At 39.1% G+C, this 66870-nt stretch overlaps 4 protein-coding genes across 5 annotated transcripts; 2 read left to right on the top strand and 2 right to left on the bottom strand.

Annotated features, from left to right (window-relative positions):
* Positions 1 to 22445: 22445 nt before the first annotated feature.
* On the bottom strand, positions 22446 to 24909 carry LOC140762192 (uncharacterized). The gene has a single exon (XM_073099826.1). The coding sequence runs from the start codon at positions 24680 to 24682 to the stop codon at positions 22649 to 22651; it is 2034 nt and encodes a 677-aa protein (XP_072955927.1). The 5' UTR covers positions 24683 to 24909; the 3' UTR covers positions 22446 to 22648.
* A 299-nt stretch (positions 24910 to 25208) lies between these two features.
* LOC140762191 (disease resistance RPP13-like protein 4) lies at positions 25209 to 27548 on the top strand. Its single transcript, XM_073099824.1, has 2 exons — positions 25209 to 26456; positions 26529 to 27548. The coding sequence occupies exons 1-2, from the start codon at positions 25231 to 25233 to the stop codon at positions 27289 to 27291; spliced, it is 1989 nt and encodes a 662-aa protein (XP_072955925.1). The 5' UTR covers positions 25209 to 25230; the 3' UTR covers positions 27292 to 27548.
* Positions 27549 to 54200: 26652 nt separating this feature from the next.
* LOC140762423 (probable disease resistance protein At5g45440) lies at positions 54201 to 58997 on the top strand. 2 transcript variants are annotated; one of them, XM_073100216.1, is made up of 2 exons: positions 54201 to 54282; positions 57596 to 58997. In XM_073100216.1, the coding sequence occupies exon 2, from the start codon at positions 57651 to 57653 to the stop codon at positions 58836 to 58838; it is 1188 nt and encodes a 395-aa protein (XP_072956317.1). In that variant the 5' UTR covers positions 54201 to 54282; positions 57596 to 57650; the 3' UTR covers positions 58839 to 58997. The 2 variants fall into 2 exon arrangements, with proteins under 2 accessions (XP_072956317.1, XP_072956318.1); XM_073100217.1 differs by lacking the exon at positions 54201 to 54282 and adding an exon at positions 56990 to 57193.
* Positions 54222 to 56939, bottom strand: LOC140762224 (probable disease resistance protein At1g61300). The gene has a single exon (XM_073099874.1). The coding sequence runs from the start codon at positions 56937 to 56939 to the stop codon at positions 54222 to 54224; it is 2718 nt and encodes a 905-aa protein (XP_072955975.1).
* Positions 58998 to 66870: the final 7873 nt, after the last annotated feature.

Here is a 66870-nt window from a genome sequence, read left to right as displayed (position 1 = left end):
TGGTAGAAGGGTTGTGGTTGATGGAAGGATTAGGGCAAGTGTTGGATAGATTGGAAGAAGGGGGAGAAGAGGGCCACCCCTAAGGGACTAAGGTGATTGGCCGGTCGAGGGAGGTTAGAAGCGGCGTCCCCGGGGATTGAGAGAATGGGAGCGTAGAAGACGAAGGAGGCAAGGCAAAACTCAATCTCAATAATCAATAATCCCTCCTCATTTGGTTGCCTTCCACATCCTTTTATAGGCTAACCAACAACTCAAATTAACCCTAAAAACACAATTTTCGCCGACCGCGTTCGAACTCGCCCGACAGCGTTCGAACGCATCAAGTTCACTCTTCTGGATTTGCAAACACGATGCAGACGTTCGAACACGTGATCGAACGCGCTTGTCGGTATTTACGAACGTGATGCAGGCGTTCACAGTGCGTTCGAACGCACCGCGTTCGAACGCACAGTGCATTCTCTTTATCCACGTTCAGAACCCCGTTCACAAACCGCGTTCGAACTCACTCCACCCGTGTTCAAACGCGACTTACAGAAAACTTATTTTTATGAAAATTAAACACTAAAATATGAAACAAAAATACTCCTAAAGTGAATTCATGCTCGAGACGACGTCGGTGAAGACCGAATCGTATCATATCAACCCACCACGCTTCCCCCACCTTGCCCTCAAGGTGAAAAGTTGGGGAAACGCTCCAAGATATCAGTCTCCAACTCACATGTCGCCTCATCAGATGGCTTGCCAAGCCACTCAACTAGAATATCCATCTCCAATCTGGTACCATGTCATCGTCAGCGTCTAGCAAGTACTCGAATTGGCTCTATGATCTCTATCTCCTCCAATGGCTCTGGTAGAACCAATCCAACAATCTCATGATCTCTAATGCGCTCTCTCAATAATGAAACATGAAAGATAGGGTGCACTCTCGACCCTTCTAGTAGCTCCAAATAATATGCAACTGGACCAACGCGATCCAACACCCGAATGTATCTGCGGTTTAGTAGCAATGTGCCTCAATTCTCCAACTCTAGATGGCGCTTCTGATCATCCATCACCTCCTACAACAATCTCAAAATATCTAGATAAGATGTACATGCATACCTCATCTCATCAAGGAAGGGAAAGGTAGAAGATGAATAGGCTGCAAGCTCGGCGGTATCGGGTTAGCGCGATAGTGTATCCACCGCTCTATTTTCCATTCCCTTCTTGTATTGAATTTCATAATCATACCCCAGCAATTTTGTGACCCATCGCTGCTATGCCGGAGTGTATATGCGCTGTCCCATAAAGTATGAAAGGCTCCTCTGATCGGTTCGGATAATGAATCAACTACTGATCAAATAAGACCTCCACCTTGTCACCGCATGTAGAATTGCTAGCATCTCTCTCTCATAAGTCGATAATTGCTGAAATTTTTGTGATAAAGCCTTACTAAGATAGGCAATGGGATGTCCTTCTTGCATTAGTACATCTCCTATGCCAACACGTAATGCATCACATTCAACAATGAATTCTTTGGTGAAGTCCGGTAGCGCTAGAACGGGTGCCGTCATCATTGCTGTTTTTAATTTTTCAAAGGCTAAAGTGGCTTCATCCGTCCATCTAAAAGAGTCCTTTTTCAACAAAGAAGTGAGAGGAGCAGCGATCTTGCCATATCCGGAGATGAATTGATGATAATAACCAATCAGCCCCAAAAATCCTCTCAATTCAGTGGTAGTAGTAGGAATAGGCCAAGCGGTCATACATGCAACCCTTTGAGGATCCGCCGCTACACCATCTGCTGAAATGATGTGGCCTAAATACTCCACTTTTGGTACTCCCCATAAGCACTTGGACTTCTTGATCTTCAATTGGTTTTGCTCCAACAAATTCAGCATGTCCTCCAAATGCCGCCAATGCTCCAATTCAGTCCTGTTATACACCAAAATATCGTCAAAAAATAATAAGACATACCTTCACAAGAGAGGCTGAAATATATCATTCATGAGGCCTTGGAAGGTAGCTGGAGCATTAGTGAGACCAAATGGCATCACTCGGAACTCGTAATGCCCGTCCGGAGTCCGAAATGCAATTTTATGATACCCGGCCCTCAAGTCAAGCTTACTAAATATAGTCGCCCCTGCAAGCTCATCCAGCAACTCCTCGATAATCAGAATAGGATACCGATCATTGACAGTAATAGCGTTTAGTGCTCGATAGTCGACACAAAAATGTCATGTTCCGTCCTTTTTTCGCAATTGGGTTGGATCCGTATCTTCCCAATCTACAACTTTTATATTTACGCCCTTCACAGATTCGAACTGCAGCAGCGATGAAAATACGTAATAACGTGGGTGATGGTGATGGTGGTGGTGATGGGTGGAGTGGATGTTAGGGTTATGGATGGGTATGGAGATGAGGGTGGATTGTGGAAGTGATTAAGTTGTAGACGAAAGGAATGAAGTGGTCGAGATCCCATAGAAGAGGGGTGGCTCGATAGAAGAGCTAATTAGATAAAATCCTAACTAAGTGTATCAATTGCACGGCTTCTTGGGGCTGATCGGATATTATCGTCGCTTCATCGACAGGTATGGCAAGATCACAACTTCTCTCACTTCATTGCTGAGGAAAGACACTTCAATATGGACGGAGGAAGCCACTGCAGTCTTTGAAAAATTAAAAACAACAATGACAACGACGCCCATTCTAGCTCTACCGGATTTCACCAAAGAGTTTATTGTGGAATGCGATGCGTCGAGGGTTTGCATAGGAGCTGTACTAATGCAAGGCGGACGTCCCATAGCCTTTCTCAACAAGGCTTTATCACAAAAATTCCAGAAATTATCAACCTACGAGAGGGAGATGTTGGCAATCCTACATGCGGTGACAAATGGAGGTCTTATTTGATTAGTAGGCGATTCATTATTCGAGTCGATCAAAGAAGTCTTCCATACTTTATGGGACAATGTATTCACACTCCAGCATAGTAAAGATGCGTCATAAAATTGCTGGGGTATGATTATAAAATTCAATACAAGAAAGGAACGAAAAATAGAACGGTGGATGCAATATCGTGCCAACCCGATACCGCCAAGCTCGCAGCCTTTTCTTCTGACCCAGATGTTATAAGGTTGTTACAAGAGGTAAATAACCAAGGCGATTTACTACTAGATTGCGGGTGCATCCGGGTGCTCGCAAATGACGGATTGCGACAGAAATTATTGTAGCACTTCTACCAAACTCCGGAGGCTCGTCATGAGGGTGTCTTAAGGACTTACAGGAGGCTATCACAGAGCTACACGTGGTCAGGATGATACGATCTCGCTTCTGGCTATGGAGCTCTGATACCAACTTGATACGATCTCCCCTTAGGTTAAGGTTCGATCTCTTCCAATTTCGTGATTTGGACTAGATCTGGCACGGAACTTTAAAATAAGATCTTGAAATATTCTGTCGTCGAGTCAATGTGAAATTTTGATATGTTGTAGACCCCGAAAAGATCTTTCCAACAAATCTAGTTTCAGGCGAATCGGATGTGGGGATCTCGAGATATCATCCGATTAGGGGACAAAGGTCAGGTGGTCTGTTTTGGATCCGTGGATGGAGGCACGTGATCCTAGGTAATGTGGTTGAAGGTGGACCGGCGTTAATAGGGTGGCACCGGTGAAAAGTGGTGGTGGAAGTGTTATGGTTGATGGAAGGGTTAGGGCAAGTGTTGGATAGATTGGAAGAAGGGGGAGGAGAGGGCCACCCCTAAGGGACTAGGGTGATTGGCCGGTCGAGGAAGGTTACAAGCGGTGTCGCCGAGGATTAAGAGAACGAGAGTGAAAAAGACGAAGGAGGCAAGGCAAAACTCAATCTCAATAATCAATAATGACTTTGGTTGCCATCCACATCCTTTAAGAGGCTAACCAACAACTCAAATTAACCCTAACAATATAATTTTCCCCGATCGCGTTTGAACTCGCCCGACCGCGTTCGAACGCATCGAGTTCGAACTCGCCCAACCGCGTTCGAACGCATCGAGTTCGCTCCTCTGGATTTGCGAACGCGATGCAGGCGTTCGAACGAGCTGCAGGCGTTCGAACGAGCGATCGAACACGCCTGTCGGTATTTGTGAATGCGATGCAGGCGTTCATAGTGCGTTCGAACGCACCGCGTCCGAACGCATAGTGCACTCTCTTCACCCACGTTCACAACCCTGTTCACAAACCGCGTTCGAACTCACTCCACCCGCATTTGAACGCGACTTATAGAAACTTATTTTAATAGAAATTAAACACTCAAACATGAAACAAAAACCTCCTAAAGTGAATCCATGCTCGAGACGACGTCGGTGAAGTCCAAATCGTATCACAGGACTGAGGCGAGATGTGTAGAGTTTTGTCCGTGCTTACGAAGTCTGTCAAAGGACGAAGGCAACCATATTGAAACCGACCGGATTACTTTAGCCTTTATCAATACCGAATAGTGTTTGAGAAGACATTTCTATGGATTTCATAGAAGGTCTTCTGCTAGCACGTGGCTACTATATTTTTTTTCTGTGGTGGTTGACAGATTAAGCAAGTATGCGCATTTGTCCGCATTATCACATCTATTTTTAGCCAAGTCAGTGGTTGAAATTTTTGTGAGAGATATTGCTAGGTTGCATGGCATGCCACACATGATTGTCTCCGATCGTGATCGTGTATTTGTGAGTAACTTTTGGATAGAGTTTTTTAGATTGCAGGGGACTCGACTGAACTTCAGTTTGGCCTACCATCCATAGACGGACGACCAAACCGAGGTAGTCAATCGAGGCATTGAGCAGTATTTGTGGTGCTTTATGGGAGAGATATCGAGACGATGGTTGGAGTTTTTACCGTGCGTGGAGTGGTCTTATAACACCGCCCACCATAGTAGTATTGGCATGACTTCATTCGAGGTGGTATATGGGCGCACGACTCCGACATTACGCACCTATGACCCTGTGGTATCTGCGGATCGATGGAGGTGGACTTGGCATTGATGGATAGAGACACCACATTGAGGAGGTTGCATGCCTATCTTAAACTTGCTCAAAACTGCATGAAGCAAGTTTATGATCGCAGCCACCGGGAGTAAGAGTTCGACGTCGACAGTTGGGTGTTCGTGAGGATACAATGATACGATTCGGACTTCACCGGTGTCGTCTGGAGCATGGATTCACTTTAGGAGTGTTTTTATTTCTTGTTTCAGTGTTTAATTTCTATGAAAATAAGTTTTCTGTAAGTCGCGTTCGAACGCGGGTGGAGTGAGTTCGAACACGGTTGTGAACGGGGTTGTGAACGTGGGTGAAGAGTGTGCACTGTGCGTTCGAACGCACTGTGAACGTCTGCATTGCGTTTGCAAATCCAGAAAAGTGGGAAGCAGGCGCATTCGATTGCGCGTTCGAACGCCTGCAGCGCGTTCGAACGCCTGCATCGCGTTCACAAATCCAGAGAAGAGCAAACTCGGTGTGTTCGAACGCGATCGGGCACGTTCGAACGCGGTCGGCGAAAATTGTATTGTTTAGGGTTAATTTTGAGTTGTTGGTTAACCTCTAAAAGGATGTGGATGGAAACCAGAGGTCATTATTGATTATTGAGAATTGAGTTTTGCCTTGCCTCTTTCATCTTTTTCGTTCCCGTTCTCTCAATCCCCAGGGACGCCGCTTCTAACCTCCCTCGACAGGCCAATCACCCTAGTCCATTAGGGGTGGCCCTGTCCTCCCCCTTCTTTCAATCTATCCAACACTTTCCCTAACCCTTCTATCAACCATAACCCTTCCACCATAACTTTTCACCGGTGCCACCCCATTAACACCGGTCCACCTTCAACCACCATCACCGAGGATCAGGTGCCTCCATCCACGGATCCAAAACAGACCACCGTGACCTTTGTCTACTAATCAGATGATATCTTGAGATTCCTACATCTGATTCACCTGAAACTAGATTTTTTGGAAACCTCTTTTCTGGGACTACAACATATCAAAATTTCACATCGATCTGACGCCAGCATATTTTGGGATCTTATTTCAAATTTTTGTACCAAATCTAGTTCAAATCAGAAAATTGGAAGAGATTGAACCTTAGCCTAAGAGGATATTGTATCAGTTTTGGTAACAGAGCCACCGTTCCTCAGACAAGTGCTTCCTATGACGACCACCAGAGCCATGGCTGCGTGGCGAGATGATGAAGAAGAGATTCTCCCAATAGAGGAGGGGGAAACGGTTGCGGGGACTTCCACCCACGGAACCGCCCGATCTAATCAGAATACAGAAGAACCTAGCGTTCAAGCCATGATGGGGTCTCTTTCCGAACAAATGGCCATCAACAACCAGATGATGATGGAGATGATGCGGGAACTACGGGCGACAAGGGAAGAAATGGCGAACGGGAATGCACCATCGACCCCACAACGCGAGTCCACCCCCTTGAACCCACCGCCACCGGTTCAGCCTTTGCAACCACAAGAGCCGCTACTGCCACCACCCTATGGGCAGAGGCAAGCAAGGATGGTTACACCAGGTCCAGTTGCAAGTGAATCCGTCCGACGAGCGAACCACTATGGAGACTACCTTGGAGATCAAGATCCATGGGTGGATCAATACAATCCGGAACCACATTGCGAGTGGATTTTATTTGTAGAGGTGTGGAATTGAAGGTGCAAAGCCAAACTTTCACATTGGACCTTTATTTGTTGGCTTTGCGAGGTGCCGACATTGTTTTGGGGACTCAATGGCTTCAAAGCTTAGGACCTATAACATTTGAGTTCTCAAACCTCACACTGACATTTCAGAGGAATGGACGAAGGGTGCTGCTGGATGGAAATCAACCGTGGCAAGGGCCGACATTGCAACCACTTGTGGGCTTTCCTTGTACAGGGGACCGAGCTTTACTATTGCAAATGGCTGTCACTGAACTAGAAAATCTACCACCAAGGAAAATAGCCGCTGACATGCAAGAACTACTACAGGAGTTCTAGGATCTCTTCGAGTAACCCTGAGGACTGCCGCCAACCCTTCGGCATGACCATCGCATCCAGATCATTCTACGGGCTGAACCAGCAAATGTTTGGCTCTATCGGTACCCGCATGTCTAGAAGGAAGAGATCAGTAAATTGGTGGTGGAAATGCTCGAGCAAGGGATTATTCAACCAAGTAGAAGTGCCTACTCGTCGTCGGTGCAGCTGGTTCGGAAGAAAGATGAGAGTTAGCGGTTTTGCGTAGACTACCGAGCCTTGAATACAATTACTGTCAAGGACCGGTATCCAATACCGGTGATCAAGGAGTTGCTGGATGAGCTCGCAGGGTCGGCCTACTTCAACAAACTTGACTTAAGAGCTGGGTACCATCAAATCCGAGTCGACCCTGAAGATGTGCACAAAACGGCGTTCCGAACTCACGATGGCCACTATGAGTTCCGAGTCATGTCGTTTGGGCTCACCAATGCACCGGCCACCTTCCAAGGGCTGATGAATGACCTCTTCAACCCACTCTTGCGTCGGTACGTGCTCGTCTTCTTTGATGATATTCTAGTATATAGTAGGAATTGGAGTGAGCACTTGCGGCACGTGCGAGAGGTATTAAATATCTTGCGACAAAACCAGTTAAAAGTCAAGATGAGCAAGTGTCTTTGGAGAGAGCCACGAGTGGAGTACTTGGGGCATATAATCTCTGCAAAAGGAGTGGAAGCCGATCCAAGCAAGTTCAAGAATATGGTGGATTGGCCGATTCGTACTAATCAGCGGGAATTGAGGGGATTCCTTGGGTTGACGGGGTACTACCAGCGATTCGTTGCCAACTACGGCAAATTTGCTGCCCCGCTGACCTCCTTACTCAGAAAAGGTGGGGTCTAATGGACGGGCAAAGCAATAGAAGCCTTCGAAGCCTTGAAGACAGCTATATCTACCGCTCCGGTTCTAGCACTATCGGATTTCAGCAAGCCCTTTGTGGTGGAATGCGACGCTTCGGGTGAGGGCATTGGAGCAGTTTTGATGCAAGAGGGCAGACCCGTGGCATATATGAGCAAAGCATTGTCCAATCAGTCGCGACAGCTATCCACCTACGAGTGCAAAATGCTAGCGATTCTACACGCCGTCACCAAATGGCGACCCTACTTGATTGGCCAACGGTTTACTTCCACACGGACCAGCGTAGCTTACCCTACTTCATGGAGCAACGTGTGCACACCTCAGCCCAACAATGGTGGATCACGAAATTCCCTGGGTATGACTACGAATTAGTCTACAAAAAGGGGATTGAGAATCGAGCGGCCGATGCTCTTTCGCGCCAACCGGACACAAGTGAGCTTGCCTCTTTTTCAGCACTAGCATTTTCTATATCTTTAGATATGTGGGGAACCAATGTAGAAGATCATACCATGGAGGAACTTGAGTCAGAGTTCAAAGATAGCTTCCCAAATTTTAAACCTTGAGGACAAGGTTGTAGAAGCGTGGTGAGTTGATATGATTCGGACTTCACCGTTGTCGTCTTGAGCATGGATTCACTTTAGGAGTGTTTTTGTTTCTTGTTTCAGTATTTAATTTCTATGAAAATAAGTTTTCTATAAGTCACGTTCGAACACGGGTGGAGTGAGTTCAAACGCAGTTGTGAACATGGGTGAAGAGTGTGCACTGTGCGTTCGAACGCCCCGTTCGAATGCACTGTGAACGCCTGCATAGTGTTCGCAAATCCAGAGAAGTGGCAAATAGGCACGTTTGATCGCACGTTCGAACGCCTGCATCGCATTCGCAAATCTAGAGAAGAGCGAACTCGGTGCGTTCGAACGCGATCGGGCGCGTTCAAACGCGGTCAGCGAAAATTGTATTGTTTAGGGTTAATTTTGAGTTGTTGGTTAGCCTCTAAAAGGATGTGAATGGCAACCAAAGGTCATTATTGATTATTGAGAATTGAGTTTTGCCTTGCCTCCTTCGTCTTCTTCGTTCCCATTCTCTCAATCCCTGGCAACACCGCTTCTAACCTCCCTTGACCGTCCAATCACCCTAGTCTCTTACGGGTGGCCCTCTCCTCCCCCTTCTTCCAATCTATGTAACACTTGCCCTGACCCTTCCATCAACCATAACCCTTATACCACCACTTTTCACCAGTGCCACCACATTAACACTAGTCCACCTTCAACCACCATCACCTAGGATCACGTGCCTCCATCCATGGATCCAAAACAGACCACCCTAACCTTTGTCCACTAATTGAACGATATGTTAAGATCCCCACATCCGATTTGCCTGAAACTAGATTTATTGGAAAGACTTTTTCTGGGGCTACAACATATCAAAATTTTACGTCGATCTGATGCCACCATATTTCGTGATCTTATTTCAAAGTTTTGTGTCAGATCTAGTTCAGATCAGAAAATTGGAAGAGATCGAACCTTAGCCTAAGGGGAGATCGTATCATACAACCATACTGATAGGTGACCATACATCTGATGTGAATCCAGAAGGTAGCACATCGCTACTTCGGTCCATTTCGGGTGATAGAGTGTATCCGTCCGGTTGCGTATCGCTTGGAGCTGCCTGAGGGGTCGAGAGTAAATTCAGTCTTCCATATTTTATTATTAAGGGAGCGGATTGGAGATCACCAGGTCGTTGGATCAGTTCTACCAGAGCCATTGTAGGAGATAGATTGTGGAGCCAGCTCATGTACTTGTGAGGCACCGATGACGTCATGGTACTAGATTGGAGATAGAGGTCCTAGTCAAGTGGCTTGGCAAACCATCTGACGAGACGACATGGAAGCTGGAGACAAAAATCTTGGAGCGTTTCCTCAACTTTGCACCTTGAGGACAAGGTGGGAGAAGCATGGTGGCTGATACACCTTATTAGAGTATTTTTCTTATTACAGTAGTTGCTTATTTTCAAAAAATATAAAGTTTCTGTAGGTCGCGTTTGAACGGGACAGGGGGCACGTTCAGACCCCCTTGCGAACGCCTACATCAGTTCACATCGATAGAGAACGCAAAATGTGCTTTCAAATGTGGTCAGCCGTGTTCGAACGCCCACGTGCGAACGCTAACGATAGTTCGCATCCACAGAAAATGTATTTTATGCGTTCAAACGCGGGCATCCCCGTTCGAATGCGATCGACGAGAGTCTACTATTATTAGGGTTAATAATTATTATTTTAGCTAGTTGGTTAGCCTTTTAAAAGGTGTAGATGACAACCAAAATCATTATGATGAATGAAACTTGATTTCTATCCTCTCTCTAGTCTCTCTACACTAATCTCCCTCCTCCCTCTTCACCAACTAGCCACATCTACCGTTGGCAAGGTCTTATCTATTTTCTAATCTCCCTCTTCTATTGAGTCCTCCCTCCTCCTTGGGATCTTGGCCACTTCTCCCCCTTCATCCTTATCCCTTAAACTACATCAACCATCCACCCTCATCTCCATTATCATCTCTAACCCTATCATCATCTACACCCGTCTCCACCACCATCACCTCCACTCTTTTGTATTTTCGCCTTAGTTGCAGTCCGAATCTACGAAGTGCATAAATACAAAAAACGTAGATCAAGAAGTTATGGATCGATCAACCTTGGTTTCATAATTTTCTAACTACGGGAGAATATCTAGTGCTACCCCTATCTCTATCAACCTACCACCACTATCCCACACTTAGAAGTCTGTGCCTCCATCCACGGATCCACAAAATCAGGTCAAAATTTTATCCCGCAAGTCTGTCTATCCGGAACCCTAACCATTGATCTGATGGTGACTTCCAATCTAGCCATTCAAAACTCGAGATATTAGATTCGTTGGAAAGCTTTTTACCAAAGTTACAACATACCCAAATTTTACATTTCAATGAGGAGATCATCTAGAGTGTCACTAGAAAGTTTCGTCCTAATTTCTATCTAGAATCAGTTGCGGATCAGAACAAGTCACTTCGAGGGAAGATCATATCACACTACTTCTAGACTATAGAGAATTCACTTGCTTGATTAATAACTAGCTTTATCTACATCACGGAATCATTCTCGCAATCTGGTGCATCCAATTGCGCTCGGGAGGTCAAGTTAGATGTAGTTGGTGGATCCAAATTAGTTCCTCCAGGTGACTCGAGTTAAGTTCAACCAACTGAACTGACTATTGGTTGTGCTCATAATCATTCTACCCACTCCATGGATTAGGATCCAAGTCAAATGTATCTTGGTATAAGCAAACTCGTCTTAAGTCAAATAGAGGGTTTCTGATCATGTCCCTCATTTGACTTAACTGAGTCCTGAAGTCCAGAGATGGCTCACGCTCGACTTGACCCCTTTGGCTCTTAGGTCCAACCCAGCTCATGTCCAGCAATTCCACCTGGTCAAGCCCAACAATGAAGCCTTCTTGAAATTCCAACAACTTAGGGTCTTCAAAAAAATTTGAAATCCCTAATATTTTTCCCATAATTCCATCTCCATCAGCCATTGCCATAGGAGTTGCCTTAGTACGTGGCAGCCATGGTTGAGTAGTGATCACCTCCGGCAATTGCTCTAGCAGGGTTCTCGACGGTGTGGTGGCGGTCGATGACGAAGGAAGGCCAAAGTTGGCCCAAAAAATAAAATCTTCAGGTCCTTCTTCTCTGTCCCGTTGCAACCATGGCAAGGAGCTTTCGGTCATCTGGAATACTAAAATAGTTGCTAGTGAGGTCCCTCTTGGGGTGCCGGGGATTGACTCCCGTGGAAGGCTAAGCTTGACAAAAACAAAATCTTCATCTCTTCCTTCTTCATTTTGTCGCAGCCATGGCAGGGAACTTTCGGCCGTCTGGGTGAGAAAAGCAGCAACCCCCAAGGTCTTTACGAGGCTATCACAGGCTGGTGCTGCCGTGGTTGGAAGATTGTGGCCTTCTCCTTCGAGTTGTCGCTCGGCGGAAAGCTGCACCGTTATCGCCAGTGATGGTGCTGTCGTGATCGACTGTCGATTGACCGAGGAGAATGGTGGAAGGTCACTAGAGGCCATACATGATTTCTTCCTAGTTGCTGACTCGCTGTGGTTGCAAATGAAGGTGGTGTAAGGCGGCCCAAGTGCTGAAACTTGTGGCTCTATAGCATCTCCCTCACCACTGATGAGAATTCCAGATGAGGGATATCCAGCGGCCATGCGTGGTCTTCCTCCATTCAACAGTGGTTCGCACGGTTGTCGATTCATTAAAGAACTCTGTTTTGACATCGAAAGAATCGCCGAAGGAAATTACTGCCTTGAAGCTGGACTCTTCGCCGTTTCTGCAGGGATAGGGAAAGGAACGACTAGCATTTCACGGTTTGTCGGCGAGGTCTCCGGTGCATAGGAAGATTTGGAGGTTCCAAGGGTTACTACAATGGTTGAGGATCCCATTGTAACCGACAGCAGTTCGTTGCGGTTGACCATGGGTCGAGGTGTAGAAGCTCGATCTTGCTGGATAGCCGAATTCTCCCCAACTTTTGTGATGAACGGGGAAGTTGTGGAGGATGTTGGGTATGCTGTGGAGGGTTTCCCATGCTGCATTGCGATTGCCCTGCTTGTTGAAGAAGGTTTCGGCCACGCCCGTATTTCCCGCATCATCTCCATCATCATTTGATTATTGATGGCCATCTATTTGGAAAGAGACCCCAACACAGCTAGAACATTAGGTTCTTCCGTATTCCGATTTGATCGAGCAGTTTCGCGGGTGGAAGTCCCTGCAACTGTTTCCCCCTCCTCTATTGGGAGAATCTCTTCTTCTTCATCTCGCCGTGCAGCCATGGATCTGATAGTCGTCATTGAAAGTGCTTGTCCGAGGAACGGTGGCTCTGATACTAGATTGATACGATCTCCCTTTTAGGTGAAGGCTCTGATACCAGTTTGATACGATCTCCCCTTTTGGGCTAAAGCTCTGATACCAGCTTGATACGATCTTGCCTATGGCTATAGAGCTCTGATACCAAATTGATACGATCTCGCCTCTGACTATGGAGCTCTAATACCAGCTTGATACGATCTCCACTTAGGCTAAGGTTCGATCTCTTCTAATTTCCTGATCTAGACTATATAACAACCCAAACAAAAAAAAAAAAAATTAATTTTGCATGGGCACAACGTGGCCGGCCACAGTGTGACCGGCCTCGTGCCCATGCAGTGGGGCTGCGTGGGGGAGGTGCCACGCACCCCCCCCCTCGCGTCACCGTAGCCAACTGGCTGCAGCCATCTGGCAGCGGCGGGCCCCAGCGCCGCCGCAGCCACCGCCAACCTCCCACCACCTTCCCTCTCTCTCTTTAAATCTCTCTCTCTCTCTCTCTCTGGATGCTCTCTCTCTATCTCTCTCTCTCTCTCGCCGAGGCCGGTCGTCGTCGTCGCCACCTCCTCGAGTGCCGGTGAGCTCCTCTCTCTCTCTCTCTCTCTCTCTCTCTCCTCTCTCTCTCTCTCCCTCTCTCTCTCTCTCTCTCTTGCCCAAGGGTGGGCTCGTCGGAGCCGAGCCACCGGCGAGAGGCCGGCCGCTGGCTGGCCAGCAGCGGCCGGTGCCCTCCCCGCCGGCCCGGGTCCGCAACCTCCTCCCTCACCTCCTCTCTTTCTTCTCTTCCTCTTCTCTTCTTCTTCTTCTTCTTCTTTCTTCTTTCTTTCTTTCTTTCTTTCTTTTTCTCCTTCTTCCTCAGCTCCTCTTTTCTCTTTCTGCAAAGTGTTGGGCTCGGCCCAGCACTGATGGTAGTTGTAATTAAATTATTAATTAATTAGTTTATTTATGTTATTTATTTAAGTATTTTGCTTCTTAATTAATGCAAATAGATTATTTAGACATTAACTATTTTAATAATATTATATATCCTTCAATGTAATTTTATTAATGATAATTTTTATAATTAATGATTAATTAGGCATAAATATAGGTAATACTTATATTTATTTATTTACTTACTTATATGTATATTAGATTAATAGATAAATTTGTAAATTATAATTATTAGATTTATATTCTAATATTCTTATGATATACATTTTTTAAGTAATTCTATTAATTTATTATACATTATTATTTTGTAACAAAGAAGATAATGGCTACATAGTCCCTAATTAATCAAGATATAATTTAATTATAATTAGGTTTTTATCTATATTTATATTTTATTTATAATAAAAATCTAGCCAATTATAAAAATAAGTAGAAATTCTAAAATCTAATAAATCATCATATTTTACTTGAACGGATTATAATAGGATAAACAACTAACTTTATGTTACTTAAACATTTTCAGACGATCCCGAACCCCTTATTTGAGACCCCATGGACCTTGCTAGCGATGAGTGTCACTCGGTTACCTGACGGACGTGAGAGATGCGTGGTTTGTATCTTCTGATCAGACGGTGAGTAGTCTTATCCCCTAGATCCCTTTCTCAAATTAGGATATATTACATATTATGTACATGCATAATTTTGGCTTCCAGCATGATTATATGACTTTATATAGAGATGATTTCAGTCAAGCATATTTTATCATGCATTTGATTAGACTGATCTGGGATATGAGTACATTGGTGATATATAGAGATGATTGGAGATGATTATGCTGTTATGATTTTATGTCGGGATGATTTCTATCATGAGTATGCATGTGGTAGATTAGCATGAGTATGCATGTGTTAGATACATGGTTGGAGTTTGCATTACATCATTTTGCTCTTGATTCCTATTCCACCTAAATTCCGGTTATGCATTGACTTGTTATTGTACTGGATATATGCATATGATTTGTCATTTAAAAAGGAAAGCATGAAATGTGATTGATAGGATAGTTGATAGAAAGCGTGAGGATACCCGAGTGGGCGCGAGGGTTAGGACGCGCTTGGTGGATGATTGATCGCTCGACATGGTCGCGATCCTGTTGGCCTTACGTCCGAGGTCGTTAGTCTGTGTGCGCTGCAGATATTCGGACACATGCCGTTTGCCAGGGCATATGTGGCGAGTTATCCTCACGAGATTTCTATCAGCTAGAAGGGTGCCCGGTCTGGATGGATGTTGATACCCTAGCGGATGGCAGGGTATGGTTATATTTGAGATACTCCTTGCGGATGGTAGAGTATGCTCTGAGCCTTCGGGCATGATGTTGAGACCGGGTACCGGGTGTTGACTGTGCACAGTGGTCTAGTATGATGATATTATACCGAGATGTCGGTGATGATCGTGATGTTGAGAAATGCATATGATTTCATTATCATTCGGTTACCCGATTATCAAGTGGTCAATATGCATCATATATGGTTGCATTTGATATCATAGCATAGTCATGATCGGTATGCATCATGTGTCATATTTGAGAGAGAGTTATGATGATAGATGACATGGAGATTTGTTTACTCATGGTCGAGGATTATATACTTTTATCAGTTATGACGTGTTATCTACTTTTCATTTATATATTATTGAGGATACATTCATATACTCATTCATGACATGATACTCTTTCTGATTCATATTATCCAGTACATGATTTACTCTCTGTTTGGCATCACTGATTCGGGGTAAGGTCTATTCACTGAGCCTTTTGCTCATGACTCTCTTTATTTCTTTTCTAACCCCCTCAGATATGTGGTACGTGATAGCGACTTGAGAAGATATTTTAGAGCGATGATGAAGTGAGCTATAGATACGAGATGGTATAGATGATAGTTTATATAGAAATCGAGTTGTACCAATATTTGATATTTGTACTCTTTTGTATTAGACAATGATTTGTATAACACAGGTCGAATCATAGTGTACCCTTGTATTAGTTATTTTAGTTGTATCTTGATGGTTTGTTGTGGCCTGTGTGGGTCCTGCCAGATTATGTAGCGATCTAGTGTATATTATTGTGGACTTTGATATTCATATGTTAACATGTTTATTTGGTTAAGAGTATGATTTATTTGGTGATGGATTATGTGATCATGGATATGTTAGCAGGTGTTATTTGATGATGTCATGAACGTATGTGCACAGGAGTGTATCTGTGCGTGACGGGCCCCGCCCGACCTGTCGCGTGCGCTGCGCATGCCGTGTGGGTGCGTGTGCGTGCACGTGCCTGTGCCGGGCGGGGGCGTTACAGATTAGATCTGGCACGGAACTTTGAAATAAGATCTCAAAATATGTCACCGTCGGATCGACATGAAATTTTGATATGTTGTAGCCCCAGAAAAGAGCTAGTTTCAGGCAAATCGGATGTGGGGATCTCTAGATATCGTCCGATTAGTGGACGAAGGTCAGGTGGTCTGTTTTGGATCCGTAGATGGAGGCACGTGATCCTAGGTAATGGTGGTTGAAGGTGGACCGGCGTTAATGGGGTGGCACTGGTGAAAAGTGGTGGTGGAAGAGTTATGGTGGATAGAAGGGTTAGGGCAAGTGTTGGATAGATTGGAAGAAAGGGGAGGAGAGGGCCACCCCTAAGGGACTAGGATGATTGGCCGGTCGAGAGAGGTTAGAAGCGGCATCGCCGGGGATTGAGAGAATGGGAGCGAAGAAGACGAAGGAAGCAAAGCAAAACTCAATCTCAATAATCAATAATGACTTTGGTTGTCATCCACATCCTTTTAGAGGCTAACCAACAACTCAAATTAACCTTAACAATATAATTTTCGCCGACCGCGTTTGAACGCACCGAGTTCGATCCTCTGGATTTGCGAACGCGATGTAGGTGTTCGAACGCGCAATTGAACGCACCTGTCGGTATTTGCGAACGCGATGCAGGCGTTCACAGTGCGTTTGAACGCACCGTGTTAGAATGCATAGTGTATTCTGTTCACCCGCGTTCACATCCCCGTTCACAAAGCGCGTTCGAACTCACTCCACTCGCGTTCGAACGCGACCTACAGAAAACTTATTTTAATGGAAATTAAACACTCAAACATGAAATAAAAATACTCCTAAAGTGAATCCATGCTCGAGACGACGTCGGTGAAGTTCGAATCATATCACTATAGTGAGGCCTCCTCCATAGCTGACGACTATAGAGGTTCCCATAATCACTCACTTAGCCAAGAGAGCCCTAATAGTTGGTGACTACATCTTCTACAAGAGGAAAGGAAAGTGACTGGCCAGAGAGGGCAGGGAAGATAACGACCACGGCCAACAACAAGAGGCTACGAGGTGTGGCCTCCACCGAGAGCCTAGAATACCCATGAAGGGTATCCAGGGAGATAGGACATCGAAGGATGCTCCTTGGACCGACACGACATCGATACAAGGTCGTCGACTGGCTATTTTCCATTGAGGCCAAAATAAGAAAGGGAAAGAAGAACATACTAAATACGAACTAAAGACTAATTAACTTAAAAGAGAGATAATTGGCGAACCATTTCGCAGTGATGACATGCTCTGGGTTGCTCTGGCACAGTGAAAAGTAAAATGGGAAAACAGAGGGCTGTGAGGTGAGGGAGGGAAGCAAAGAGAGAAAAGAAGAAGGAAAAATAGATAAGGCAATGCATGTGCCTAGCATATTCGCTTGATTTTAAATTTCTTTTTTCCAAGATGTTAAGTAACTAAAACCTGCATCCAAGACTAGAGAAGGGAACCAAAAATAGTTCTTGATGGAGAAAGAAGAGATTATGCTTCTTACCTTCACCTCACTATATTTGGTTTTGGCATAGAAGATTATTTTGCCTCTAGTGTTGTGGAGGAAGCTAGCGAGATTTTAGACTATCAAGGAACCTTCACATCTTCGATGGTTCCAAGACAAGATTTTTATTGGAGCCTACATTATGCATTTGGCTTAGCTATTGCAAACGTCGAAGAGGAGTGAACATCCTTAGACTTTGGGGAACCAAATGGGGGAGTAAGGCATTTTGGTATTGGAGTAAGTGTATTGGTGGCCTTTCTTTTGCCTGGCGAGATGATGTTAGAAAGGAGAGGATTAGGGGAAGCTTTAAGAGCTAGACTATCAAACAAGGAGAGGGAGCTCAAGGAGGGGGGATCTAGGTGACTGGGAAAGATAAGAGAGTGATTGGGAAAGATGGGAGGGATGTAGCTTCTTGCATGGGAAGTGTTTAGGGACGTTGGTACATGGAGGGGGTTATTCTCATGCAAAGTGGAGGGGGTAAGGAGGTAATTTAGAATTTTTTACTTTGGTGTGTGAGATGTCAAAAGTTATCCTTAGAGGACAGTTGGGTGGAACATTGACAAGGCTATTGGTTAGCGCCATACTTTTTGTTAGATTTAGAGTTCGAGAGAAATAAACATAAGAAGTGAAGGATGGCATGTTAGGTTTACGGACTGATAGGACTTTTGACCCATTGAAGTTTGAGTGATTGACAATGGGAGGGGTTGCATTAATGATATTGAATGAAACAATATGGGTGAAATACACAAGGATAACTGAGGGCGACATATTTAGGGCCACGATAGGGATGGTACAGTTGAGTGTGACATGTCTAGAGGCTATTGTAAAGAAAAATCTATCGAGGGCAATACGTGGCAGAAGTTGGGCTATAACAGGGAAAGATCTACCAATTGCGTCAACTATCTTCTAGCTACCAAGAGGCTCCCTTCTTTATCTCATGATGACTGCTCTAACAAGGAGTGGATGGCTACTACATTTAAGTACCTTAGTTGGAGTTCTCCTACTTTGTGATAGATGTGAAGGGGAAACTTACTTTTAATCTTAGTTTCTAATTCGCTCTTCATCGCACACTTCGTAAAGTTATAGCCTATTTTGCTAAAGAAGCATATGTGAGAACCTTATTATTCTTGATAGAGACATCAACCATAGCTCCATTAATAAAGGACATTAAGAGTGAACCAACGAGCAGTTTAAAGAGGTTGACTTTGACCCTAACACACATGAATCTAGTCCATTTGGCCACCTCATGATCGTCAAACATTATCAGTTCACCAATATGAGTAGCCAGCTAAAGGGCTATTCTTTGAAATAGGTATTCCAATAGCAAGCCATGGATTTACACCCAAAACTCACAAATGTTGAAGGGACGATTTATCAAATGGTGCTTTCAGTTGGAAGTGGACAAGCCCAAAATGATAGTTGAAAGACCATGGAGAGCTAAACTACACCCTATTCTTATTGCTCTCCTTCTCAAAGGAGAGGAGAAAAACATACTTGCTTTCTTCAACGATGTCAAGAGAACCCGCAGGACTCCATGCTTTTGAAAGGTCAGATTTGAGACTAGCACCGCTAAAGGGCTTTTCAGTGACAAACTTTCCATCCAATCAGAGCTTAGATTTAATCTATTTTCCTCTAGCAAAGGAATGACCACCTCCATGCTATTCTCTGAGAGGAGGGAGGAGAAGCACTTAACCAGCACATCGTCTAATCCTGTGAGTAAGAATGAGAGGAGTGGTGATAGATTTATTAAGGTAATATGAGCAAGGAGGAAAGATGTAGAAAACGAGGACAGAATAAGGGCCACAAAGAAATCCTAATGTAGGGGAGAGAGATGGTTCACATGAGAAAAAAAGGCTTTCCCTCTTTTCCTTAGTAAATATAAACAATGAAGGTTTGTGTTGGGAATTTGAAAATTTTAATTTAAATTAGGAGGTTTAGGTAGAAGAGTTGACATGGATTTGTTAAGTATTAAGATGTATTAGGTGAGTTTACTAAGTTAGTTAAACCTAGTTAGTTAGTCGTCAAACCCAAAATAGTTATAACAAATTCTCAAAGTTATATATATAGCTCATCTATTGCTGCAAGATGAGTTCAATAAATGCACACAAAACTAAATTCCAACCTCGAGCTAAAGTTTGTGTATTCATTGGTTATCAACCTAGTATGAAAGTATATAAATTATATGATGTGGTTTCTAAATAAGTATTCGTCTCTCGAGATGTTATCTTTCATGAAGAAGTTTTTTCCTTTTACATAGTGCCAACTTCATATCAACTTATTGATCCTTTTTCGCATTTAGTATTGCCACATTCCTCTTTGCATTCTCATGATACTAAAAATATGTAGTGGCTCATGATTCTGCTACTGTACATCTTTCTAATTTTTCAAATCCTTCTCCAATTGATGATCCTTCTCTAAATGATCAACATCATAATCTCATTGATCTGGAACCTCTTGTCCAAAAATTAGAGTTGCTAAGCCATCTTCTTATTTAAGAGATTACTATTATAATCTTCTTACTAGTTCAGCAACTTCTACTTCTAGTATCAAATATCCACTCTCTAACTATATCTCGTATAATGGCTTTCCAACTCTCATCGAAATTTGGTTATGAATATGTCATCTCAATTTGAACCATAGTTTAATCATCAGGCAGTGAAATATCCTCAATGGAGATCTTCTATGAAGACTGAATTGGACACTATGGAGGATAATTAGACTTGGACTGTATTTTCTTTACCTATTGGGAAACATACTATTGGTTGCAAATGGATTTACAAACTAAAATACAAATCTAATTAATCACTTGAAAGGCATAAGGCTCGATTAGTGGCTAAAGGCTATTCACAATGAGAAGGATTGGATTTTGTTGAGAATTTTTCTCGAGTTGCAAAACTAGTAATTATTCAAGTTTTACTTGTTGCTGCTTCTCAAAATTTATAGCTTGCTCAACTCCATATCAATAATACTTTCTCAATGGTGATCTCTTTAAGAAAGTTTATATGGATCTTCCTCTTAGTTATACTAGTAGGGGGAGTCTTCTAAATAGAGGGAGAAGCTAGTTTGCAAGCTTTATAAAATTATATATGGTCTTAAACAAGCTTCAAGACAATGGTACTCTAAATTTTCTCAAGTTTTGCTAACTTTTGGTTTTGTGCAATTCAAGTCAAACTATTCTCTATTTACCAAAGATAATGGTTTTTCATTTATTGCTCTCCTTGTATATGTGTATGATATAATCATCACTAGTCCTAATACTCATGCTATTTTTTGCTCTAAAGTAATTTCTTCACACTAAGCTCATGCTGAAGGACTTAGGTTGTCTTAAGAACTTTCTAGGTCTTGGAATTGCAGCATCTCAGCAAGGCACTGTGCTATCTTAGCACCACTACACTTTGCAATTACTTGAAAATACTAAGTACTTAGCTTGTAAACCTACTGTTGTTCCTATAGATTCTAAAGTGCAGCTAAGTGCCACTGATGGAGATCCACTCACTGACATATCTCACTACAGAAGACAAGTTGGTCGTTTTCTCTATTTGACCTTGTCCAGAACAAATATAAATTTTGTTGTTCACAAATTGACTCAATTCATATTTTAGCCTAGATTACATCATCTTCAAGTTGTTCATCATCTCCTCCGATACTTGAAGAACAATCCTAGTCAAGGGCTTTTCTTCTCATCTTCCTCGTCATCACAACTTCAAGCATTTTATGATACTAATTAGGGCTCCTATCTTGATACTTGAAGATTTGTCACCGGTTTTGTTATATTCATTAGAGATTCTTTAATTTCCTAGAAGGCTAAGTAGCAAACAGTGTTATCTTGCTCTTCAACAAAAGTTGAGTATAGATCTTTGTCTTCCACTGCTAGTGAAATATTTGGCTTCAACAGTTAATTAACGATTTTGAAGTGAAAGTGCCTTCCCCAACTTTTTTATTTTGTGATAATCAGGCTGCCATTCATATTGCTTCTAATCCCATATTCCATGAGACGACAAAGAGAATAGAGATTGATTGTCATTTTATTTGTGATAAAGTTTCTTCTAGCTTCATAAAACTCTTGCCAATTCGGTCTCAAAATCAACTTACTGATATCTTTACTAAACCTCTTCCCCTAATATGTTCTTTCCTTTCTTGTCCAAGATGATTGTTAAAGATATTTACAAGCCACCTTGAGGGGGAGTATTAAAGTGTATTAAGTGAGTTTACTCAATTAATTAAGCTTAGTTAGTTAGACGTCAGATCCAAGTTAGTTGTAACAAACTCTCGAAGCTGTATATCTACTCATTTGTTGTTGCAAGATGAGCTCGATAAAATAAAAAGTTAATTTCCACTCTCTCTCTCTCTCTCTCTCTCTCTCTCTCTCTCTCTCTCTCTCTCTCTCTCTCTCTCTCTCTCTCTCTCTCTCTCTCTCTCTCTCTCTCTCTCTATATATATATATATATATATATCTTCATCTCTTTTGAGCTCAATAGTAAGTTACAAGAACCGAAAGTGAAAAGCAGTTCAACTTGCATATTAGTGGTGTAGGCAAAGTGTTGAGGGGAGGCTCTACGAAAGTCTAAGTTTAAATTTGAGTAGAAAGTTAGTTACTGGTTCACTGCAAATGCACTTGAAGCATTTCTATAAGCAGCAAAAAAGGCTTAATTAAAAGCCACAAGACAATAAGAATCAATAAGTATTTAGTTTATCCTTGTCATATTAGCTTTGAATAGTCCAAGGATGAGTACTACGTCTTACCATTATTGTCCTTATTTTGAATTTAGATGTACTCATACACGTGACGATAATGTTTTCTTGGATCAAATCACACTAGCATAGAGTCCGATTATTCCGATTATACTAAGAGTAACCTTGACAACACTTAAAAATAAAAAATAAAAATATCTCGACTTAATTTGTTGATGATAACTAGATAAACAAATTGAGGCAAATTTGCTGCCCTGAGGAAGTCGGTAACAATCTCGGAATCGGAAAAAGAAAGATAAACTAAACCTTTAAGAAGGTAATGAAGATTGATTGCATTATAACCCTTAAATGAGATGAATGACATTTTCTGTCCAGCATAAGAACATGTGAAGTGGCATATAAACTAATTTAATTAATGGTTCCATATTTACTTCTCTACAATTAATTTAGCTCTAGCATGGCCTTCTTCTATCCTGTATTGCTCCCCTATTCCAAGATGAGCCATCAGGAACCATACCAATGTAAGTAGCTCTCCTCCAGCAGTGAGTTGTTTTGCATGGTAGTATCCTCTGCAATGAGTTGCAGCATAACATAACATCTCTACCCAAACAGCACTCATTACCTTCCATCTCTTCTCTACCTTTAACTCTAGCAAATCTTTTGCAAGTATGCATGCATCAAATAACACTGATTTGCTTCTATCCCCTTTAACTTGAATTGGTGGAACTTTAGTCTCAACCCAGAGAAGCATCTCACATGCCTGCGTCTCATCTGGATTTGTTTCCACACGTTGAAAGAAGTTCTTAGTCTCTGCGCAGGTGTCTCCGTATCGAATCTGTCCAATCCCAGCAGTAAGCATAAATGGGTGAACTACAAGAAGATACAACATGTAATTTGACACTACTTTGCTAATCCTACGATCCAAAGTGTTGCTCTCCGGATGATTTGTGCAATCATAGTAGTAACACAGATCGGATGCGATATGCCAGAGAAGAATGCTTTCATCAAACTCCACCTCGACACTCCAGCCAAGTTCCTTAAGGTATCCCTTCTTCTGAAGAGACCACTTCCCTCTGCAAGAGCTAAAACGCTTATAACCTTTGGAATCGTCTGCACTGCTAGACTTGCCCTTGAGGTCCTCAAAGATGAATTCTTTCAGCTCATCAGTGACAGGAGAACTCTTGGTGTGCCAAAATTTATCCCAGAGATCTTTGATAGAAATTAAGTCCATGAAACTTTTGTACGCAGACGGTTGATCTTCAAGGCAAAAGGTTATCAAATTGTATTGTGCCATGGAATTAGACCATCTTGGTCTATTCTGTGGATGGAAGAAAGACATTATTGAGAATATCATGTTCGATAGCCGGAATGTTTTGAGATCTTTAAGCCGGAGAAAGGTCCAGTCAGAGAAGACAAGTAGACCAACAGAGTAGGCCTCAAGAGAAAGAGCCCCTCCCAACAACAGATACGTAATGACTACATCGAGCTCCACGTAGCTATGTTTCCTGGTGATCCAGAAGAGAATGAGGGAAGACAGGGTCGAAGAGAAAGTGATGCAGCGAAGAAAAGGTCCTAGAGTGGTGTGAATAGCGGTCGATTTAGTGTAAAGCATTTCATAAACAAAAGAAAGTTCTATCTCGATAACCTTGAAAGCTTGGAAAGCAGAGCACTTGAGGAAGAAGGACTGGCTCTCGTTGCGGTCGTGGAAGCTAAGGATGAGATCCACGATAAGGCGCTTGAAGGTCTGAAAGAATTGATGAGATTTCGTCAGGACTGTCACCATACTAACATCCTCCACGACTGTGTCCAGAGAGCGTGGTTGGGATTCAGGTTCCTTCTCCACTTCTATCTCTGCTTGTAGTCCTGCAGTCGACATCGACGCATACTCCTCCATGAATTTGGCATAGTTGGGACCAGGGTCGGGAGGAGTGACCATGGAGTTTCTCAAGAAGTCCATGCTTGCAGACATGAGAGCCCAAGACTTTTCAGCATACTTAGTAATGCCAGCGACAAACATCAGAAGTGCAGGGGCCAGGAGCTTAGTGTTGGGCAAAGATCCAACGAAGACATAGAAGGCTACTGCAACCTGAAAAACTAGCCCAAGTAGGTGCCTCATCCATAGCTCATTGTCCTCTAGAGAGAAGGCAGTGATGGTGTCGGGGCCGCCGAGATGTAAGAGAAGAAACGGTGCCCAAAAAGCTTGGAGATCGCCATTTTCTTTGTGAGGACCAGAGGAAGTATTGTCTTGGTTATTTGAGAGGATGCCGAGCGCAAATGTGGCGACCCAGTCGGCGAGTAAGTAGGCCGACCAAAGTGTCAGGCTAACCCACCGAGAAGTGTTGCGCTTCCTAAGGTTCCCGGAGAAGATGAGGATGATCTGCAAGAATAAGCTGCACAAAATGAATGCTCGGATATCCCAATCACTCCATACTTTCCTTATTCTATAAGGAAAGAGTTGCATTTTTCTCTTTTGCGCTTTTTGTTGCGTCTTTCTTCTGCAGTACTACACATGGCATATGAACTTAAATCAGGTTGGTCATCATCCATCATCTTATTGAAGGAACGACGAAGGAGCATTTGTCGAATTGATGGACAGAGGAGGGACTTTGTCGCATGCAGATTCTTGGCATTTGAAACTTCAGCGGAATTTGACTGGGATGGCAATAACACATAATTAGTTTGATTGCTTCATAGAAGAGGGAAAAAAAATAAAGAGAAAAAGACGAAAGGAGAAGGAAGAGAAGAGGAAAGTTGCTGAGAAACAGAGTCAGAGTGTGAACGCCACCAAGAAAGCGGCTTCAATAGGAAGACGAAAGATCAATTGGACGACTTGGAGTCTTCTACGCCACGTAGACTACGCGCTCCCTGAGTGATCAGTGAGCCCAAAAAAGTAAACCGAAAGTGACTTCCTTGACGTTAGTGAACAAGCCATTTAAGATATGGTGTATTTTGTCCTCAAAATTAAGACTGACGGTGATTACCTTCCAAAAGCTGTCTTGCTAAAAACAAATGGCTGCCTTTCTAGGAGATTTCCAGCACGACAAAGGCAACTTGCTAAAACAGAACACCAAAACTTGTCCTACATATTCTACTGGGAATCTAGCCATTCTCCAGCTAAATCATTGCATCCTCGATCTCGTTACCGGAGTCAGCGTACCAACGAGAATGGCAGAGGAAGGCATAGCTGACGTTGTTTCTCCATTCATGAAGCAGTTAACAAAAGCAAAGGACCTGGCTCTCCATTTCAAGGACGATGCTGCCTTCTGTGAGATCAATCCATTGTTTCAGGCAATTGAGAAAAACGTCCGGGTTGTTGAAGACGTCTTACTAAGAGCAACGAGATGGGAGAAGGGTGTGATCAATGATTTCGGCATTCTCGCTCGAAACGTGGAAGACATCCTGGAGGAAAACTGCAATCTTCAAACTATCAATTTACAACTTCAAACCATCGACAAGGAGATTACAAGCTTAAAAGATCGCATGACTTTGCCACTCAATCTGCCACGTATTGAACCGGTCATGCCAACATCATTATCTAATCCTCCATCGTCGGTGGTGTTACAGCCATCGGATGAGTGGAGGAAGCTTGAGATCGAGAAGAAAATTTTGGTGAGCTCGAGCATGTCCAATCTTCAGGTGAGCTACGAGAACCTTGATCTCCAGTTGAAACTATGCTTGCTTTGCTTCTCTATCTTCCCAGAAAACTCAATCATCAATAAGAGGACATTGATCTACTGGTGGATCGGCGAGGGCCTACTAACGCCGACAAGAAGCCAAACGGCGGAGGAGACCGGAGAGACTTGCTTTAATAGGCTGATCGCCAATGGCCTGATCGAACCCATCTACCAAAAGCGGCGTCCTACGACCAACTACTACAGAATGCATCCTTGGACGCGACGAATGGTGATCTTCGTAGCGAAGAGAGGGCAGTTCTTTGATTTTGATGCGGAAGGCAACCCAACATCGGATTTCTCAGCAACTCGTCGTGCTTGCTTAGCTCTCACCAGAGAAGGTGCTTCGCAAGAAATGCTAATGAAAGGCCGCAACAACCCTGCTGATTTGCTGACGCTCTTCAATATTAATGAGCAGTACCTGAAATTCGAGAAGAGCTGGTTCTCCGGAATGAGGAAGATCAATGTGCTCCATCTAGGCCGGTGGCAGAACTCGGCGAAGCATCATATCGAAGTCGAGAGCACCCAATTCTTGGAAGGACTGCAAATGTTCAAGCACTTAAGGTACCTCTGCTTTCAAGGAATTTCCAGAATTACCAAGCTTCCTACATCGATTGGTGAGATCTCAAATCTCAGGATCTTGGACCTCCGAGCATGTCACAATTTGGAGAGATTGACGGAGAAAATCACTTCGTTTAAGAAGTTGACCCACTTGGATGTATCAGGGTGTTACTTGCTAGAAGGCATGCCAAAGGGAATTGGCTCGCTCTTGGAACTCCAAGTGCTAAAAGGATTTGTCCTTGGCGATTCTACAAGCAAGAAAGCATGCCGACTTACCGAGTTAGCGAAACTGGAGAAGCTGAGGAAACTGAGCATAAGTATTGGAAGCCAGGTGACGGTGACGGAAGGCGAGCTGAATGAGCTGGGAAATTGTGGAGCCCTTCGCTCTCTGACGATTACATGGGCAATGTTACCATCTAAAAAAGTAATTTCAAGGCTAACCAGGATGGCATCGATGACGATAACGTCCCTCTCCCTTCCCCCAAGTCTCGAAAAGCTTGACGTCCGATGCTTCCCGAGTAAAATGGTGCCAAATTGGCTGGTCCCTGCTAAACTGGGGAGACTAAAGAAGTTATACATCAGGGGGGGAATGCTGACTAGCCTTGGAAAACATGGAGGACTACACTCGCAGATATGGAATGTGGAGGTGCTGCGTCTCAAGTTCTTGTGTGATTTGGAAGTTGGATGGCCGGAAATACAAGCAATATTTCCACATCTGACTTACTTAGAGGTACACAATTGCGAAAAGCTAACATCCTTACCTTGCGACAAGGATGGGGTGTGGATGAATACTGAAAGAGAAAGGTCCCAAGTTCCAGCAGCCGGAGCTACCACTTGATCCATTTATTTCAAAGTTCTCCTAGACTCCTTTTCTTTTCCTCCTTTATCGGTCTATTCTTTTTTAGTTGATGCATAAGAGCATATGATTTGGTAAGAGCTGAGAATTTATCTAGTTGAGCATCAGGCAGTATATGTTCAACCTAAGAAATACTAATTAATTAACATTGAAGAAATGTGAAATCAAATATTCTGATATCAATTGAAATATCAGAGAGATATGAAAAATAAAATCTTAAGTCAAATTCAAAGTTAAAAGGGTTATTTGCATAGAAAACTCACTCGATTTTCGATTTGGTGAGCCAAGTCTTTTTCGATTTTTCATACACTTTTAGGTTTTTTTCTTATTTTTCTTTTAACTTTGCTATTACTATAATTTAATACATCATTAAATATTGACGGGACACTGTAAGAGAGAAAAATGACCTCGTACTTTTCTTCTTTTTCATCTTCTACTTTATATGATGGTGTTAATTCTTTTTCTTCTTTTTCATCTTCTACTTTATATGATGGTGTTAATTCTTTTTCTTCTTCTTTTACTATTGCTGCTCTTTTTTCCATCTTCGTCTTCTCCTTTTAATACTTAAACTACAAAATTTCAGTTTAGTGCGGTTTTAGAATTCAGAAAATAATTATTTGGTGTCAAAATATTATAAAATCAATTAAATAAAATTGGTGATATCATGATTTACAACTTTTGTATTAGATTATAAATCTATCTGTGGATAAACGAATAATTCCAAGTTTAAATATGAAATTATGAATTACAGCTATAATTTCGTCATGCAAAATTTCATACTTAAACTACAAAATCCTAATTTAGCATAGTTTTAGAAAAATATTCAGAAGATAATCATTTGACGTCCAAATATTATGAATTAAATTGGATAAAATCAGTGATATCATGAACTACAACTTTTGTATTCAGAGTTTCTTCAGATTATGAATATATTTATGGTGAACTGAATAATTCCTAGTCTAAATATGAAATTATGAATTACAATCAGAATTTCATTCTTAAACACAGAATTTTAATTCTGCATAGTTTCGAAAAACTATTCAAAAGATAATTATCTAACGCCTAAAAATTATGAAACTAATTGGATAAAATTAGTGACATCATGATCCACAACTTTTTATTCAGAGTTTCTTCAGACTATGAATCTATCTGGGTCAAAATGAATAATTCTTAGTTTAATTATGATTAGTTAAATAACCAAAAGCATGACTACATGATTATTATTTATTTTTATGTAAATTATAATTGTAAAATATATAAATTTATATTTGTGAAAGTTGTTAATATATTTTCTTCTACTTCTTTTTTTTCTATTATTTCTTCTTCTTCTTCTATCTCTTAATCATTCTTTTTTTCTGTATAAGTTTATCTAATCGCTCTTTAATCAATACAATAAGAGATTAATCGGAGATACTTGTGAGATAATTATAATTAGTTAAATAATAAAAGTATGACTCTGTATGATTATTATTTATTTCTATGAAAATTATAATGGTGAAGTATGTCAATTCTACAGTGTATAGAAAAAATAACGAAAGTTGTTAATATATTTTTTTCCTTCTTCAACTACTTCTTTTCTGCTATTGCTTCTTTTTCTTCTCTTTCTTTTTTTTCTTCTTTTTTCCTTCTTCTTCTATGCCTTAATTTTTTTTTATCTATATAAATCTCTCTAATCACTCTTTAATTAATAAAGTAAGAGATTAATCAGAGATAGTAGTGAGAATTTACATTTCATTATCTTTTAACAGCTTTCGTTTTTTTAATACACATTTATTATCTTTTAACGACTCTAGTGGTAAAGTAGATTAAAATGAAGAAGGAACAACAAAAAATAAGAAGAATAAATATATTAACAACTTTCGTTAATATAATAACAACTTTTGTTATTTTTTCTATACATTTTCTATACACTACAGAAATTACATATTTCACCATTATAGAGTCATATTTTTTGTTATTTAACTAACAGAAAGAGCAAAAGATAATTATGATTAGTTAAATAACCAAAAGCATGATATTACATGATTATTATTTTTTTTTATGTAAATTGTAATTGTAAAGTATGTAAATTCTGTAATTTATAGTAGTGAGAACAACGAAAGTTGTTAAAAATCAATAAAAATTATTATTATAGATGCGAAAATTTTTAATATATTTTATTCTTCTTAGTCTACTTCTTCATTTCTGTTATTGTTTCTTCTTTTTCAATTCCTTAATCACTCTCTTTTTTTTCTATATAAGTCTTTATTATTGCTCTTTAATTAATAAAGTAAAAATTATTTTGAGATAGTGGTGAAATAATTAGGATTAGTTAAATAACAAAAAGCACGACTCAACATGATTTTCATTTGTTTCTATGTAAATTATAACATAGAATTTCGTACTTAAATAGAATTTCACACATAAACATAGAATTTCATAATTAAACTAAGAATTATTTATTCCGACATAAATAAATTCATAATGTAAAAAAACTCTGAATACAAAAATTGTAAATCATTATGTCACCAATTTTATCCAATTAATTTCATAATTGTTGGACTCATATAATTATATTTTGAATAATTTTTTGAAACCGTGCAGAATTAAAATTCTGTGTTTAAGTATGAAATTCTACGTTTAAATATGAAATTCTAACTATAATTCATAATTTTATATTTAAATTAGGAATTATTATTTTCACCATAGATAGATTCATAATCTGAAGAAATTTGAATACAAAAGTTGTAGATCATGATGTCTTCGATTTTCTCAAATTGATTTCATAATATTTGGACATGAAATGATTATCTTCTAAATATTTTTTTAAAACTGTGCAAATTAGAAGTTTATAGTTTAAGAATGAAAAGAAGAAGATAGAAAAAAGAGCAGCAGCAAAATAAGAAGAAGAAGAAGAATTAATACTAGCATATGAAGTAGAAGATGTTGATAAAGAAGAAGATGAGTACGGTGCCATATTTCTCTCTCTATAGTGTCCCATCACCACAGCATCTCCAAGGGAGGGCTCTATAATTGGAGCTCAAAAGCTCCAAATATATAGCCAAGAGCTTGGTGCACTCCAGTACATGGGCTCAATATTTATTATTTAATTAATATAATATATATATTTATATATTATATTTTAAATTACTTAATAAGTCCTCTTAATGTTATTATTTTTTAATAAAAAATATATGGTAAGAAAACTCTCATTGATATCTTTATAATAAGACTAATATTCAATAGTTTCAAAAATAATTTTAAATTACGATTTTTAATTAAAAATATTGAAATTATATTACACAAAATAAAAATAAAATATTTAAAATAACTTAAATAATTTAATATTAGACTCATTTTAAAGATCTCGATAAGAGCATTCTAATGGTATTATTTTTTATTAAAAATTGATTAGCAAACTAATTATATATTCAGTTTAATTAATTAGATTATTTAATAAAGGATATAGACAAAATTTAAATTTTCGAATTAAGCTTTTGTAGGGCAAAATTGGCATTTCTTCCAAAAGTTAAATAGTATTGGAGCTGAGCTCCAAATTTTTAGATGGGGCTCCAAATTTGGAGCTCCACTATAGCTAGCTCCAAATTTGGAGCCCTATTTGGAGCCCGATTGGAGCTTCAACGGGCTCCAAATTTAGAGTTTTGGAGTCCGGTTGAAGATATTTGATGCACTAAATGACAGAAATGGTAAAATTAAAAGAAAAATAAGAAAAAAGCCTTAATTGCAAGGGAAACCGAAAAAGACCCTAGCTCGCCAAATTGAAAACCAAGTGGGTTTTCGGTGTAAATAACCTAAGTTAAAAATTAAAATGATTTGGTTTAGGAAAACCATATTGAACTATGTTTAAAGAAACTGCTTAAGAAACATATTTTAAAAATCAAAATCAAATAGAAAATGAAAATTCGAAGTATACTCAAATTGAGAAAAACTAAACTTTAGTCGAAAAGTGAAAATTATATAAGAGTATAAAATGAAAAGTTAAGAAAGAATAAAAACAATAAACATGTCAAATTCACGACCATGATTTTTTTTAACGTAAAATATCTCTCAGTTTGTTGAAAGAAAAATTAAATCAAAATAGAATCGATCTATATTAAAGCATTCGTACAAAAAGTACTTACAACCCCCTAAACAGTCAGTTATTATAGTGTTGAAGTCATTGTCTCTTGCTCAAAATTCATCTCAATTAATTATTCCATAATAAGATTGCCTCTGCATCTAGTCTGCAGTACATTCAAACACTTCGGCGGTGAGTGATGCTAGTCGATATATACTCTATTTGGCTCCTCTGATGCTCCATAATCAATTTCTGATAAAGAATAGCACTTAAACATATGTTGTGGCTCTTTTCGCAACAAATGGAAATCTAACAGTTGGCGGTAATAATCTGATTCCAAAGAGTTACAAAAAGTTCGATCAAAATAAATAAATTAAATAAATTTATAGATTACAGAATATAAAATTCTGAATAGGCGAGTCTAGTGTTGGACACTATTTTCTTAAGACCAATTCGCCCTCCACCGATTGCGTTCTAGAACAGTGGACGTCGGTCTCGCAGGATACAATGACTGTCTTGCACTGGAAAGGAAGCAGCTTTCTAATACCTTGTTGAACCTGAATCGTGCTATGCTCTCTCTCAAATGTAGACTCAAACTTAAGACTCGACTTTAGAAGGAATGAACCCAAATTAGGCAAAAAATTAATATTGAACTTTACCCGTGCGAACTGAACCGAACCGAGCCGGGCCGGGCAGCACGCGCAAGTTAAGTTGTATAGTAACATTTACTCACAAAATAGGTACCCCTTTTGGAGTCCAAAGCCCATAAGAAATTTATTACTTATATACTATACTAACATTTCTCAAATATCCAATATGGTACTAAACTCACTTTTCTTTATTTTTTCCATTGCCATGATATCCACTTTAGAGCCAATTTTCATTCACTTCTCTTCATGGATTTGACTAAGTGAATATATGATAATAAAGTACTCTTTAAGTTAAATTAATTCCACCATTAAATCATCATTAATAATGTGTGGGCTCCACTTAAAACTTAGCTCAATGTTAATAAAAAATTTATGTCAAATATATGAAATTACCAACAATAACTCCATGAGAAACCCTATAGAACTCTTCTAAGATGAGAATAGAATTATATTAAGTTCTCACATGAATGGATGCTACCCTCTACCATTAATTTATCTAAATACAAGTAGGGAAGGACTTTACTTTGTACTAGTAGGAGAATCTACCAAAAGAAATTTTAAGTCTGAATATGAATAAGAATTTTTCTTCTCAAATTTACGGATGTTGTCCGGATACTATTTAAATCTTCTTAAATGATTGCATTTCAATGCCCGGATGCTAATGACCTCGCCCAGATGGGTCCTGAAATTGCAATGCTGAAGTCTAATTTCTATGTGAATTTCCTTAATTTCTTTGTATAATCTTATTTCCATAAACTACATGACTTGACTGACTATACAATTGAATATAATTTGTACAACTTGATGATATATGATTTTATCCATAATTTGCCCTTATAAAAAGATTGCGCTTACAAACATAAAATTTGTAATTTCAGCAATTGAAGAAAATCCAGAACTGAAGGTAGTATAGATTATAATTTAAAAAGTGTAAGAAAATAAAACAAAATGTAACAAAGTGTTTAGTAACTTAAGAATTACTAGAGTAATTGACTGAAACTCTATATTTGAATTCAAGAGTTTCAAACTTCCAAAACCGGTTTGAATACCAAAATGAAGTAACAAAAATAATCTATTATGGTGGCGTGAGCTTTGTTGCCCGGCACCCTAATTGATCCCTCTTATTGCATTTACAGATTTTGTGCAAGTTCATATGCACTTTGGAAGCCACAGCGTGGGAGGTTTGTGAAGCTTTACTGGCCTTCGAAAATTTTGATATATCTATAAGAAGCCAAAATATATTATATAAGATTTTGATGAAAAGATATAATTGATAACATTTGAAATTTCTACATTGATTTATATCAAAAAGTAGATGGCGTAGATGATGTTCATCGAATTTGTATCATTTATTATGGAATAAGAAGAGTATTTGGCAGAGAAAGAAAGAGCGGAAGTGATCAAACTCTGACTGCCATCATGAGATGATGGTTTTGAGAAAGCTTTGTCTGTACTACCTCTGCTTGGGATTGGAGGTGTGAGAAAGATTACTCTTGCTGAACTTGTTTACATTGATGAGAGCGTAATGGATGTGTTAGATAAAATACTTCAATCAGGATCCAAGACTTACCTATTGATATAGTAGATAGGATGTTGATCCACACTAATTCTTTATTTGAAAGTAATCGTCTCAACGTCTTGTATCTCCACGCGCTAGGAATTACTAAGCTTCCTCCCTTTTACCAACCTCACTGGATGCGATTACCATTGATTAGATATGAGCCCTCTAGAGGGGCTAGATTTGGAGAAGATAACTCATCGCGTTTAGAAGGCGTTTGCACCATGTTCGAACACACTCTGAAAAGTTCGCGACCGTGTTCGCACATACAGAGGAGGTGTTTTGGTTGTTCAAACGCACCTTGGAAAGTTCGCAACTGCATTCGCACATATAGAGAGATGAATTTGCATGTTCAAATGCGCTTGGCAATTAAGTGATTGTGTTCAAATGCACATGGGTTGTGTTCGAATGCACCCACTTAACATACAATTTCTAGAGTTACGAGAGTTCTGTTTAGACTTGAATTTGACATTATCTTATTAATCTATGTAATGGTAGGGATGCCCTAACCCTAGTAGAGTTGGTGATTGCTTTAAAAAGGAAGTTCTTGGAGATAAATATGCATCTTCACTAACAAGGTCCATCTTATCGTTTACACATCAAGATTTTCGTCTTAAGGGTCCTCTAGATGATATATCAATCTCAAGGGTTACTAAGATTAGAGATCAATCATGAGAAGTAGTGAATTGCGGTCACTAGCAATCAAGATTGATTAAAATAAAGTCGTGGGGATCGACAGGTTGTTTTGTAAGTCGGTTTTGTAAACTGCTACAGTTATTAGTGATTGGTTTTGATCCGAGTTTGGATCCATTTTTTTTTCCATTTGGATATTTTCACGTAAAAATCTTAGTGTTCATCATTGCTTTATTATTTTAATTTTTATCCTGCATATATACATAAGCAAAGAGTTAGAATTATTGCCTAGGGTTTAGATATACATGCGTATCTAAGTATTTTTCAATTAGTATCAGAGCATGCTCTCTTACTTTAGAAAGAACCACTAGGTATGGATTTCCACAGAGATGGACAATCTTCTATTAGACCTATTTTTGATGGAGCGAATTATGCTTATTGGAAAGCTAGAATGAGAGCTTACATGAAATTGATAGATGAGCATGTTTGGCTTAGTGTTTTAGACGGCTGGAGTGTTCCTATGCACGTGGTGAATGATAGGTTAGTTAAAAAACCCACTAAGACTTGGGATGAGTCAGATTATGAAAATGTCGGCTGAAATAGCAAAGCAATAAATGCTATTTTTAGTTGTGTTTCTTTGGATGAACTTCGAAGAATTTTTACATGTGAAATTGCTAAAGATGCTTGGATAATCTTAGAGACTACACGAGGGAATCACTGCTGTTAAGCTCTCAAAGCTTCAAAGGTTGACAACAAATTTTGAAACTCTTCGAAAGGAGGAAAATGAAACTTTTGATTACTTCTATACAAAACTTAGTGACATAGTCAACTCTAGTTTTAACTTAGGAGAGAAAATTCTTGAACACAGAATTGTTCACAAAATTCTTAGGTCTTTCCCTAGAAAGTTTCAAGCTAAAGTCACCGCCATTGAGGAAAGTAAAGACATTGATTTTATAAAGATTGAACAATTAGTAAGGAATCTTCAAACGTTTGAATCCACTCTTTCTAAACCTAAAAAGTCTAAAGGTATGACCTTAACTACTATTAGAGAAGATTTAGAAGAGTCAGATGAAGAGAGTGAATTAGATCCTGAGATGTTAGCTATGCTTGTTAAAAAGTTACTAAATTTTTTAAGAAGCCTAATAAGTTTAATAGTGAGAAGTTTGAGAAAAATAAAAACCTTGAAAGAAAGAAAAATCCTTTGATTGCAAATTTAGGAAGTGGTAATAATAACTCCAAACAAAAAAAAAATTCAAGAAAGCAAAGTATGATGCTATGAATGTTTTGGTTTTGGTCATACTGCACAAGAATGCCCAAATCGGCTCACGAGGAAAGGTAAGGCTATTAAAGTCTCTTAAAGGAATCGTTGCGTAGCCTATCTTTGGTACAAAAACCTAACAAATTGGAATCAGACCTTATCATTGGTATCAGAGCCTATCAATTTGGTATTAGAGCTTATCATTGGTATTAAAGCCTATCAATTTGGTATCAGAGCTTATCATTTGGTATTAGAACTTATCATTGGTATCAGAGCCTATCAATTTGGTATCAGAGCTTATCATTTGGTATCGGAGCTTATCAAATTGGTATCAGAGTTATCAAATTGGTATCAGAGCCTATCTTTTGGTACCGAAACTCATCACCATTATCATCCATAACCCTAATATCCACTCCACCGTCACCACCACCATCATCTGCACTATATCGTGTTTTCGTCCCAGTTGTAGTTCAAATCTACAAAGGGCGTAAATACAAAAAACATAGATCAAGGAGTTACAGATCGATCTCACTTTGTTTCATAATTTTCTAACATGGGAGAATATTTTTCCTTAGTAGCGCGGACTGTTTGTTGCAATAAATCCAGATCTTGAAGGAATCATTCCGTAACCTATCATTGGTATCAGAGCCAGGTGAACCTTAGACCTCCATTAATGGTGAAAACAAGGAAGATGGTATCAACAAAGAGATTAATGGAGAATATACTGACAAGAGAAGACTCAATCCACGATAACCCTAATCGTGAGGCCGATTCCTTTGGAGTGACGACGGTAGGATCAAGTCAACCAACGTCCATGGGTGTGAACATGAGCTTGGCGGATGAACTTAGGGGCATTTTTCAAATATTGCTGCATAGGGTTGACGCAATGCAGAATGATCATAATGCTTTAAAAGAATATGTCATGAACCGATCAGCTTCGTCATCTCCTCGATGAAGATCGGTGCCTCAAGAAGGACCAGCGATGGGACTACAGCGAACCGATACCCCATAGGTCCAGGTGCAACATGTTAGTGTCAATGATCCTCTTTTACCTATTCCTACACATCCTCCTCCACCTTCGATACACAACCCAAGACCGGTGGTGGTGGAACCCGAGAGGCGTGCGGCATTAGTGCGCTTCGTCGATGAAGAGGATTGGCACTTAGAGAATGATGTTGATCCCTTCAGAGATGGTGATGGGCGAGCTTGAGGATTTAGAGAAGGAGATCAACAAGCACATAGGTTCAGACCTGAACCAAGGATCTTTCACGAACCGGACAATGCTATCCAAGGGAGAATCGCGCACTTATACTTCCCAAAATTCCAACGAGGTGATCCGATGGATTGGGTATTTCAAGTGGAACGATACTTTGATTGTCAAGGGACAATGGAGGATGCAAAGGTCTAGATGGCAAGCTTTCACCTCCAAGGAACGGCATTGCATTAGTATAGATCGGTTATTCGTGGTGGAGGATTTACCGGTTGGGCTGACTTCTGTAGGAGGATTACACGTAAATTTGGGACAACGGCATATGAAGATTTTGCTGCCATATTAAACAAGATATTGTTGAGGCTTTTGAGAAGGTTGTGAGGATGGAGCAAAAGCATAAGGCTCTTAAGATGGCAGCGAAAACAAGTTGGGGCAACTGAAATGGGCGGTTTGAGCCTAGAATGCGAGCTAGAAATTCTGTGGGTTCAAAGACAGCGGCTACCAGTACTAGACCACGATCACTTTTGAGACCTTCTTCTAATGTTAGAGGAGGCATAAGACCTCTCGTTTGAACTCTCACACCTGCCCAGGTGGAGGAGCGAAGAGTGAAAGACCTTTGCTTTTGATGCGATGAACATTTCACTCCTGTTCATCGGTGTTCCAAACCAATCAGGAGTGTGATGCTCATTGACGGTCTCAAGGAGGACGAGGAGGTTGTTGGTGATGGAAAGTGTTCAGAGGAGGTTCATGAGGAGGCCGTAGAGGAGGGCACAGAGAAAGATATTCAAGTTGAAATATCGATACAAGCATATTCAAGTACTTCCACGCCGAGGATATTACGGGTGGATGGACTTGTTAAAAAGCATTGTGTGCACATCTTCATCGATTCTGAGAGTACACACAACTTTCTAGACAAGTGGTTAGTAAGGAAGTTGGGCTTGGATGCTGAACCGACTTGGGAGTTTGATGTTGCTATAAGGAGACGACATGAAGCTTTGTGTGGAGAGCTTGTGTCGCCGGGTTGGTATAAGAGTGCAAGAATACGATATTATTATGGACCTATATCCATTGGCACTACTAGGAGCGGACATTGTCCTCAGCACTTAGTGGTTGCAGAGCTTAGGCCCCGTCACTTTTGATTTTTAGAGTATGTGGATAAAATTTAAGCAAGAAAACAAAGATGTTCGGCTTGATGGCGTTCAGTCTCCGCTGATTCCAGCGATGCGGCCGATGGTGGGGTTGCCTTGTGCGAGTGATTTGGCCTATCTTCTTTAGTTAGGACCAGCAGGAGACGAGCCTCATATGATTCTAGATACTACCATCGAGTTGTCTAATTTATTAGATAAATTTGCTAGACTGTGTGAGGAACTAAAGGAGATGCCACCAAGGTGAACGGCAGACCATCGCATAGGGATTGTACCCAGGGCTGTACCGACGAACGTGAGGCCATATCGATATCTACATGTGTAAAAAGAAGTTATCTCCAAGATGGTAGCCGAGATGTTGGAGCAAGGCCTCATACAACCAAGTCATAGCTTTTACTCATCGCCCGTGTTATTGGTGCGAAAGAAAGACGGGACATGGCGTATTTGTGTCGACTACCGGGCACTAAACGCTATTACCGTCAAAGATCGATATCCCATTCCGGTCATAGAGGAGTTGTTGGACGAGCTTGCAGGGGCGACCATATTCAGCAAGCTTGACTTGAGGGTCGAGTATCATCAAATTTGAGTTCACTCGGCTGATGTGCACAAAACTGCATTTTAGACTCCAAACGAGCACTACGAGTTCCGGGTGATGCCCTTTGGTCTCACCAATGCTCTACCTACTTTTCAAGGCCTCATGAATGATATATTTCGGCCTCTACTACGAAGGTATATCTTGATATGTTTTTACGATATTTTGGTGCACAGTAGGACTGAAATGGAGCATTGTTGGCATTTGGAGGATATGCTAAATTTGTTGAAGCAAAACTGGTTGAAGATTAAGAAGTCCAAGTGCCTATGGGGAATACCACAAGTGGAGCATTTAGGCCACAACATCATAGTGGAAGGTGTAGCGGCGGATTCTCAAAAGGTAGCATGCATGACGCTTGGCCGATCCCTACTCCCACCATAGGATTGCGAGGATTCTTGGGGTTGACCGGATATTATTGCTGCTTCATCGCTGAGTATGGCAAGATCGCTGCTCCTCTCGCTTCTTTGTTGAGGAAGGACTCTTTTAGATGGATTGATGAAGCCACTACAACTTTTGAAAAACTAAAAACAGCAATGATAACAGCGCCCGTTCTAGCTCTACCGAACTTCACCAAAGAGTTCATTGTGGAATGTGATACATCGGGAGTTGGCATAGGAGCTGTACTAATGCAAGGAGGACATCCCATAGCCTTTCTTAGCAAGGCCTTATCACAAAAATCCTAGCAATTATCAACTTACGAAAGAGAGATGTTGGCAATTCTGCATGCGGTGACAAAGTGGAGGCCTTATTTAATCGGTAGGCAATTCATTTTCTAAACCGATCTAAGGAGTCTTCCATACTTTATGGGACAGCGTGTTCACACTTCGGTGTAGTAGAGATGGGTCACAAAGTTGCTAGGGGTTTGATTATGAAATTCAATACAAGAAAAAAACAGAAAATAGAACGACGGATGCACTATCACACCAACTCGATACTGCCGAGCTATCGAGCTTATCACGCGATTACTCTACACGGGTCAAGGGCACCGGCATGGAGTTTCATGAGCTAGTGGAGAGGTACGTAGTCCAGTCCATAAATCTTCTGTTTTGATCTTGGTTTTATTATGTTTAAATTAATTTGACATTGTCTTTGACCTAGCTAGATATCTGCTTCTCTCTCTTCTCTACTTTATCATATTCTTTAGTTTTGTTATACACACCTTTGGATTATTGTTCAAAATAATGAAACGTACCTTTAAATTATAGTTCAAAATTAGCTTCAGAAAATACAATTTGCACCCATATGTGGTTTAACCAAAATTTAGGGTACCTCCGTCCAATGGCGAAGCGAGGGACCAACCTCTATCTCTTCTGAGCCCACTGTAATTAATTTGTTTCCTATTATTTTACTCATTTACTTATTTTCAATCAGTGTGCATCCCTAATAACTCACTTGATCGATGCAAGTGTTCTTTCTCCCTTCAATCCAATCCAATTGAGTGGGATCTAAATACTAAATTTAAATTTTATTTCTTAAACGGGTCCATGAGGAAGGTACGTACGTAGTTGGTTTGATAAAATCTATCAACTGGATCAGCAGTCATTTAACTATTTACTCATAGGTGAAATTTTTATGTGGATTGAAGCCTTTTTTTTAAAATTATTGCAATTAGTTGTTATTTAATCTTATGACTATTAATTTATGTATGATCGTATATTTATCTTGAGAAAATTACATAAAAATTAGTTTAATCTTTTACTCCTATTATTGCTAATTTTTTGTTTCCTTAACTAAATGGTAGGGTATATATAAGTTTCTGATAATGAATCATATATTTTCAAGAAGTGTTAGGTTCCGATCGAGTTATGATAATACAAATATGAATGCGATTCATTTATTAAACAAATCAGAATTTCTAAATACTAACACAACATATTTATTAAATTGCTTACATGGGTTATAAATAGGTCATCAGGTGACACAAAATATTTAATATTTTATAAATTAATCATGTTATAAACAGATTTATTCAAGTTGTAAACAAGTTTATTTGTGTTATAATAAATATTTTCGTGTTATAAACAAATTAATCAGATTATAAACATGTTAGTAAAATTATAAATGGATTAGTTAAATCATAAACAGATTAATTGGGTTGAGATAATAAATATGAACACGACTCATTTAATAATTAAGTTAGACGAATTAATTCATTTATGATCCGAACTTAATTAAACTAAACTCAAATTTATTTAAAAACTAAATTATCGTACGGAATTATAGGGTTAGTCAATTTTTGACATCAACCACAATGCAATAATACATAGCCTTTAGGAAAGAAAACAAAAATCCCGTTGGGACAACTTCAAGTTTCAGTGGAATTTACATACATAAGAATTATTTGTTATCTTTCTGACACTAGCATTGAGAAGGTCGTGGCCATCAGCCCTACAGACGAGCTGTGGAGAACGAAAATAGTTGGAAGTACTTTAACTTCAATATAAAAAGCCAAAAGTAACCTTTTTATTTTACAACAACTAATTAGAAAAATATTATTTTGTGAAAATCCTTCTTTCTCTGGCATTTCTTCATCTCGATCTTTCTTATTTTAGTTTTAATCTTTGCAAATATTTCAACAAATATATATATATATATATATATATATATATATATATATATATGTTGGTAATTTCATGTATTTAATATAAATTTTTATTAACTTTGAGCTAAGTTTTAAGTGGAGCCCACATATTATTAATGATGGTTTAATGGTGAAATTAATTTAGCTCAAAGAGTACTTTATTGTCATATATTCATTTAGTCAAATCCATGAAGATAAATAAATGAAAATTGGTTCTAAAGTGGGTATCATGGCAATGGAAAAATAAAGAAAAGTGAGTTTAGTACCATATTAGATATTTAAAAAATATTAGCATCGTATATAAGTAACAAATTTCATATGGGCTTTGGGCCCCAAAAGGGGTACCTATTTTGTGGGTAAAGATTACTATGCAACTTGACTCACACGCGCATATTTAATAGGCTGTCAGTCTGCATAATCTTACCACCTTGAATTTGGCTAAATTCTTACATAAATATGTGTTGCATGGAAACATGCCGACTTCTTTTGCCGAAGGCTCTAAAAGTGGCAATGCAAAGAAGTTCAGGGCAAATGTTACGTCTGTAACAAGCAAGGGCATCGTGCTCAGAACTGCCACTTGAGAAAAAAGAAGGAGAACTCAAAGAAGGAGAACTCTGAAAAGAAGAAGCCACAAGCCAATATAACTGAAGAAAAGAAGAAGCCACAAGCCAATGTAATTGAAGTGGAAAACCACCTCTCCGCTATTGTCTCAGAAGTAAACCTAATTGGTGGTAATCCTAAAGAATGGTATGTAAACACTAGAGCTACTCGACACATTTGTGCCAATAGGTGGATGTTTTCGTCTTATCAAACTGCAACAGATGAAAAACTTTACATGGGCAATTCAGCAACTTCCAAGGTGGAAGGAATAGAGAAGGTCATGTTAAAATTGACTTTAGGAAAAGAACTTACTCTTAATGATATAATTCATGTGCCCGACATATAAGTTTGTACTTATAAAAAATGGCATGTATGCAGGAAGGGGCTACTTGTCAAATGGCCTCTTTAAGATGAATGTAATGACCGTAACTCCAAAAATAAATAAAGAGGAATCTTCTTTTTACTTGCTTGAGTCTTGTAAAACTTGGCATGGTAGATTAGGACATGTTAATTATAGTACATTTCGTAGATTAATTAATCTTAATATGTTGCCTAATTTCCAAATTGATTTAAATAAAAAATGTGAAATATGTGTTGAAGCCAAATTGGCTAAGACTTCGTTTCATTCCATTAAACGAAGTACAAAACCTCTAGAACTTATACATACCGATGTATGTGATTTGAAATTTATTCAAACTAGAGGTGGAAAAAATATTTTATTACTTTTATTGACGATTACACAAGATACTATTATGTATATTTGCTAAGAAGCAAAGATGAGGCATTAGAAATGTTTATACATTTCAAAATTGAGGTTGAGAACCAACTTAGTAGAAAGATTAAAATGCTAAGAAGTGATAGAGGTGGTGAATATGAGTCACCATTTGCACAAATATGTACAGAAAATGGAATAATTCATCAAACAACAGCTCCTTGTGCTTCACAGCAAAATGGTATTGCTGAACGTAAGAATAGAACTCTGAAAGAGATGATGAATGCCATGCTAATAAGTTCTAATTTACCCCAGAATTTGCGGGGGGAAGCTTTGCTTTCTGCAAATCACATTCTCAACCGGTTACCCCATAAGAAATTGGATAAAACACCTTATGAGTTATGGAAAGGTCAAGAACTTAGCTATAAATTATTAAGAGTGTGGAGGTGCCTAGCAAAAGTTGCAATTCCAGTTCATAAAAGAACAAAAATTGGACCTAAAACTATTGATTGTATATTCATTGATTATGCTCATAATAGTAGTGCATATTAATTCCTGGTTCACAAATCAGATAATTCTGAGGTATATGAGAATACAATTATTGAGTCTAGGAATGCATCATTTTTTGAGAATATATTTCCATATAAATCTACATCAAAAGTAAGTTCTCTCAAAAGAACTTATGAAAATAAGCAAGACCAAGAGTCTATGCAAGAACGAAATGATAATGAATCTAGACGAAGTAAGAGGGTAAGGACTTCTACGTCTTTTGGTCCTGATTTTCTAACATATTTGTTAGAAAAAGAACATCGAAGTTATAAGGAAGCAATGTCTACTCCTGAAGCTCCTTTATGGAAAGAAGCCATTGATAGTGAAGTTGAATCCATTTTGCAAAATCATACTTGGGAATTAGTGGATCTTCCACCAGGGTTACAAATGGATATTCAAAAGGAAGATGAAAGCAGATGGTTCAATTGACAAATACAATGCGAGACTTGTAGTCAAAGGATATAGACAGACAGAGGGAATAGATTACTTTGATGCATATTCACCTGTAACAAGAATAACGTCTATCCAATTAATAATTGCTCTTGTAGCATTATATAATCTGGAAATACATTAGATGAATGTAAAAACTGCATTCTTGAATAGTGAATTAAATGAAGAAATCTATATGGAACAACCCGAAGGATTTGTAGCTCTAGGACAAGAGAGAAAGGTGTGCAAATTAGTTAAGTCTCTTTATGGGCTTAAACAAGCACCTAAACAATGGCATGAAAATTCTGACTTAGTTCTGATGTCAAATGGTTTTCACATTAATGAATGTGATAAATGCGTTTATGTGAAATGCACTTCAGATAATTATGTCATTGTATGTCTATATGTGGATGACATGATAATAACTAGTAGCAATATTAATGTTATTAAAGCTACCAAGAACATGTTGGCTAACAAGTTCGATATGAAAGATATGGGAGTTGCAGATGTGATTCTTGGTATAAAGATCACTAAGGTAATTGAAGGGTATGTTATATCTCAATCATATTATATTGAGAAATTACTCGATAAATTTGATAAGGATAATAGCAATATAGCCATAACACTTGTGGATGTGAATCTTCATCTCATAAAGAATACAGATGAATGTATATTTCAGTTAGAATATTCTAGGATAATAGGCAGTTTGATGTACGTCATGAATTGCACTCGTCCGGATATTGCGTACTCCGAGAGTAAACTGAGTAGATATGCAAGTAATCCAAACAGTGATCACTGGAAGGCGATAGTTAGGGTACTCAGATATTTGAGATACACCACTAACTATGGATTGCACTATTCAAGATATCCAGCAGTACTTGAAGGGTATAGTGATGCAAACTGGATTTCTAATACAAAAGATACCAAATCCATGAGCGGATATGTCTTTACACTTGGAGGTGCATTTATTTCATGGAAATCTTCTAAACAAACATGTATAGCTAGATCTACTATGGAATATGAATTCATAGCATTAGATAAGGTCGGAGAAGAAGCAGAATGGCTCTAAAATTTTTTAGAAGATATTCCTGTGGCCAAAACCTGTGTCCGCAATTTGCATACATTGCGATAGTCAATCGGCTATAGGAAGAGCACAGAGTCAGATGTATAATGGTAAGTCACGACATATACATCGTAGGCATAATACAGTACGACAATTGATCTCAAATGGTATAATATTCATTGATTATGTGAAATCAAAAGATAACATCGCGGATCCATTAAGGGTTTAATAAGAGATCAAGTATATTGTTCATCGAGGGGAATGGGTTTGAAGCCTACCACCTAGAGTAATGACACAACGGCAACCCAACATAGTTGACTGGAGATCCCAAGAACTAGATTCAAAGGGACAACCGAGTTGTGGGGGCATTCTTTGAAATCACTAAGGAATTAAATTTTCTACACCTTTCCTATGATGACATAGTGATAAACATGTACTAAGTGTTAGAGTAAGCAATGCTTTTAATGACTCATATACTTTGGAAATCTAAGTGGAGTATGGTAGGATACTCTTAATAAGAAGTCACCTATGTGAGTGTGAATTGGCCCGCTTCTATGAGATGATTAGGCTAAATCTCTAGAGCACTCAAAGAATTACTAGACGCGTCCAGGGCCGAAATGTACACAACATATAGAACCGACTGTGTTGAAAAGAGCCGTGTGCGTATTATTGTCTTGATTTATACAAAAGCTGAACAGTTCAAGACATCATGTTCACTGGTTAGCGAATAAATCCGATAATACTTCACTATGGAAGGTTCAAAGCCAAAAGCTACCTATCCTGATGTAGTAACTTTTCATTGTACTCTTGATCAAGTCTGCATTTCATATGCATTTTCAGCCAATTCATTCATGTGGGGGATTGTTGGTAATTTCATGTATTTGACATAAATTTTTATTAACTTTGAGCTAAGTTTTAAGTGGGGCTCACACATTATTAATGATGGTTTAATGGTGGAATTAATTTAGCCCAAATAATACTTTATTGTCATATATTCACTTAGTCAAATCCATGAAGAGAAGTGAATGAAAATTGGTTCTAAATTGGGAGGCAATGGAAAAATAAAGAAAAGTGAGTTTAGTACCATATTGGATATTTGAGAAATGTTAGTATGGTATATAAATAACAAACTTTTTATGGCCTTTGGGCCCCAAAAGGGGTATTTATTTTGTGGGTAAAGATTACTATGCAACTTAACTCACACGCGTGCGCCGTCCGGCCCGGGTCAGCTTGGTTCGGTTCGCACGCACGGGTCAAGTCCAATTTTAATTTTTTGCCTGATACGGGTTCAAATCTGGTTTGGTTCGGACCCGAAATGATGCATCCCTTCACAGTGTAACTGTTAATTGGTTTCAGACCCGAATGGTGCATCAATTCGGGCTGTCAGTCTGCATAATTTCATATAGAAATTTAGTTCATGAGTCTGCATTTGAGAGAGAGTACAGCATGGTTCAAGTTCAATCAAGGCATTAGAAAGCTGCTTCCTTTCTAGTGCAAGGCAGTCGTTGTATCCTGGGAGACCGACGTCCACTGTTTAAGAAGTAATCGGTGGAGGGCGAATTGGTCTTAAGGAAATAGTGTCAAATACTAGACTTGACTATTCAGAATTTTATATTCTGTAAGTTTATTTAATTTATTTATTTTGATCGGATTTTTTGTAACTCTTTAGAATCAGATTGTTACCGTTAACAATTTATATATAACAGATAAACTGATCAAAAGTTTGACAGTTTTCAACTATTTTCACCATTAGTTTTAGATGGAAAAATAATAATGATTGTACATAGATTACAATTGCAAGGAGGTTATGGGGGTCATGACACAAATAAAAGTTCAAGAGACTTTGGATTTGAACAAAATATAAGAGGTAAACTATATTTTCTGCAAATTAGTAATACATTGTTCTTACAATTTAGTACAGTGGTTCGCAAGTATCAAATCAATTATTCAAGGTTTAAGAGGCTAGAATTACGTACTTTCTATGCTCGTCATGGTTTCAAATATTAAATTATATATGAATATGATGGTTGAATGGTGCACGAATTGTCGAGTTACCAGGTAGAGCTCGGATTTGGAGTGTTTGATGAGCTATTTGATGTACAAAAGCTAAAGGTAATTAGCGATATGATTGAGGATTAATGTCTTGCATAATATTTGATGTGCGACTTTTATTTATCACCTCAATTTCATCTCTATGCATAAAAAATGAGGTGGATAATTTGAGTTAACCAGTTGTTAGTTGTTATCTCAACAATATTACTTTAAAAGCTTAAGCTTACAAGTCTAGAACGGTGATTTTGGATTATTTACACTAGATCTTAACACTCTTAGCTCATATTTGAGGTAAATGAGCGACTCGAGTGATCTAGGCCTAGCTCATCTCGGCTCAACTCGATGAGGATTTTTTCTAAAGTCAATTTTAGCTCGAGCTTGAAATAAGCTTGATAAGATTGGCTCTTGTATGCTCGTCTTAGGCTCAAGAAAGTTTTATCAAGCTCGACTCGATAGCTCGATAAAGAAAGACCACACTGTATTCTGAGGGAAGCCGTGGATAAGGTCCTTGTGGATGTTGGAGGAGGCGCCATTGGAAGTAGCGGAGTGGACATAGAAGTGATTGGGCTTGGTAGAGATGGGAACGAAGGCGAAGCTGTTATTTTAAGCAGAGTAGGGTAGGTCTAATTCTTATCAGATTAGGATGCCCCTAAAGGGTCATCTCTTCTAATCCTTATCTTATAAGGATAAAACATTTATCTCTATTATATACTAGATCTAATGATATACTAGATATATTGATCATCTCTCTATCCTAGTTCTTTCTCTCCTTTCAAAGCTACATTTAGGCCACCAAGGGTTAGGGTCTAAATGGGTAAATCAATGTGTCATTCTTATTTGATGTGATATGGTTCGACATCAACTTTGGAGTAAATCATCTACACATCTACTTGATCATAATTTCATGATTGAGTCTTTCTCTATCCATATCAAAAATCCTACTTCCACTGTGAAAAATGTAATAAACGCCATAAGAGATGAGATTTATCACATACTTTAATAAAAATATGAAAAAAAAACTCAAGCATAGATTTTTACGCGAATTTTTTTCAAACTGGGTAAAAAACTTACAAATCCAACTCGAATCGAAATTAATGATTAAAACCTATAGCAATTAACAAAAAGGCTTACAAATCACTCACCGATCATGACTCAATATGTATCACAACTTTCTTACTAGACCCCGTGATACACTATTTTTCGTGATAGGTTTTCAAATCTTAGTGACCCTTGAGGTTGATTCTTCCATCTCAGTAACTCTCGAGATGTAGTTCTTCTAGATCTAATAAATATGTGTTGAGTTGAGAGCGATTCAATATGAGAAATGATCTCCAATAACCTCCAAACGATGATCTCAAGATAATGATAGCTGACTTTCTAGGGTTATATTTAAACCTCTTTATATACCTCTTAGAGATACAATATAATATCTTTTCAAAAAATTTATAAAATATCTTAGAGATAAGATAAATATCTCTTCAAAAATTCTTCATAAATTTTATTAGAGATAAAGTAAGTATCTCTTAGAAATAAGACAAAAAGATCTCCAAATAAATTTTAGGAGTAATAGATTTTATGAAGATCTGCAATCCCATTTGAACCACATATAGTGTGGATCAACTCTATGAGCCTAATCGACCATGGATCTGTTGGGCCAGTGCATACTTGGTCCAACTAGTGCTCGCCTAAGCACCTTATTCGAGACAGCCTCGATAAGGGCCTAGCTAGCTCCACTTGGTGCAACTGTTTCCCCAATGTGAAAGTGCTTCATCTCTCAACTATTTCTTGTGATCACGACCCCATCCTGCTCAAACACCAATGCTATTGGTGGGATAGGTGAAAGCATTTTCGCATGGAGAACTGATGGGCCATCCTTCATCCCATTCTATAAGGACTCCCAAGAGAGCTCCTATAATAGGCCCCTCTCACACAAGACCTCACTACCCTTACTCACGAAATTAAGAAGTGGTCTTACTAGTAGGTAGGGAATCCCCGTGTTAAGCACAAGGCTGTTGAGGATGAGATTTTAGATCTCTAGTCCCATTCTCAGCTGAATGGACTCAAGACCTTCCTAAGATTAGAATGGAGTTTTGATTACTTCAAACACACCTTCACTAGCTGTAACCCTCCCTCCTTCTCTTCTAAGGCACTTCGGCCCTAAGTTTTGTTCGGTCCCTAGGGTTTGTTGTCAAGATCACAGCTCTCTTGTCGCTCCTCCTATTGAGGAGGAGATCTATAGATCCTCAATAGCTTGGGCCTGGACCGAACCCTAAGTCTGGATGGTACAAACACGTATTTTCTTGCAAAATCTTTGGCTTAACATGAAGGGTGCTATATGCAACGAGGTGCAAACATTTGCAATTTCGGATCTTCTCAGTTTGAAACCAGCATTCCCATGTTTCTTGCTCCGGCTTGACTTGGGCGGACCGTAACATAACCCTTTGCATCTCATTCATGTACAACTTCTCATTCTCTATAACTATGAAAACAACTTCCTTCTCCGCAACAAATAAACAGAAGAAAGCTAGTTAGTGACCAATTTATGCAAAACATAGCATATAGTCTTTTAGAATTATATGGAAAGTTATTAAGAATAAGATTCATTAGTCATCTAGAATATAACACATAGATGGAAGAATCTCAACATCATTGAGAGCACAAGTCACAAAAACAGATGAAACTAATCAGCTAAAGACTTTCAACATGAACTGATTATGGTGATTTAATTCACTTAAATGTTCTTGTGTTGGTAGTAACCATCAAAGAAAAAAATACTTCCAGATTTGATTCTTTGGATGCAAGTGTTAACATATTCAGAAAAGTCAAACATATATTAGAACGCAAAATTATTAGTCAATGCTAATGTGATATGTTTTTGACATCTTAATTTCTTTTATGACTGTGGCATGCACTATCTGTAAGAATAGCATGTAGTAAGAATAATGCAAGTGAATTCAAAAGAACTATAAATAATTATGAATGAAGAGCCGAGGAATACATCTAATGGTGAACATATATTGAAATCTTAGATCAAAACACTATGTATGGATGATATGAAGTGCCTAAACAAGAATTCTTGAACGGCGAACAACCAGAGTATTCACTACATCAAACAATTTCCATTAATGAAACCATGTAAATCCATCGGATAATCAAAAATACGCATGTCTGATGAAATGGTTGTTGCTATCTGCTTCAATAACGAATCATTGTTATTATACCATTATTTTTTTATAATTTATATTTCTTTTAAAATGACACTTATTAGATATTTCGATAATGGCAGGCTTTTCATGAGTTTAATGCTATGTATAATGCAACGGGCATACAAGAATTGCATCATTGAAGTCTAGCTATACTAATTCTTCATATCACGTGGTAAGATTAATGAGTTATTACTCTTTTTCTATTTTAATTGTACATTTTATAGATTTAGATATCTTTCAATAATTTATTGCTTATTGTTTGTCTAATTGACATATGTTTTATCTTATATCTATGTGTTGATACCTTTTTATTTTTATTTTCTTCATATAGCAAATTGTTGTTCAATTAAATTATGTAAATTTTTAATTTTGATAGGTATTTCCAGTTAAGAAAGCAAAAAGGATCATAAAGCATCAAACGAGGTAAATCTATAAATATTAGTGTTTAAGTTCTTGATTTTATTTATACCATTTATGTGTAATAATAATATAAATAATATATAGGGTGGTGAAGAAGTTGTTTTAATATCAATTAGAAGACCTTATCGGACGATGACATATGGAGTGGTCCCTCAACATTAGTTGGAGGGGAGAGACTAGAATAATAATTTTGGGAAGTTTATATTGAAGTAATTGTCGCACCAAATGAGCCCTTAGTAAGATACCATATCATTATGAGGTCAATTGGAGATGCCATTGCAAAGACAATGATAGCTTGGCCTTCTTACTTATAAAATTTTATATATTAACTATAAGTTTATTATACAATTTTTTTTACTTAATCTATGAATTTTATTTTATTTTTTCAGGTCAAACCATGATGAAGGTGAAATACAATATCGATACCTCAAATTTTGAATGTGTTAGATGTTTTATTTTTATATGAAAGGTTTTAGAATATCTAATAACAACTTTATTTTGGTATGACCACATTTGGATGGTTGTTGATGTGTCTATACTCCATAGAAACTTATATTTTTTTTCAAAAGTCAATATGTATATTTTGTGAACTTATTGTTTGTAGGGTTGTCTTTGTTATATATATAATTTTGTTGATATGTAGTAGAAAATAATACTTTGTTTGATTGCACTATATCAAATGATATTTGAATTTAGTACAATTATAGTGTCAAAAATTTTAAAAAAATAATAAAATTAAGTAATTAGTTTTAGCAGCATTTTCGCAAATACTGCTCTTGTAAAAGCCAAACAAGACCTCCACCAACATTTTAGCAAAAGAGTTATTGGCACTTAGAGAAATACCACTAATTATTATTTTATCAGCGATTGATCAAATGCCACAAATTATTTCTACACTAGTATTTACAAAATACCAATATATATTTACCGGTAATTGCTGAATCACTAAATATTATGGCATTTATCGGTATTTTTGCTAATTGTCAGCAAAACCTTGATTGGCAATCGAAAGTGCCACTTAAAGCCCCATAAATTCTGCTATTTATAACTTGTGCTATATATTATATGCCGCTGAATATGACAAAAATATCGGTGTTGTTCAACACCGACATGACTTTAAGAAAAATTTTATAAAACACCAGTGTTGAGCTTTGGTGGATATATGACCACTTTTAATGTATTTTATGACTGTTGGTATAACCTATTTTACTTTGTATTATGTATAAATGAGGATGAATAGTTTATCTCAAAAGAGAATGAAATTGAATTAAAGAGATTAGTAAAATTGATTCTCTTATGACTAATTATCTTATTATTATAATGAGATAATTAAAATATATACGCATGTTCTCATCTCAATACAAAAGGAAAAGAGAAGAAATTTAACTCTAGTATGATAATTTATTTTTATGTTTTATATATACACAAAAGTCTTTTAGTCTCAACTAAAGCACATAAGGCCAAATTGTATAGGGAAGTTTTATATTATATGGTTTATACACTTTGCAAATTATAGTGTAAGAATGTGAAAATTCATATCTTTAAATCATATACAACTTTTGAGGGCAAGTTTTTATAGAGAATGTTGAATAATTAAATTTGGTTTATATCAGTGTTTCAACTTGTTTGATCTTTAGTGCACCACATTTCTATTTCATAAGTTATATCTTTTATCTGTAGTGCAAAATAGTAGGACTAACTAGAATCTTTATATCTTAAAATATTATTACTTATTATGATAAATATTAATATGTAAAGTAAGATCGAAAAGAGGATATTGAAAATGTAGTACATATTGTCTCTATGCATATGAGTGTAGATATATTTAGTAAATAACAATACATGTGTATGTAAAATACTAATAGATAATTTAGAATGATTTAATGTAAATTATAAGGTTATGTTTATCATTAAGAAATATATTATATCAGAAGGTCTTAGTAGAAAATTCTACAATTTGATATTACTCTTACTATGGAAAAAGATTTTATGAGAAACTTAATTACTTACATAAGATTAAAAATAAAATTTTAAAGATAAGCTGAATATAAAGTTTTAGTCTTTGTTATTATATAGTATGTTCACATTAATAATATGATGATCGAATATGACGATCAGTTTGGTGGAGTTTAAGGACAGTCCTAAAACTTTAGATCGATAATAGGATGTATTTCCTAGTAAAATGCTGAAAAATCTACCTTACAATTAATTGATGCTCTATCAACTACAAATGCAAAATATATAGCAGTGACAGAGCCTATAAATGAGGCTATTTGGTTTATTGGTTTGACCGATGATTTGGGTGTTTACTAGGAGTAGATGGAGGTGCATTGTGATAGTCAAAAGTGCAATTTGTTTGGCAAAGAACTAAGCTCATCATGCTAGGACGAAGTACATGGACGTCCAATTTCACTTTTTGAGGGAAATTTTAGAGGAATATGATATTTCTCTTTATAAGATTAGGACTGCAGATATATTGACAAAAATGGTGACAAAGATCAAGTTCCAATAGTGTTTGGACTTGATTAGTATCATATTTGATTGATTGCTTGGATTTGGCATTTTAGGATGCAAATTTGTATGCCATGCATTTTTTTTGGAGTTTCTTCAATCTCTTTGTAGTAGTAAAAATAAATTTTGGTTGAAGTCTTGGAATTTTCACAAAGGTGGAGAATTGTTGGTTTTTTGGCTCAATTCTATGGAGTTCGATAGGGGCGTTTGAATGCTTGGAAATCAATCGCATTTATAGAGACTTGCAAAAGGGTATTCAAACTCATTTGGGCAGCTGTTCGAGTGCCTCATGGAATTTTTCTTTCGTAAGTCACTCCTATAAATACCATTAAGATGGGTTTAGGGTATACTAATCAAGGAGCTTTTGGAAGAGAATGCACCTATTATATTTGGAGGAGATTGGAGGCTTAAAAATAATTATATTTTACATCTCTACTAATGGATTGAAGATTTGTATCGCCCGTGGATGTAGACATATTGAAGATTTGTGGTTTGCATATTTGAAATTCTTGTCTGTGATTATCTTGGATGCTTATTGCTCTCTACTTCTAATATTGTAATTGAGTTTTTCTCAAATTAGTGTTACTATTAGCCTTGTTAATATTTAGTTAATACCATCCATTACTATTCTACTTGTTCTTGTGTTGGGTTAGGGATTGCTTCGGCTTCCCTACCTATTGATTAATCAATAGAAGTCAATTATAAAGCAAATTCTATAACTTGCAATATAGTTATGGTGCAAGATGAGTGATTAAAAAAATGTGATAAATGGATATTAAATCTATGATACATAATATCTCCATCAAGAAAGCAAAGATTAATTAAGAGTACTAGGATTAAAGTTAAATCTTTGTTTAAAGAGAGTTGGAAGTTTTCATGTTTTGTACATCTACGGCTGAATCATAAATTGTCATGATATATTTAGTTATTATATATGGAAGGTTATTTGATGCATCAGGAGAACACTCGTATTAATTAAATGAGCAGGAATAAGTAATATATGAATTTTAACTAGAAGTAAACGTTTTAGTACTAACATCGTGACTATAGAAAGATATTGTGTAAGTATTATTATACACAATAACCTTCATGGTTCAATGTTGGTCGTCTCACTTTTCTGATGGGGAGACCAGAGTTCGTCGCTTTCAAAAATTACTATTTAGCCTCAAGCAAAAATCTCGAAATTGGCTCTCAGAATTATCTTCTGTCTTATTTGTTTTTTGAGCACGTAATGATCTTTCTTTTATCAACAAGTTCAAGACCTTTCTTTATCAAATATTCAAGCTTAGGGTAATCCTATCATTTTGGAAAATTATTAGGCCGTTGTGCAAGGAGAAATTTAAATTGGGTTTGCATGCAAAAGGGAAAATGTTTTTTGATATGATTTGCGGTTAGAAATATTAAAGAGGCATATTTCCTTAAAAGGAGGACGATTTTCTAAATCAAAAATCATATATTCCAAAAAGAATAGCTTAATCTCATCCCAACTTTACTTCATCTGAGACGAATAAAGTCCAATTAAGCTTGAGACAAAATTTCTACCGATTATCAAAGACACAATTGATTAGATAAATATTTTGTCAAGAAAACGACAAAAAGAAAAGAAACATATAGACAATAAACAAACGTATCACAGGTAAAGATGGGGTCTCTGTCCTCCATTCTTCTTCACTAGATTGAATACTGTTAGAAGCGCCGCCCCCAATTCCTGAAGATTAAAAGAGACTTGATCCTTTCATCTTCCCAGGTAACGTTGTTCCACCATACCCTTTCTCCTCTGATCACGGCGAGTGGGCTCTTGTTATCTACACCCACTGGAATTTTCTTCAGTTTCAAGCAGTTCTTCACTTCGAGATTCTTGATAGATGGCAACACTCCTCCACAAACACTAGTCAGCTCCGGCAATTCCCACAGGCGCACCGTCTGTAACCTTGGTAGGGCATCTTTTCCCAAGATCGAGTTGTCAAACACGCACTGCAGATTATCACAGAACTTGATCTGTAGCGTTTCGAGTTCTTGAAGACGCAGAGTTGGAGGAAAGAGGCAGGTGAGGTTTGGACAGCAATCCAGATGCAAGTGTCTGAGGCAACTCAGGTTCGACAGTCTCTCCATCGCCCCACCACAGAAAGACGTCAATTTTTCTAGATTGGAGATCCATAGGTTCTGCAAGCTACCCATTGCAGCAATGAGCTCTATCTCGTTCCCACTGAAAACATTCTCCATTCTGTTACATCTATCTATCCAGCACTCCCTCATTGGTCTCATCTCCTGGAGATTCAAATCTGACAGTCGGGTTAGAAACGCAAGGTTCTTCAAAGATATGACTTCAGCGCGAGCAAGGATTCCCTCAACTCCGGCAGGATAACTATCTGAACTGTGAATCTCCAAGAAGCGACTATGACTGGTAGAGTGAGAGAAATGCTTTGTCTTCAAGTACGTATCTCTGAACACATATTGCATGCTGTGCACTAGAATATCGAGGTCCATGCTTTCTTCCTCTAAGGGGCATATGAAGAAATGGAACTTCTGAAGGCCATTTTTCCACAGTGGAGAATCTTTATTCAAGGATTTGAAAAAGCTGGCATTACTCACGGATATGCGTGCTGTTGCATCATTCTCATCTTGGTTAAATGTGAAGCTAGATGAAGCCCGTTGGTCCCAGGTCAATCCAACCTGTATCCATTGCATGGCCTCCCAATTAATTGCTTCATCGTTGTTACCTAATTGCAAATTTTGAAAAGCACCCGCTGTGTTAATTCCATAGGCGAAGTTGGCGAAAGTCGTATTGGATAGATCAAGAATCTTGAGTTTGGGAGGTACATGTAGACGCCAGTCTGACTTCAGGGATCGACATCCGTTTAGTAAAAGGCGACGCAAGTCACGAAGTCCATTGGTAGATGGTAAATACTCAATGGAAGTGCCAGACAAGTCGAGGGTTTTAAGCATCTTCAGAAGGTCGAATGATCCAGATTCTATCTTCTTAAGGGAAGCTGAGCTTGAGGCGTCGAGGATCTCAAGCTTGACTAGCGGCCTGATATGCCGGACCTCCTGTAAGCAATCACAACATTTGAGAATCAACAACCGTAGACGAACCAAATTGGAGATTGACGATGGCAGCAATCTGATTCGGGTAAATGAGAGGTCGAGCACACTGAGCATTTGCATGTGCTGAAAGTAACTGTCTTGGATAACCTTCAGATAATGGTTTCCCCTGAGAAGCAAGGTCGATATAAAAAGGCATTTGGGACTTCCACAAAGTTCCTTGATTGTGCTCTCCATCAACGATCTTCTGCTACACGAACCCCCTACAGCAATCGACAAGTTATGCAGCTCCAAAGCCACTTCCCCGTGGAGATCATCTCTTGCAGAAAATTCAAACATATGCAATTTGCAGGCAATTCTCATGTCTAATGCCACCTCTCTGACGACATCATGCACCCGGACATGATCGTCATCCTCCCAATACAGCATACCGTGATCTAAGAGCACAAGAAGGATGTCCCGACCCATCTTAGCCTTTTCCATATCATTGCCTCCATCGATTAGGCCATCCATTATCCAGTAGTGGATCAAATCGTTACTGGGGATTCCTATATCCTCAGGAAAGAGCAAGCAAAAGGAGAAACAGTCCCTTACCCTGTCACTGGGGAGCATAGAATAACCAAATCTCACAGCCCGGTACATCCCATGAAACGGACCCGCAGCCACTATCGATATCATAGCGCTCTCCTGCGCCTTCGTCATTGCTGGACCAGATGGCACGTTCCGAAAGGCCCCCGCCAACAAGATGATCGGCAATGGCATCCCGTTGCAACCTTCGACCACAGCCGGCCCAACCTTGGAACTGATGCTTTCCCCGGTCATCTCACGGAACAAGTCCCATGAGTCCTTCCGTCCAAGACTAGTTGGTGTGATAACTATATCCGGCTCCATTACATTCAATGATCTACTAGTTCTCGTTGTTGCAACGACCTTTGAAGCATTCAATCTATTACGGCGCGGAACTCCCATGCGGTCCAACACACCGTCCTCTTTAAACCAAGCATTATCAAGCACCAAAAAGAAATTTCGCCCTTCCAGACTTTCACTGATCTTTGCCCTCATGCTTTCTTCGCTGAGGTCAGCTCCGACGGCAATCGATAGGCGTGTGGAAATCTTCTCCATGGCACGTCTGACACTGCAACTGCTAGATAGAGGGATCCAGATATATGTATCAAATAAATGAGATGTCACGGCTGTATTGTATGCCTTCTTCGCAGTCCATGTCTTGCCTGAACCACCAATGCCATATATGACCACCGTACCAACTTCTGGGTTCACTAGTGCTCTCTGGAGTTGTTGGATGGCTTGGAGTTTCTCTCCGGGTAACATGTCCCGATCATGGCCTACTTCGATGTTGTCCATCGCCCTCTGTTATTAGGGAAAAAAAAGGACAAGATTCTAAGGAAGCAAAAGGAGGTTGTTGTAAGTTGTAATGGAATAGTTGCGGGAATAGGAACAAGACGGAGGGTATTCAGGGATCCGAAAGAGATAAGAAGAGGAAAGGAAACAGTGGTGGGAACAATGAGGAGCCTTCCCAGAATTGAAGAGTACCAATCAGAAATAACACTGGAAACAGATTGGAAAATTAAAAATGAGGAACCTTCCAAGAATCGAAGGTATACACGAGGATGTAGATGAATAATTGAATTGCAGATAAATCACTGGATTCATCGAACCCAGGATATAGTCTTGCGAATCAAGCAAGAACCTCAATTAGTCCTTGGGCTGATTTTTTTCATCCACAGGGCCCACAAATGAAATCAATTGAAATCCCTTGGCACTTTGTTGCAAATAAAGCCATCTGATCAAAGGACAGAATTTTCTATATGAGACTTAAGTGCCACCGTCCCATGTGTGCTTTCTCCGTCGTGTTGTCGTCTCTTTCCTTCCTGTTTGTTTCCTGGGCTCTTCTGGGGTCCTGAGTGTCTCCTTCCCATGGATGCATTCCTCTTCTTCTCAGATTGCTTCATCGGCTTCTATTATCTCCCTCTAACCCTCTTTGCCATCTTATTCTCCAGATTTACTTGAAGAGAGCTGACCTAGGAGGAAGAATAAAAGGGAAAGAGAAAACAAATGGCTGTGGAAATTGTACAGTTCCTCATGGGGAAGTTTGTGGATGCTCTTGCAGAGGAGGACAACAAGGCAATTCCTTTTACTCTCCATTTCCAAGAGATAAAGGATGAACTGGAGAAGAAAGTGAGTTCCTCCACATCTCTAGGTACCACTGACTTGCTCCGAGAATCTCTCTACGACCTCAACGACATGCTGCTCGCGTGTCAACTGCTGTCCAAGAAGCACAGAGATGGCAATTCTTTGCCTGATAAGTTGTTTCTTTTCAAAACTAAGAAGAGATTACTAACTATCAAACGAAAGATCCGAAGAATAACTGATGCAAGAGTGGAACCAAATCCAGTTAATAGTAGCGGTCCGTTGCGTCGTGACATTGGCAGATGGGAGGCAGCGGAGTTCGATCGTTGGACTTCTCATGCAGTGGAGGGATGCAGGGTCCATGGTCTTGGAGATCATTTGGTGGAGATGGAGAGGATTCTCTTGGAGCAGAACACAAATGGATTGTTCAAAGGCATTGGAATTGTGGGGATGGGCGGAGTTGGAAAAACGGCCTTAGCACAATTGATCTTTAATAGCCAGTTTGTGAGGAGACACTTTTGTCCAAGGCTCTGGGTGTGCATCTCCCAGACGAGCAGCAGCAAAGAGAAGGGTCTAAGAAAAGAGATTGTGGAGAGGATGCTATTGTCCCTTGGGGTTGACGAGGAGGTCATCTCATCAATTTCTAGGAATAAGACGATCGGCGATGACCTCACGGAGTTGATGTTTATCCTCCACCAAGAATTAAAAGGTAAGAAATACCTCATTGTGTTCGACGATCTGTGGAACATTGACGAATGGTATGAGGATTTGGGCCTCGGGCTGCCAAGAGATGACGAGTGGTCTGACCGTCTCGCCTTTGGATTGCCAAAGGGGAGCGGTGGAGGAGTCATCGTCACAAGCAGATTGGAAGAGGTAGTGGTGAACATGGTGGGAAGAGAACACTTGTACCAACTACAACCTACATTAGATAGAGAAAGTTGTTGGGCAATATTCATGGATGCATCCTCGAGAAATGGTCATACGTTTGATGACCCTTCTCTAGGGGCCATGAAGATGGAAATATTGGACTGCTGTAGTGGCCTGCCATTGGCTGCAAAGACTATTGGGGAGATTTTATGTGCTTCTTCCTCGTCGTCGGGTGATTCGAGCTAGCAAATAAGAAAACTTTGACAGTAGCTTGACCTCGTCCAACTTAAGCGAGGAATTTCTTATGGATCATCTTACGATTTTGCAAATGAATTTTCATTACAGATTGGTGTGTATCTGCTTTCTAGTCTTGGCTTAGCTAATCTAAGTGAACTTGTTCAATAATTTATTTGCTTTTCTTTTCTTTTCCTTTTTTGAAAAAGGTCTATGGACCGAATACATTAAATGCTCGTTGTTACATCATGATCCTGAGGCGGATCAAACCATACATTGCAAAGTCTATCACTGAAGCTATATTTGCAAGGTTGTGCGTCGAAAAGTTGTTAACCCTACTAGTGAGAAACCCTAAAGTTAGGGTGAGCTTAGAGGATGCTGATGCAATCCTAGATCAGATTGGAGATCGTCCAATCAACCTTGAGCTGGAGCTTGTTGACTGCTTTGACCATCACACTTGAGTCGTTGAATAACCAGGCCGTCCTATTAGGGCATCTTCTAAGGAACTCTTTAAGCCCCTCTAAGACTACCATGGCTTCACCACACAAATTACTACTATAATGCCGGAGGGAAACACATTTTGCCATGCAGAAAACCTTAGGGTAGCAGCAGAGTAGAAGTCCGAGATCGCCACATGAGTCACCCTTCCACGCTGCATCCACCTAGTAGAGAAGGTTCCTACTATTACACATATCAATGCACCTACCAAGTCGAGAGTGCGTAGCTAAAAAGTTTTAGCTTTGCATTATCTTTTGACGTAAGAGGTTGAGTCACTACCATGGCAGTGATGGAAGCCACATCTTCTGAGAGGGCAAAGGTGTTCCTGAATATTAAATTATTTTTGATTTTCCAAATGGCCCAAAGAATAGTGAGAAGAAGCACCATGTTCTTCATGGAAAGGCTGGCACTTGAATCCATAATCCATCCATGCAGGGTCTGAGAAGCCTGGCTGAGGTGGAGACCCAGCACCTTGAACGACTCTACCCTAGCATATTTGCACTTTAGGAATAGATGGTCCATCGATTCAAACTCTTTCTTGCAAAACTTATAGACCTTGTCATTAAGAGCTAGAATCCTTCAAGCGAGAACCTCTTTAACTAGAAGAGCCCTTATAATGTAGTGTTATAAGAAGGTTTCAACCCTTGGGATGATCAGATTATTCTTCCATATAAGTTTCTAGAGCGATTTGCCTGCAGGGTTTGAAGTTGAAGCAGTCTAGCAGCCAGTAGAGATGATTTTGAATGCTGGCTTTGTTGAGAAGTCCCCTAGTGGACAACATCCAAATTAGCCTATCTAGCGGGGGTGGAACCTCTATCCCTACATAAGTGTTAAGGATGGTATTTGCAACTTCGTTGGAGAAGATACTAGTAATTAGCGGGACATCCCATTGGCCTTCTTTGATGAGATCCTTAACATGAGTTATCCCCATAGGTAGAGTAAGGTTTGATAGATCATGTGTAACGCCCCCGCCCGGCACGGCACGTGCACGCCCACGTGCTCACACAGCACGCGCGGCGCACAAGACAGATCGGGCGGGGCCCGTCACGCACAGATACTTTCCTGTGCACATACAATCATGACATCATCAAATAACACCTACTAACATATCCATGATTACATAATCCATCACCAAATAAATCATACTCTTAACCAAATAAACCTGTTAGTATATGAATATCAAAGTCCACAATAATATACACTAGACCGCCACATAATCTGGTAGGACCCACACAGGCCACAACAAACTATCAAGATATAACTAAAATAACTAATACAAGGTTACTCTATGATTCGACCTGTATTATACAAATCATTGTCTAATACAAAAGAGTACAAATATCAAATATTGGTACAACTCGATTTCTATATAAACTATCATCTATACCATCTCGCATCTATAGCTCACCTCATCATCGCTCTAAAATATCTTCTCAAGTCGCTATCACGTACCACATATCTGAGGGGGTTAGAAAAGAAATAAAGAGAGTCATGAGCAAAAGGCTCAGTGAATAGACCTTACCCCGAATCAGTGAAGCCAAACAGAGAGTAAATCATGTACTGGATAATATGAATCAGAAAGCAGTATGATGTCATGTATGAACATATATATATATATATATATATGTATCCTCAATGACATATATATGAATGAAATCAGTTCTCATGAATGACCATATTATATCCTCAACCGAAATTATATAACATGATGAAATTATCATATAACATCACCGAATATAACACCATATCATGTATAACAATTATGATCCAATGATACTAGTCACAACAATGATGATGTATGATGCATGCCAACTACTAGATAATCATATATGTCAGAGCCAGATATAATTCACATATCTCTCACTATCACAATCATCCGTCTCAACTCTGAATATCATCCACCATGCTGGACTATGGTACCCGGCCCCAAACTCGATACACATCATGTCACAAGCTCAGAGCATACCCTGTCATACGCTAAAAGTATCTCTGTAGATAAATCATACCATGCCATACGCTAAGGGTATCTCTGAAGAAAGTAATCATACCCTGTCATACGCTAAGGGTATATCAATGATAGTTGTACCCTGTCATACGCTAAGAGTACAATTATCAGCCATCACCATACTCTGCCATACGCTAAGAGTATGCCCAGTACCAGTCCGGACCAGATACCGTTCCAGCCATCACATCACATCACATCACATCACATACACATGTACTTTTATGATTTCCTATACATGATAAATCATATGCATATATCCAGTACGACAACAGATCATACAACTCAGGAATTTAGGTGGTAAAGAAGCCGAGAGAAAAATGATGTAATGCAAACTCCAACCATGTATCTAACACATGCATACTCATGCTAATCTATCATATGCATACTCATGATAGAGATCATCCCGACATAAAACCTTAATAGCATAATCATCTCCAATCATCTCTATATATCACCAATGTACTCATATCCCAGATCAGTCTAATCAAATGCATGATAAAATATATGCTCGACTGAAATCATCTCTATATAAAGTCATATAATCATGCTGGAGGCCAAAACATGCATGTACATAATATATAATAAATCCTAATTTGAGAAAGGGATCTAGGGGATAAGACTACTCACAGTCTGATCAGAAGATACAAACCACGCATCTCTCACGTCCGTCAGGTAACCAAGTGACACTCATCGCTAGCAAGGTCCACGGGGTCTCAAATAAGGGGGTTCGGGATCTGAAAATGTTTAAGTAACATAAAGTTAGTTGTTTATCCCATTATAATCAGTTCGAGTAAAATATGATGATTTATTAGATTTTAGAATTTCTACTTGTTTTTATGATTGGCTAGATTTTAATTATAAATAAAATATAGATAAAAATCTAATTATAATTAAATTATATCTTGATTAATTAGGGACTATGTAATCATTATCTTATTTGCTACAAAATAATAATGTATAATAAATTAATAGAGTTACTTAAAAATGTATATTATAAGAATATTAGAATATAAATCTAATAATTATAATTTACAAATTTATCTATTAATCTAATATACATATAAGTAAGTAAATAAATAAATATAAGTATTACCTATATTTATGCCTAATTAATCATTAATTATAAAAATTATCATTAATAAAAATACATTGAAGGATATATAATATTATTAAAATAGTTAATGTCTAAATAATCTATTTGCATTAATTAAGAAGCAAAATACTTAAATAAATAACATAAATAAACTAATTAATTAATAAATTAATTACAACTGCCATCAGTGCTGGGCTCGGCCCAGCACTGTTAGCCTAACACTGTGCAGAAAGAGAAAAGAGGAGCTGAGGAAGAAGGAGAAAAAGAAAGAAAGAAGGAAAGAAAGAAGAAGAAGAAGAAGAGGAAGAAGAAGAAGAAGAAGAAGAAGAAGAGAAAGAGAAGAAAGAGGGGAGGTGAGGGAGGCGATTGCGGACCCGGGCCAGCGGGGAGGGCACCGGCCGCTGCTGGCCAGCCAGCGGCCGGCCTCTCGCCGGTGGCTCGGCTTCGACAAGCCCACCCGCGGGCAAGAAAGAGAGAGAGAGAGAGAGAGAGAGAGAGAGAGAGAGAGAGAGAGAGAGAGCTCACCGGCGCTCGTGGAGGTGGCGACGGCGACGACCGGCCTCGGCGAGAGAGAGAGAGATAGAGAGAGAGCCTCGAGAGAGAGAGAGAGATAGAGAGAGAGATTTAAAGAGAGAGAGAGGGAAGGCGGTGGAGGAGGAGTAGTGGCGGCGCCGGGGCCCACCGCGGCCAGCTGGCCGTAGGCGCGTGGCGCCCCACCAAGCTGCATGAGCAGCTGGCATGGGCACGAGGCCAGCCACAGTGTGGCCGGTCGCGTCGTGCCCATGATTTTTTTTTTTTTTTTTTTGGGATTAGGTTGTTACATCATGCATTGGGATCTAGTTGTCATTTGTGATGTGAATATCTGCCCTATCACTAACCAGCCATCTTGAGTTGCACCAGAGAGAGCTGTGCACCTAGATAATAGAGTGCCAAGTCTACGATGCTCCCTAGTAAGGAGTAGCATCCTAAAAGCTATTGTGAGAGAAGTACCTCGCTTTCATAATTATAGATTAGATGCTATTCTTGTCCTGAATTAGTCTCCATGCTAGTTTGAGCACCAGAATTTGATTAACCAAATCCAACTATCTAATTCCAAGCCCACCATTGTTAGTAAGCCTGCAAATGACATCCCAACTTCTTAGATAGATGTCTCTTAGGCTCTTTGAACCCCCACCAGAAGTTCCTCACCAGAGAGGTGAGTGGCTTGATGATGGTTTGGCCATGAAATATATAGGTATTGAACTCGAAGTTGATTTAATGAGAACTAGTCTTCCGGCATGAGATAGACATCTAGCTTTCCGACCCGAGAGCTTGCTCTGAAACTTCTCCTTGATAAAATTTAGGATAGCAACTCTTGACCTAGTGCTGATGAGCGAGTTGCCCAAATATAAATCACCTATCTCAAGCTGCCTTACTTGCAGTCTTTCCATAACCTCCTTGTAGTTAGTACTTTTAATGCCTCTACTGAAGAGGATAGTAGATTTGTTGAAATTTAAAGCTTGACCTGAGTAGGAGCAGTATTTGTCTATAATTCTTTTGAGATGTGAGGCTTCACTTGAATTTGCTTTTCTAAGGAGTAATAGGTCATCAGCAAACATCAAATGGGTGAGAGGAGGAGTTGCTCTAGAGATTCTTATGCTAGCCAAGGTTTTGCTTGTTATCCCATCTTCCAACATGAAGGAGGGGACATTTGAGTCGAGAATAAATAAGGTGAGAGAGGGCAGCCTTGGCGTAGCCCTCTATGTTCCCTGAAAGCAATGTCACTATGCATTTGTATATATATATATATACTTTGTTAGCTAGCTTGACTAGTAAATGCTAAGCAGATAGTAGATGAATTTGGAGGAGACTATCTTATGATTCCCTGAAGTTTGCGAGTTTATATATATGCATTAAAGCCCGCAACTGGACTTATATACTTGTAAGACTGCTTACAAGCACATAAGCCCATAAATTAGTAATTTAAAGAAAATTATTAATATTATTTTATTATTTTAATTTGTATTAAATTTTATAAATCACACCTTATATTTTACCTATTTTATGATTCACACTCTATATTTGAGAATTTTGAAACCAGATCCCTCATTTTTCTCTATATTTCTCATTTAACACCCTATATTAATTTGTACGGTACCAACAAAGTAATATTCTATTATTATATATACTATCTTAGTTTCTTCATTCTATCCTTCTCTCTTATTTCTTATTTTCCCCGTCAGCTTTACCACCTCATCATGCCTAAACTAGAGGTTTTAATCCCCAAATCAGAGTTGGACAAAATACTTGGCTCACTCCATCTTCTTCGGTGAACCCTTCCGTCGAAGCAAGGATAGGTAGAAGAGGAGGAAGGGGGGGGGGGGGGGGGGGGGGGGGGTGGTGGTGGTGCAGTGGTGGCAGTGGTGATGATGGGAGGAGGTGGTTAGGGGAAGATGGTAATGGAGATGGCATAGATGGTTGATGATGGTGGTAATGAATATGTAGATTGATACTTTAGAGGTGAAGAGGGGAGAAGTAGACTGGCATTATTGGACTAGGGGGATCGATGGACAAGGGAGATTAGAAGCAGGATGAGATCATCTCAATACGACAGGCGGCGGCAGTGGACGAAGAGGGAGGAGGGAGATTGAGGCCAACAACCAAGTTGAGAGGGGAGATAGTAGGGGCAAGGGCAAAAGCCAATTAATTCTTCATGCATGCCTAAGATACGACCCATAAGGCCCATAGGGATTAAATCAAAAGAGTTATAAACAAACTAATAAACTTAAAAGCTAAAATAGTCTTCCTTATTCTTCTCAAATTATTTCTTCATTCCATCATAGATAGATTCTAAATCCAAGAAAACTTTGAATATGAAAGTTCTAGGTCATGACGTCACTAATCTTATCAAATTAGTTTCATATTATTTGGACGTCTAATGAATATTCTTTTAATATTTTCTCAAAACTACATAGAACTAGCTTTAGCTAATTAAACAAATCTTAACCTACTAAGACTCTAACTAAATTATATATGCAGATAAGATAAATAGACTCGATCTATCGAGCCTAATATCCTCTTGATGTGATTTGATCTAATCCGGTTCACATTACTTATCCTCACTCTCTCCCTTCTCCTCTATTGTTTGACCATCACCAAGCTTGGCCGACCAAGTTGCCTACCTCCTTATCCAATCGCCCCTCCTTGACCCTAAGGAATGGTCCACCTTCTTCATCCTCCTTTCTTCCCTAAACTATTCCCTACAGCCCTACACCACCATCGTCCCTAACATACCACCACCACCTACCCTACTGGTGCCATCCTGTCACCGTTGGCCTACCACCACCATCCCATACTTAGGAGTTCGTGTCTCCATCCATGGATCCCCAAACCCAGTTCGAAACATTATCTCATAGGTCTATTCATCTCAACCTCTAATTAGAGATCCGATAGTATCTCGCAATCTAGCCATCCAAATGTCGAGATATTTGATTTGTTGGAAAGTTGTTTTCTAGAGCTACAACATATTATGTAGATCATCCAAAATATCTCTGAAAAATTTTGCCCTAATTTCTATCCAAAATTGGTTAGTCACTCGAGGAAAGATCGTGTCATTTGGTATCAGAGCGAGGTTGCACCTTGGACCTCCAATAATGGTGGATACAAGGTCCATGGCCATGAGGAGAAGAACTAAAGATAACCCTACCTCGAAGGAGGAACTGCCATGCTATCACCAACCAAAGACACCAAGCAATTTGGGAGGCTACAGTTAGCCTTAGCCAGCTAGAACCGACTGTAGGTGTCCTTGCAGTGGCCCTAAGGCGCACTAATGTGATGCTCGAGATGACGATTTAATGGATAGACAACCTACAAAATGAGCAAACCGAGTTAAAGGCGACTATGTTGAATCGATTAGCTACGTCTACACCTCACCGATGGCTGGAATCGAAGATCCCTCCACCGACCGCTCCTCCACCTATTGTGGCTCGTTCGATCTAGGTTCAGCACCATATCAATGAAGAACTCTTGCTGCCCCTTCCCACTGAGTTTTGACATGTGTCAACGTCTACTCATGAGCTGACTGTAGAGGAACCAAATCGACAAGCCCAAGTGGAGCAGTTTGTGGGTGATGATGATTTGCTAGAGGACCTTGATCCATTTGGAGACAAGTTTGAATGTGTGAGAGGCTACCATAGGTTTGAACCACAACAGCAAAGGTTTCAGACCTAAACAACGAGCTGCTCCAAGTGCTGATGATGGGATTCGGGGTCAAACTATGCATTTTGACTTCCCAAAGTTTAAGGGAGGCGATGCTACGGACTAATAGTTTGATTGCCAAGAGATAGCGGAGGAGATGAAGGTTCAGATGGCAACTTTCCACTTTCAAGAGATGGCGCTCTATTAGTATCGATCCATTATTAACAGCAGTACTTCTGTGAAGGAAGGCATGCAAACCACTATTCGTTCCT

This window comes from Typha angustifolia, chromosome 7 (genome assembly GCF_048772165.1).
Source record: "Typha angustifolia cultivar Huaian chromosome 7, ASM4877216v1, whole genome shotgun sequence".
NCBI lineage: Eukaryota > Viridiplantae > Streptophyta > Magnoliopsida > Poales > Typhaceae > Typha > Typha angustifolia.
This window is presented reverse-complemented; position numbering and strand designations above follow the sequence as displayed.

What these genes read in the sequence shown, in the direction of transcription:
- LOC140762192 (XM_073099826.1), bottom strand. Translation starts at nt 24,682, where the DNA reads ATGCAACTCTTTCCTTATAGAATAAGGAAAGTATGGAGTGATTGGGAT.
- LOC140762191 (XM_073099824.1), top strand. Translation starts at nt 25,231, where the DNA reads ATGGCTGCCTTTCTAGGAGATTTCCAGCACGACAAAGGCAACTTGCTA. An exon ending in CAAATGTTCAAGCACTTAAG is followed by an intron (nt 26,457 to 26,528) that starts GTACCTCTGCTT and finishes CTCAAATCTCAG; the next exon opens with GATCTTGGACCTCCGAGCAT.
- LOC140762224 (XM_073099874.1), bottom strand. Translation starts at nt 56,939, where the DNA reads ATGGACAACATCGAAGTAGGCCATGATCGGGACATGTTACCCGGAGAG.
- LOC140762423 (XM_073100216.1), top strand. Translation starts at nt 57,651, where the DNA reads ATGGCTGTGGAAATTGTACAGTTCCTCATGGGGAAGTTTGTGGATGCT.